The following is a 72,089-nucleotide window of genomic DNA, read 5'->3' as shown; positions in this document are numbered from 1 at the left end:
CAACCACTATGCCATTTGTGTCCACCATACCTACCTACTACATGGTATTTATCCGCCATTCCAAAGTAAATTGCTTGAGTGCTACCTTTAAAATTCCATCATTCACCTTTGCAATATATAGCTCATGGGACGAGATAGCTTAAAAACTATTGCGGTATTGAATATGTACTTATGCACTTTATCTCTTATTAAGTTGCTTGTTGTGCGATAACCATGCTTCGGGGACGCCATCAACTATTCTTTGTTGAATATCATGTGAGTTGCTATGCATGTCCGTCTTGTCTGAAGTAAGAGAGATCTACCACCTTTATGGTTGGAGCATGCATATTGTTAGAGAAGAACATTGGGCCGCTAACTAAAGCCATGTTTCATGGTGGAAGTTTCAGTTTTGGACATATATCCTCAATCTCATATGAGAATAATAATTGTTGCCACATGCTTATGCATTAAAGAGGAGTCCATTATCTGTTGTCCATGTTGTCCCGGTATGGATGTCTAAGTTGAGAATAATCAAAAGCGAGAAATCCAAAATGCGAGCTTTCTCCTTAGACCTTTGTACAGAGCGGCATGGAGGTACCCCATTGTGACACTTGGTTAAAACATGTGTATTGCAAAGATCCGGTAGTCCAAGCTAATTAGGACAAGGTGCGGGCACTATTAGTATACTATGCATGAGGCTTGCAACTTGTAAGATATAATTTACATAACTCATATGCTTTATTACTACCGTTGACAAAATTGTTTCATGTTTTCAAAATAAAAGCTCTAGCACAAATATAGCAATCGATGCTTTCCTCTTTGAAGGACCATTCTTTTTACTTTTATGTTGAGTCAGTTCACCTATCTCTCTCCACCTCAAGAAGCAAACACTTGTGTGAACTGTGCATTGATTCCTACATACTTGCATATTGCACTTGTTATATTACTCTATGTTGACAATTATCCATGAGATATACATGTTACAAGTTGAAAGCAACCGCTGAAACTTAATCTTCCTTTGTGTTGCTTCAATACCTTTACTTTGATTTATTGCTTTATGAGTTAACTCTTATGCAAGACTTATTGATGCTTGTCTTGAAGTACTATTCATGAAAAGTCTTTGCTTTATGATTCACTTGTTTACTCATGTCATTACCATTGTTTTGATCGCTGCATTCATTACATATGTTTACAAATAGTATGATCAAGGTTATGATGGCATGTCACTTCAGAAATTATCTTTGTTATCGTTTTACCTGCTCGGGACGAGCAGAACTAAGCTTGGGGATGCTGATACGTCTCCAACGTATCGATAATTTCTTATGATCCATGCCATATTATTGATGATACCTACATGTTTTATGCACACTTTATGTCATATTCGTGCATTTTCTGGAACTAACCTATTAACAAGATGCCGAAGAGACCGTTGCTGTTTTCTGCTGTTTTTGGTTTCAGAAATCCTAGTAACGAAATATTCTCGGAATTGGACGAAATCAAGACCCAGGGTCCTATTTTTCCACGAAGCTTCCGGAAGACCGAAGAGGAGTCGAAGTGGGGCCACGAGGGGCCGCCACTATAGGGCAGCGCGGCCCAGGTCTTGGCCGCGCCGACCTGTAGTGTGGTTCCCCCGTGTGGCCCCCCATGTTGCCCTTCCGCCTACTTAAAGCCTCCGTCGCGAAACCCCTGATGCGAAGAACCACGATACGGAAAACCTTCCAGAGACGCCGCCGCCGCCAATCCCATCTCGGGAGATTCTGGAGATCTCCTCCGGTATCCTGCCGGAGAGGGGATTCATCTCCCGGAGGACTCTACACCGCCATGGTCGCCTCCGGAGTGATGAGTGAGTAGTTCACCCCTGGACTATGGGTCCATAGAAGTAGCTAGATGGTTGTCTTCTCCTCATTGTGCTTCATTGTTGGATCTTGTGAGCTGCCTAACATGATCAAGATCATCTATCCGTAATACTCTATGTTGTGTTTGTCGGGATCCGATGGATAGAGAATACCATGTTATGTTAATTATCAAGTTATTACATATGTGTTGTTTATGATCTTGCATGCTCTCCGTTATTAGTAGAGGCTCGGCCAAGTTTTTGCTCTTAACTCCAAGAGGGAGTATTTATGCTCGATAGTGGGTTCATGCCCGCATTGACACACGGGACGATGTGAGAAAGTTCTAAGGTTGTGTTGTGCTGTTGCCACTAGGGATAAAACATTGATGCTATGTCCGAGGATGTAGTTATTGATTACATTACGCACCATACTTAATGCAATTGTCTGTTGCTTTGCAACTTAATACCGGAAGGGGTTCGGATGATAACCTCGAAGGTGGACTTTTTAGGCATAGATGCAGCTTGGATGGCGGTCTATGTACTTTGTCGTAATGCCCAATTAAATCTCACTATACTTATCATGACATGTATGTGCATTGTTATGCTCTCTCTATTTGTCAATTGCCCGACTGTAATTTGTTCACCCAACATGCTTTTATCTTATGGGAGAGACACCTCTAGTGAACTGTGGACCCCGGTCCATTCTTTAATACTGAAATACAAATCTGCTGCAATACTTGTTTTACTGTTTTCTTGCAAACAATCATCTTCCACACAATACGATTAATCCTTTGTTACAGCAAGCCGGTGAGATTGACAACCTCACTGTTTCGTTGGGGCAAAGTACTTTGGATTGTTTTGTGCAGGTTCCACGTTGGCGCCGGAATCCCTGGTGTTGCGTCGCACTACATCCCGCCGCCATCAACCTTCAACGTGCTTCTTGGCTCCTCCTGGTTCGATAAACCTTGGTTTCTTTCTGAGGGAAAACTTGCTGCTTTGCGCATCATACCTTCCTCTTGGGGTTCCCAACGAACGTGTGAGTTACACGCCATCAATGTCCAAGGTGTCAAGGAGGGGGCAAGATGTTGGAGGGGACAAGATGTTGGAGGGGACCAAGGGAATGGCATGTCCAAGGTGTCAAGGAGGGGGCAAGATGTTGGAGGGGACAAGATGTTGGAGGGGACAAGTTAGTCCAAACACTATTTTAAATAGTGGTTTGTGTTTTGTTGTCTAGATCATGCACAAAAGATCATGGCCAACATGTGTGACATATGCCATGACATAGGGGAGTCCTTGTGCTAGGGTGGGCATGGCTAGGCAATGGCATGGCTAGAGGAGATGCTAGGGCACTATGTGTGACCAATGGGGGAACCAAGTTAGGCCAAACACTATTTAGAATAGTGTTTGAAGTTGATGCCTATTTGCAATTCTCAATTTTGTGCCAAATTTGATCTATGCACTATGGTTCCAAAATTTTAAAATGGTGGGTTTGGATAAGTTGTAAATTACCAGAGACATTCACAAGTGGTGGTGGAATTCTAAAAATAAAAGAATTGCAAAATTGCAATGTGTGAGATTGTTGCATTTGATAAAAAGTCTAAACTTGTCATGAGCATAGAATTTTATACAAAGTGAATTTGGCATGGTGGTCTTTACCAAAGTTGTTCACCTTGATGTGCTCTTGGATGAGGTGCAAATAATTGAGAGATTTTAGTTTGAAAAACTTGATATAGAGGGGCTCAAAGTAGTGACCAGACTGAAATTGGCAGAATTGACCATAATCACATGTGATCACAATTTGAGTTTGAATTTGATTTGAATTGTGTTTCTTTGATTCCAAAAGTTGTAATAAGGGTTTAATATCATATTACAACTAATGGTGAAGACCAAAATGATCTCAGTCAAAGATTTATAAAAATGGCATAAACCATATGTGAGGGTGTTGAGAATTTCTAACTTTTATTCTTTTATTTTTCTTTGCTTCATTTTGACAAGGGTGAGGTTTATTTGGTGTTAGAATAAGTTTGGTAAAGGTTTCAAACCATTTTGAGGCACTGGAAGGGCCTAGGTCAAGATTGGATATTTTGGCTAAGTGCCACATATGCCTCTATGCATATGTTTGATTTTAATTTTCTTCTCACTTGAATTGGTTGCTAAATACTTTGTGGAGTGTGTTGATGTATTTCAAAACATACACCAAGGTCAACACTCAAAGTTGGAGCATTTGCAAAAAGTAGCCATAGGCTTGCATATGCCTTTTTCTTAATTAAGATCATTTCTTTTTATTTTGTTTTTCAAAGGTTGGTGACAAGAGGGATGAGGTTTAGGGTTTAGTAAGTTTTGCAATGGTTCACCACCATTTATCAAAGTAAGAAAGGTAGAGTTCAAAAATTTACACATTAGGGCTACATGCCCACATATGTCTTTTTCTTTTATTTTGGTTTCTCAAAGTAGATCCAAATGATTTTTGAGAAGGTTAGGGTTTAGGGTTTTTCTTATTTGATTTCTTTCTCTTTTAATTTATTTGGGTTGTGATCTTCACTTGATCACTTTTAGGGTTTTAGGGTTTATCACCTAAGCATAAAAACACTCCTCATGGCAAAACACAAGTATTAGGTATGAGCACTATGCATAGCACTCTATGTAAGAAAAGTTTTTGTTGGTTCTCATTTTTGAAAATAAAAGGAAATTCATTTTCTCTTTGTTTTGAAATTTGGGGTGTTACAAACCCTTCCCCCTTAAACAAATCTCGTCTCGAGATTTTAAGAAAAGTTAGGTTCCTAAGAGAGATTGGGAGATATGATTTAGCAGGGAAACATACTTGGCATGCCCTGAGGTGCTTCTTGGGCTTCTGTGGCAGTCATGTTGTAGAAGTGGCCGTTGTTGTTCTGGTTCTTTCTTGCGGCAAAGCGGCGTTGGTTCTGCGCAGGTGCTGCGGTGTTGGCGGCAATCTTGGCTAATCTTTTGGGGCACTCATCGGAGTAATGCCCAACCACTCCACACTCATAACAGGTGATGGTGGCCTTGTCCTTGTTGGCGACGGGGATGGCATTGCTTCCAGTCCTAGGGCCAGTGTTGTTGGTGGTGGTGTTGTTGTTGTTGTTGTTCCCGTTGTTGTTGTTGTTGGGGTGGTTGTGGCTGGTGTGATTGTTGTTGTTGTTGCCTCCGGGCTTCGGGGGTCCTCCGTGGTTGTTTGTCTAGGTTGGGCGGTAAGTCTGAGCAGTGGGCTTGTTGTACTTTGGAGTATATCCTCCAGATGAGTTGTTGCGGTACTTCTGGGTATTGCTGGACCCATGCTGGTTCATCATCCGGCGCTTGCGGTTCTCGTTGGCTTGGTGAAGCTTCCCTTCCATCTGGATGGCGGAGTCCACCAGGGCTTCTAGGTCAGCAAAGGGAATGTTGACCAGTACAGTCTGCATCTCGTCGTGGAGTCCGTTCAAAAATCTTTCCTTCCTCTTCTCAATGGTGTCGGTTTCGTCCGGGGCGTACCTTGACAGAGTAAGGAATCTGTCGCGGTATTCTACCACGGACATTCTGCCTTGCTTGAGTTCGCGGAACTCGTCTCTCATCTTCTTGATCAGTCCTTGGGGCACATGGTACTTGCTAAACTTCAGCTTGAAGTCTTCCCAGGTCATCATCTGTCCAGCATTCATTGCGCGGGCGCTTGTCCACCAGGCTCGTGTAGGTCCTGACAGGTAGTGGGTGGCGAAGAGTACTTTCTCTGTGGCTTCAACACCCGCAACTTCGAGGTTGTTCTCCATTGTCTGGAGCCAGTCATCGGCATCGAGGGGCTCTTCGGTCTTGCTGAAAATAGGTGGGTTGGTGTTTTGAAAGTTCTTCAGTTTTGACCCAGGGTGGTCGTGGTTTCCATGTCCGTTGTTGTTCCGAGCGATCTGCTACAGTGCAGCAATGTTGGCCTGGCGTTCAGCTTTCACGGCTTCGCGGTCGGCCATCATCATCTCCAGCATCTGCATCATGGCGTCTTGGTTGGCGCTGCAGGTTGGTGGGGCCATCTGAACATCGGAGTGGATGATAAGATAAGAGGGAAATTTCTACGGTTTGTTTGAATTAAAGTTCAAAAAGTTCAAAATTTGAAAACTGGAGTAGTGTTGAGGGGTAAAACCAACAACACTTTTTCATTCATACCAAACATCACACTACAAATCTAACACACCGTTGGTTTGAAGAACCATTCATTCGCTCTACGATACAAGGGGATCCTGATACAACTCACACCTACTTAAGTGCTGGGGTGATACTACTCTTCCGGGTGGATTCTTCGTCTTCACGGGTGATGTGCTTGGCGAGAGGCGAGGGCGTTGTCCAAATCCCTGCGGGTTTTGTACAGCTTGAAGTCCTGGTGTGCTACATAGTGGTTCATCTCCGGGTGTGGTGGCATGGTCATCGATCTTCCCATGGAGTCATGTCTTGGGTAGTAGATGAAGCGAGTGTTCTTGATCTTGTTCTCATTTTGTCCACACAGACGGGAAATTGCTTCTTGCATAGCTCGACTAGTCCTTCCTTCCAAGTGTCTCCCGTTACGTAAAAACCGGATGGTTTCCCATACCGGGGCTCCAAGCTTTCTTCGTAGATCAGTAGAAACTTCCCACCGAGGTGGTTCTCCGAAGTGGTTTTTGAGGGGTATTCCGAAGAACTCGGGATACGGGTGTCCTAGATATTCCACTAGTTGCTTCAAATCCTTTTCGAACCTTAGGTCACCTCCGGGACCAAGTTGATAGAACTCCCATTGGTACTCCATCTGTGAGCAATTAGGATAAGTAAGTTAAAGAAGTAGTCAAGTGTGCAAAATTTTAGGTAGGCTTGCAAAGAAAGTAGAGTATAGATTTCTCATTTTTGAAAAAGATCTCAAGGATAAGAGTAAGAACAAGTTTTCACAAATATTCACTTCATTGGTTTTTGAAACTAAGTTTTTCAGACGTCCATTCTAACTAGGGTCTCCTAAGGTCAAACAATGGCTCGATACCAACCTGTCAACACCCGGATTTTTAAGTCCAGATGCCTGTTATGCCATACATCGCAATCCCAGTAATATTGTTGTTGCGAGACATAACAGTTGAATATCATAAGTCATCATCCATTACATACCATAGTCGTCTTACAAATAGATCACATGATCCAATATTACACAAATAGTTGATCTACTGATCAACGGACATACACAAGTTCATAGCGGAAGCGTAAGATAGAAGGGACTCTCTAGTCCACAGGCCAACGTCTGACGTCAGAAGATTCCCTAGTTGTCGTAGACATCTTGGTTGCCGTCATCTTGATAGTTCTGCTCCTCTTCATGATCTGGCCATTTGAATAGCCAGGGACACAGCCATGAGTACTTTAAAGTACTCGCAAACTAATACTAATGTAAGTACTAACAATTCTAGTAAGGGGTACTAAGCTCTAGTTTATTTGCATAAAGCCAATTTGAGTTCACAAGTATTTGAGAAAAGACTTATTCATGTGCTGGACTAACTCAAGTGGGAACATTAGTGTCATTCCCACAACATTGTTGTGATTCAAAATCAAGTCACAAATTCACCATTCATTTCACCATCATTTTCAAAAGATTTGACATTGGACACTGTATGGCCTTTCCAACCGTCCGTAACCGTGGACACGGCTATTCGAATAGATTTACACTCTGCAGAGGTTGCACACTTGTGCCACAACATTTTATTTCATCCGTCGGGATTACCCCGAATCATCGTAACACAGTACGCGGATCATCAACCATAACCTTTCACTTGCAAATCCTAGTATGAGCACCTCTCCCCATGAGCTTGGCCTCCCAGTGAAGACCAACCGTCAACTCTGGGAACCGCACGGGGCTTGGCCGTACAATTCACCTCAATTCACATCATTTCTCAACAACGGAGGCAGCCTCGGCATAACCCCTATGATGTGTGTTCAGAGGGAACCCATACTAAGATGCATAAATTTCCAGTTAAGCCCTTACCCATAATCAGGTATTGTGGGGGTACTAAATATTGGAAAGGTATCGCATTCAAACCAATATCAGTTTTATCAAAAATCACCATCTTCTCTTGGTCATATTCCCTTCAAAAATCATTCAATGGAATGACTTCATCATTCCAAGGTTTCAAATTCCTTCAAAGTCACATGTTCCCATCTAGAGTAGTCAAGTTTTAGTATTTAGCACTAGCACTAATCATGAGGGGTGCTAATCTTGCTTGGCTAGCTTGAGACTAAATTAACTACTCTAGTAACCTTCTTTAACTTTGACCAAAGTTAACTATAAAAGTAACTCTTTGAATAAACAAGTAAAAACTTGTAAGGTAGAAACTTGGGATAGGCTTATGGTAAGAAAGGTAAGAATCATGGTGTCTTGCCCCAAGGGGATTTTCACTTTGCAAGAATATTAGCTTGCAACATTATAACTTGCAATAGTCTAGCTTGCCTTGGTGGTTGAGGTGATCAAAGTGCTCTTCTTCTTCTGGGTAGAATCCTTCCTCTTCCTGGTATTCTCCGGTACTAGCGTCTATACACGAATACGAGGATACAATCACCAAGCAATTCATTGGCTATTCTAAACATCACATGTATTCACACAAACTATTCTATTCACACAATTACTACAATTAGGGTGCATTGGTTGTGTTGCTTGAGGAAAAAAATAATTTCCTCTCCTTACATATGTAAATGATAGTTTCCATATGGTTCTTGAGAAATAATTTCCTCTCATTGAAATCTTCTTAAGATTTAATTTCTCAAACAATCATACATGAAATCATGTTGACCCAAGTCAACCATTCATCATCATCATTTGATAAAATGATTTAAATGAGGTAGAATACCTCATACTATTTAACAATTCTTCATATGATTTAATATCACCAAGTATTTCATGTGAGAGTCTTTGACCAGTGGTCCAAACTTCATATGAAAGTACTTGGGACAAGATTTAAATGAAGTGAAACACTTCATATGATTTGCATAATAGTTTTGGACAATATCAACTAACTAAAATAGCCATATAGTCCTCTATTTAATTTGGGCCATGATCACTCAAAGTAACCCTGCCATATTTTTGCATAAACAATTAGTGTAAGTGAAATTTGAATTATAGCAATTGGATTCACTTCAAAATTCAAATTGGTTTATTTTTAAGATTTATTTGAATACTGAAAAGTCTCTGACTTGTTATTTTTGTCACATTAGTTCTACAACAGATTTCAAAGTGAGACCAGTGTAGTTTTGTAGATATTTTCACTAGCTTTCCAACGGTATAAAATTCATCAAATTTGGCTCAGTAGATTTGATTCTATTAGATTTTGAATCAAGCACCAGTATTGAATTTCAGTTAAACGAAAAAATTCGAATTTGAATTGTTGGGCTGCGCGGGAAAACGAATTGGGCCAGGGGAGAAAAAGAAAACGGGCTGGCCCACTGCGTGTCTCGCACGAGCAGGCCACCTGATAGCGGGACCTACTGTCAGCGGTACTTAAACAGCGAAACGGTATGATTTAAAACGAGCCACACGATTAGAATTGGATCGAACGGCGCACGGCCGTCGTCATCTCCGGCGAGAGGAGGCTAGTGGCGCGGCGAGGGCAGGGGGTCGGAGGCTCACCGGCGGTCCGGCGATCGTCGGCGAGGTGGTGCAGCGACGTTGTGGACGACGGCAAAGCTCCAGGTACTTGCGGCGTCTCCTGGGCGGCTCCTAGCTCCGGCGATCTTGCAGCAGTACTGGCGGCGCTCCAGCGATCGATTGGGGCTTTGTGGATGAAATTGGGATGAGTGATTGCTTGAGGAAGATCAGGGAGAGGAGAGGAGTGAAGTGGTGTGAAGAATTGGAGTGGGGGAAGTGCTCTATTTATAGGTTCAAGGAGGGAGAGGAGAGGGGATAGGGTGGCATAGGGTGTGCATGTCCAAGGTGTCAAGGAGGGGGCAAGATGTTGGAGGGGACAAGATGTTGGAGGGGACAAGATGTTGGAGGGGACCAAGGGAATGGCATGTCCAAGGTGTCAAGGAGGGGGCAAGATGTTGGAGGGGACAAGATGTTGGAGGGGATAATTTAGGCCAAACACTATTTTAAATAGTGGTTTGTGTTTTGTTGTCTAGATCATGCACAAAAGATCATGGCCAACATGTGTGACATATGCCATGACATAGGGGAGTCCTTGTTCTAGGGTGGGCATGGCTAGGCAATGGCATGGCTAGAGGAGATGCTAGGGCACTATGTGTGACCAATGGGGGAAACAAGTTAGGCCAAACACTATTTAGAATAGTGTTTGAAGTTGATGCCTATTTGCAATTCTCAATTTTGTGCCAAATTTGATATATGCACTATGGTTCCAAAATTTGAAAATGGTGGGTTTGGATAAGTTGTAAATTACCAGAGACATTCACAAGTGGTGGTGGAATTCTAAAAATAAAAGAATTGCAAAATTGCAATGTGTGAGATTGTTGCATTTGATAAAAAGTCTCAACTTGTTCACCTTGATGTGCGCTTGGATGAGGTGCAAATAATTGAGATAGTTTAGTTTGAAAAACTTGAGATAGAGGGGCTCAAAGTAGTGACCAGACTGAAATTGGCAGAATTGACCATAATCACATGTGATCACAATTTGAGTTTGAATTTGATTTGAATTGTGTTTCTTTGATTCCAAAAGTTGTAATAAGGGTTTAGTATCATATTACAACTAATGGTGAAGACCAAAATGGTCTCAGTCAAAGATTTATAAAAATGGCATAAACCATATGTGAGGGTGTTGAGAATTTCTAACTTTTATTCTTTTATTTTTCTTTGCTTCATTTTGACAAGGGTGAGGTTTATTTGGTGTTAGAATAAGTTGGGTAAAGGTTTCAAACCATTTTGAGGCACTGGAAGGGCCTAGGTCAAGATTGGATATTTTGGCTAAGTGCCACATATGCCTCTATGCATATGTTTGATTTTAATTTTCTTCTCACTTGAATTGGTTGGTAAATACTTTGTGGAGTGTGTTGATGTATTTCAAAACATATACCAAGGTCAACACTCAAAGTTGGAGCATTTGCAAAAAGTAGCCATAGGCTTGCATATGCCTTTTTCTTAATTAAGATCATTTCTTTTTATTTTGTTTTTCAAAGGTTGGTGACAAGAGGGATGAGGTTTAGGGTTTAGTAAGTTTTGCAATGGTTCACCACCATTTATCAAAGTAAGAAAGGTAGAGTTCAAAAATTTACACATTAGGGCTACATGCCCACATATGTCTTTTTCTTTTATTTTGGTTTCTCAAAGTAGATCCAAATGATTTTTGAGAAGGTTAGGGTTTAGGGTTTTTCTTATTTGATTTCTTTCTCTTTTAATTTATTTGGGTTGTGATCTTCACTTGATCACTTTTAGGGTTTTAGGGTTTATCACCTAAGCATAAAAACACTCCTCATGGCAAAACACAAGTATTAGGTATGAGCACTATGCATAGCACTCTATGTAAGAAAAGTTTTTGTTGGTTCTCATTTTTGAAGAAAAAAGGAAATTCATTTTCTCTTTGTTTTGAAATTTGGGGTGTTACATTGTCACTCCCCCAGATTCAATGGAGACATGAACCCACTATCCAGCATAAATACTCCCTCTTGGAGTTACAAGTATCAACTTGGCCAGAGCCTCTACTAGCAACGGAGAGCATGCAAGATCATAAACAACACATATATGATAGATCAATAATCAACTTGACATAGTATTCCATATTCATCGGATCCCAACAAACACAACATGTAGCATTACAAATAGATGATCTTGATCATGATAGGCAGCTCACAAGATCTAAACATGATAGCACAATAGGATAAGACAACCATCTAGCTACTGCTATGGACCCGTAGTCCAAGGATGAACTACTCACGCATCAGTCCGGAGGCGGGCATGGTGATGTAGAGCCCTCCGGTGATGATTCCCCTCTCCGGCAGGGTGCCGGAGGAGATCTTCTGACCCCCCCCCCCGAGTTAGGGTTGACGGCGGCGGCGTCTCTGGAACTGTTCTGATATTTTGGCTCTCGGTACTAGGGTTTTCGGGGACGAAGGAATAAATAGGAGAAGGGGCAGCGTCGGGGGAGCCAGGGGCTCCCTCCCCACGTCACGGCGCGGCAGTGGGGCCCCCCGCGCTGCCATATGGGGAGGGCCCCCTGCTGGCCTTCCTCGACTCCTCTTCGGTCTTCTGGAACACTCCGTGGAAAATAGGGCCGTGGGCTTTTGTTTCGTCCAATTCCGAGAATATTTGTAAAACAACTTTGCTGAAATCAAAAACAGCAGAAAACGAGAACCGGCACCGTGGCATCTTGTTAATAGGTTAGTCCCAGAAAATGCATAAAAACATTATAAAGTGTGAATAAAACATGTAGGTATTGTCATAAAACTAGCATGGAACATAAGAAATTATAGATACGTTGGAGACGTAACAATGGGCCACCCCCAGCCGCCACCTCGCGCCGCCAGTGAGAGAGCCTCGCACCCGCAGCTCCATCGATCTTCCTAGCGTTGACCAACATTGCTGCTTGATTCCCGTGCGCTAGTCGCCACACGCGCATGCCGCGCCGCGCCGCATGTTCGCCTAGCTGCGCTGCTGCTGCTCGCTGCAATGTCTGTCGGTCGGATCATTTCCTCTCTCTTCCTTCGGATTAGTTTCTTGTTGATTTAGTATTTTGGTGCAACCAGTACTACCAGCCCCGTAACTAGCAGTACAGGTTAGGGTCGTCTTTCTGCCTGTTTTTCTATATGTTTTTTACGTGAGAACTGGTACCGGTTGGAAAAGAGGTAGTACCGGTTGGGCGCAAATCTATCCGATTTTCTGCCCCAACGGACATATGTCCTGGGCCTCTATTTATACATTTCTTCCACCTCTTTCCACATAGCTCTTCTCCGCCTATTCTATCTCCTACATTGTTGACCTAGAAGAGCTTCTTCCTCCTCTTGTTTCCTCCTATACTTTTTGCATTTTTTTGAGGGAAAATAGAGGGGAGATCTAGATCTACTGCTCCGCCAATTGAATATCTCTCCTCGTGAGGGGATCTTGCTAGATCTAGATCTTGGAGTAATTTGACGTTCCCTCCTACTATTTGTTCTTCCTCCCTTATTCCCTTGTAGCTTTATTGGAATTTCGGCGAGAAGGACTTGGGCATCTTAGTGGTGTTCTTAGCCATTGCATTAGGTGCATCACTTTGAGTTCTCTATGGGGTTTCAGTATCGTACGTGGGAGTTTGTGAGTGTTACCTCTAGGGTTCTTGGAACCCTAGATGGCTTGTAGACTTCAGTGGTGTTGTTTCCTTCATGGTCTTGTCGCTCTTGTGGCATAGTGGCCTTTGTTGCCTTGTTGCCTTTGTGTCCTTGTCAGCTTTGTGACGTGGTAGCCTTTGTTGCATTGTTGCCCTTGTGGGGCGTTGGAACCTTTGTGGCCTTGTACCCGTGTGTGGTGTGTTGTAGCCTATGTAGCCTTGTACTTGAGAGCCTCCAATGTTATGAAGTTTGCCTCAAGCTTGATACTTGGGTGTTTTCCCCAAGCTTGTACAGGTTCGGTGACCACCCTCAAGGGTATCTTAGTGGATCGAGGCTTTCCCTTTGGTGGGAAAGGCTCGAGGAGAATACGGTGGCCTTAGTGGCATATTGGACTGCCTTGTGCCTCCACACCGCTCCAACGTAGAGTAGCACCCGCAAGGGTGTGAACTTCGGGATACATCATCGTCTCCTCGTGCATCGGTTACTTCTCAACCCGGGCTCCTTTATCTATGCGCTTTACATTGTGATAGCCTTTGTGATTGATGTTCTATATATAGTTTGCTATCACCTTGTTGCTTATCTTTCTTAGCATAGGTTGTTGGTGCACATAAGCAAACCCTAGTTTGTATGCTTTGTACTTGAAAAGTAAAACATAGTTTTATTCTGCACTTATTAAGCCCTCAAGTAGAAGTTTTATAACCCACCTATTCACCACCCCTCCCTCTCTGGGCGTCATCCTTGGACATTCAGCTACAGTAGCTAAATCTCCTCCTGCAGTGGCTAGATCTCCTCCTGATGCAACACCTTCTATTTCATCAAGCAAAATAGTAGTAGTTGTTGCGTCTCGTGCAGTTCAAGCTATATCTAGTGGATCATGTAAATTTCCAAACACGGATGCATCTCCTCTATCTGAAGCCTCTTCCAGCTCCTCTACTGTGCAGTTTGTGAATGAGGGTGTTAGTGACAACTTGAGAGACAATGATAGCGACATCGACTTTAGTTTTATGCCAGCGGCTTTGATGTCGAAGATGGTGATGATTACCTATTTGCTGACAATGTTGACAAGTCTGTGGGTGATTACAATGAGAAAGAAATAGTTGACGACAAAGAGGATGAGGATGCATTAGATGATGAGACCTTACAACTTTGAGAAGAAAATACGTTAGTCTTGAGGAACAAATTGACTGTATTCAATCCAACATGTGACATGGATAACCCTATTTTTGTTAGGGGAATGACATTTAGTGGGGTTGAAGAGTTGAGAAAGGCATTGGCAACATATGTTGTAAGAAATAGGAAGAAGATCAAGAAAGTGTTGAATGACAGAAGGAGGTTAACTGCACATTGTGTTGTTGGCTATCCGTGGTACATGAGAGCGGGTATTGGCTGAAGTCATAAGAGTGGTTTTGTAATTAAAAAATATGATGGTAAACACACTTGTGAAGGGAGGTGCACACTTGAAGCAATTTCTTCTAAGCTTTTGACAGAGAAGTTCATGCATGAGTTTAGGGACAACCAGAAATTGGGCCTACAGAGTTTTGCTGCAAAGATCTTGAGGGAATTCAAGATGTGTCCAAACAGATACAAGCTGACTAGAGATAGGCAAGATGTGTTGTTACAAATACATGGAGATAAGGAATCACCGTTTGGGCGGTTGCATGATTATGGACAAGAGTTAAGAAGGAGCAACCCTGGTTCCAAAATTTTCCCAAGTGTGAGATGCTTTTAAACAATCATTCAGATGTGTTCAATAGGTACATTACTGATGCATGTTTGCTTCTCGTAAACAATCACTAGTCTTTATATTCCTCAATTATGACCTTGTGTTTCATTGCTTTCAGCTACATTCGTGACGCAAGGGAGATGGCTTTCCTGTCTATGCTAGAAACAATCTTTATTTACAAGATTTTGCAAAGGAAAGAAAGCAAGCAAAGAGAAGGCATGACCTGGACATGACCTATATGTCCAAAGATAATGAAAAAGCTAGAAAAGTTCTTTGAATGGAGTAACAATTGCATTGTGAAGCCAGCTGGGAACTATTTATTTGTTGTAGAAAGCCATGAATTTGATAAGAACTACAGTGTTGACTTCAAGAGTAGAACATGTGACTGCAACAGATGGCAGATAACTAGCATTCCATGCCACCATGCCATTGCTTGATGTAGGAAAGATAACATCAACTATGAGAATTTGGTCCATAGTTGCTACACTATAGAAACAGACAAAAGAGCATATGCCTACACTCTGACACCACTTCGAGGTACAGTTTTCTGGGAGAAGATGAATGCAACTCGAGTGCATCCACCACTCTACACCAAGGTGATGGGCAGACCTAAGAGATGCAGAAGGAAAGCACCTGAAGAAAAAGTGAAGAAAGGAGTGACTTACTTCACTAAAGCAGGGACCATAATTCACTGCTCTATTTGTGGGGAAAGTGGTCACAATAAAAAGGGGCATCAAACATATCTTCTTAGTCAGCAACAACGAATTGAAGAAGCAGGAGTAATTTGGGAAGATGAAGAAATAGACATTCCATCCATTCTAGAGGTAGTTCTAATGATGCTTCTTACTTAATTTGCAACTTCTAACATTTGTGATTTCTATTACTACATCACATTTACCCACCTAATCCTGATCTTGATCCTACAAACATACAAGACAACATTGTCTAATGAATGCAGCAAGAGGTGCAACATGGTCTTCTCATTTTATTACTGCTCTATCTGTTCCATATTAATTGATGTTTCTTTCCTCTTGTTGATATTTTTCTACCCTCTAATTGTAGCAAAACGAGAACATGCCAGCAAATAGAGTTCTCGGACCTTTGCATGAGAATGAATTCATTGCATCTGCTAGATATAGTATTCCACAATCTACAGCAAGGGTCACAACTGCATCAACAAGAAGGAATTTGAGAGGAAGAGGAAGAAGCAGGGCAACTGGAGGAAGAGAAGCTACTACAGCTGGAACACGAGGAAGAGGAAAAACAAATGCAACAGGTCATGGTACTGCAGATGCAAGCACAAGTAGAGGAAGAAAAACAAGAAAACCCAATGTTGATGTTGGTAATGCAGATGCAAGCACAACAAGAGATCATAACTGCATTCCTGATTTGAATGATGTTATTCCTGAGCTAAATGCACAAGAATGGCCTCTCAGTCAGAATGCACCACAAGCGGATCATGTTTAGATGTTTAGTTGATTCCATGTTCAACATGTCCAAGTTGGCATTTTACTTGTTTAGATGTTGCTTGAAACCATAATCCTCTTTATTTTCATTGACTGAAACAAGTTATGAATTTTACATTCATGTCGTACATAATAAAACCAAATCCTCTTGTACCACTATTCCAAGGAAACCCCTAGTGAACAAACCACACATGAATAAAGCATTACACAACTAGCAACTACACACAGGAAAACCATTTCTTTCTTATCTCTATTTCTCATATCATCTCTGTGATTGTTCTTCAACATCTTATTCTCTGCCTTCACTTTCTCAACCTCAAGCTGCACTCAGCTAGGTTTTTCGCAAGCTTCTCATCATCTTCTTCCTTGTAGTTACTCCTGAAGTGGTTCTGCAAATGAGCGCAAGAAAAAAATCTTCTTCAGTTAATCTATGTCATTCAGTTATCTCAAAATGACTACCTAGTGTAGGGAAGCACAAATAGCCGAAAGTCATGCTAACCTCCGAAGCTGATTCCCGTCTTGAGCATGTCGCCGGCGGCCTCAGCTTCGCCCCCTAGTAGTACACCTCACCGGTATGCGTCCAGACCTCACCTTCCTCCCATGCATTTACGGCGAAGCCAACGGATCCAACTGGGAGCAGGGGTGGAGCTAGACTAATTCAAGGGTATGCAATGAATACCCAATAATTTCTACCAAAAAATATCAATTTATAAGCTCGTATACACATGTATATATGTATTGGTGGCCTTTTTGCGTGTAGAGCACAACAAAACTCTAAACCTAGAGACCCTTCCCAGACCTCCCACTTCGTGTGCTCCATACATGGGCCTATACAGTAGTAGAAAACAGGGCTTTCATCCAGCACCCCTAGGAGGTTTAGTCCCGATTTAAATAGAAACCGGGACTAATGGGTTGCATTAGTCATAGTTTAAACATCCCAACCTTTAGTCCCTGTTCGTTTGGAACCTTTAGTCCTGGTTGATAATAAAAAAATAGATTTTCAAATTTTCAGGTTTTAGGTTTGGCAAAAAAATATTAAAAATAAAAATAATACAAATTAGAAAAGTAGTGTTTATTAATTTATTCACGATTATTATTGCATCATTAATTTTTTTATTAAAAGAATTTTTTGGAATTCAATCAATAAATGAATGTGACATCGACCAACATGTTAATAGGATTGATATGATAATAGTATCACATACATGTGCGCGAAGCACTTGGAAGCTGGACGGGAAGGAACTTGAAAGTTAAGCGTGCTAGTATTGGAGTAGTGGGAGGATGGGTGACCGAGCGGGAAGTTTGACCACGAGTAAATAATTTGACTAGAGATTAACTTGTCAAATAACTGAAATACTAGAAATTCTAAAAAAACTAGAAAAAAAATGGAGTGAAAAATAATTAGAAAAAATGGATATTTTTTTACAAAATAGCCTTTAGTCCCGGTTGGTGTTACAAACCGGGACTAAAGGTCCTTCGCCCCGGCGCACGCCCGCATCCACGTGGCGGGGCCAAACCGGGACTAAAGGGGAGGGCCTTTAGTCCCGGATGACTAGTCCCGGTCGCAAAACGGAGACTAAGAGCATCTCCAGCCGCGGCCCCCAACGGGAATTGGAGCGCGCCGGACAAAATTTTGTTCCTTGCCAGGCGCCCAAAGCCTCTTTCCGTCCGGCGCGCCCAATACGGTGTGCGGCACCCCGAGCACGTCCCCGCTCCACAGGGGTTGCTCCGGGCACGCCGGACACAACGAAAAGCGAGGCGAGGAGACGCGGGCCCGACGCATCAGCGGCACATTCAAGTTTAACCTAACCGTCGCCTACCTTGCGGCGGAAGTTATTGGCGCACAACGATGGTGCAGTTTCCGCAGAGGCGCAGCGAAGCCTCTCGTCGCGCCTAGCTCTCCGTGCCAGCGTTAATGAGTGTTACCGCTCCCCCGCCTCCCTACGGCCTATAAAAAGGGGCGCTCTCGCATCGTCCCTCACACATAAACCCTAGCGCCTCTCTCCCCAAACCTAGCCGCCACCATCTGTTGTGGGTATACTTCATAGGTGTACCATCGACAGTGCCTAGATCCGGCAAGCCCGGGTGGCCCACAGACGGTGATGAGGCATGTGGCCCATCGGGCGGCCCAGTTGCTGTTGATCATGAAGGAAGAAGTCCAGCCCAGGATCGGCAGGCCGGATCCGTACCGACATAGGAGTAACCCGGATCCTTGGAGGCCCATGAGGAACCCGGATCCAGTACGACGTGTATGGAAGGCGGATCCGTGACGTGCACGGCAAGATATTGTACCGTAGCTAGGCAATCTGTGATCCGGCTAGGACTCTCCATGTAAACCCTAGATCCGTGCGCCTTTATAAGCCGGATCCCGGGAGCCCTAGAGGCACAACCACAACTCATTGTAACAACGCGAAAGCGCCGAGATAATTCCAGACAAGCAGCAGTAGGCCCTGTCATCGTGCAGGTGTTCCGAAGCTGGGTAACTCGCGTACCACCGTCCCGTGTGCACTCCGCCCTATGGCCCCTACTTCTTCTCCCCCTCGTGAGGATCCCTCCTCCGGGGTACCGTCGATTAGGCAACGACAGTTGGCGCCCACCGTGGGGCCTGTGGCGTCTGGAGGCCGGAACCGGGAGGGTTCCGCCATGGGAAGCTACGACGACACCATCGCTGTGGGGCGCGTCCTTTACGCCGGAAATCTGCCGATCGTCCCTCCGGATGAGTGCTGGATTCCGGCTAGGGCAAACCCCGTCAAGCTCTCCATCGTCCCAATTGGCGGCATACACATCTTCATCGGGGAAACCGTCGATTCCGACGGAAACCCACTGGTAAGTAACGCAGACGCGACCGCCGCGAGCTGGACGCCGTCGCGAAGATCCAATACGAGATGCGGGAGCTTCCCAAGGAAGATTCCGCCTTAGATCTGGAAATTTCAAAGCCCACCCAATCCGCCCCGAGCGAGGAAACAAAGGTGGAAGACCAATGCGGATCCGCCCGGGTCTCCCGGGTGTTAGAAAAGCAGAGGTGCCACTTCGTACACTTCTTGGCCCATACCGCCGGAACCGCCCCTCAAGAAGTCGGAGCTGGTCCCGAGCAGGAAGAGGCACCGGAAAACGGCGCAGATCCGGATCAGGCTCAGCCTGTCGGAGAAAGCGAAGCTCCGGTTGAAGAGTCGATTTTGGGCAATCTGAGCCCAATTTCCGGAGACACCCCGTCCATGGAATCTGATGACTTCGTCCGCAAGCTAGGGGAGTATGGTTTCGGCGATCAGCCTGAAGTCGACTCCGCCCAGCCTAAGCAGGTTCTCGCAACGGTAGCAGCGCTGGGACAAACCGGATCTGGAGACCAAGTCAGCCAATCCGACCCTCAACCATCCCAAGGATCTCCAATGTCTCGGGTGCGACCCCAAAGGGATTCTTCCTCGGAGGAAATCCTGTCAGCAGAGGAGGTGGCCGCGCGAGCAGTTCTTAACACACCTATAACTCCGGGCAACGCCGCAGATCTGGAGGCTCTAGAGACCGCCAGAAAGGAGATGCTGGCCACAGCCAAGAGGCTCGCCGATACCGAAGCTGCATTAAAGGTAGGAAGGGCAGATCATGCAGCCTGGCTGGAAAACTTCGACAGACAGGACCGCGAGATTACTTCCACACTCGAGCAGGTCAAGAACATGAGGGCTGAGTGGGAACTAAAGATGACCTATGCGCAGGCGGAGGCCGATCGTATTGTCAGAGAAGCAATTCCGCCTCGCAGGATACCCTTCAACACGCCCGCAGTTCACCAGCCGCTGGAAACTCCAAAGGACAACATGCTGAAAGCAGCGGAATTGCTGAAGAAGAAGGACGAAGAAGTTGATATCAACCATCTCCGCACACTTGTCGCTTCAGCAATGCAGCGGCGAGCAAGGCGGATACTTCGCGCAGGCTGGAATCCAATCCGGATAACTGTGTATCTACCGCGCAGAAGGACGCCCGCGCCGATCGGCATCCCGACGATGAATCACACACCGGATCCTCGGAGCGCAGAAGAAGGGCCAGGGAACACCCAAATCCGATCCCCGTTCCGTCACAGACGCCTCCGTCGGATCCAAGAAAGGGAAAGGATGCGATGTACTCCGGACGAGACAAATACCGCAACCCCTCTCCTCCGCCCAACGGTTACCCGCGACCCCCTCGCCGCCGTAGTCCAGCCGGAAACACCAGGCCCATAGGGCATGGTGCGATTGTTATCCGCGACAACGTGCTGCCAAGAAACAGAAACAGGGAGCGCTCGCCGGAACCTCGCCGGAACCAGAACAACATTCGTGAGCCCGAGCTTAGGAGGAGTCGGAATGAAGACCGCGGCCCAGAACCTCGCCGGAACCGCGATCCAGAACCTCGCCGGAGCCGGGACCCAGAGCCTCGTCGGAGCCGTGACCCGGAGCCTCGCCGGAACGACCAGGGCAGCCAGCGCCAAGGCGAAGGCAGCCACAGGAGCCGGAGCCAGCACCAGGAAGGCCGAGGAGATTCAGATGGCGGAAGCAAGAGGTCAGACCGCCCACCTCGCAGGTCTCCCTCACCACCACCTAGCGGTGGCGGCGGAGGTGGAGGCGGAGGCAATGGCCGGAGATCTCGCTCTCGCTCAAAGTCTCCTCGCCACGGCTCGCGCGACGCACGGGACCGCCTCAACGAATACAGAACCGACTACATCGGACCAAAGTGCTTTGGCAGGATGATTCGAGAGGAACCAAAGCCAAGGAGCTCCCTCAAGCTACCCGGAAATCTGAAGCATTATGATGGCACCGAAAGGCCGGATACCTGGATTGAGGATTACTACAATGCAGTAACCTTTGCCGGAGGAACCCCTAATATCGCTTGCCGCATGCTCCCGTTGTACCTTGTAGGACCAGCCCGGATCTGGCTCAGCGACCTCGAGAAAAACTCCATCTTTTGCTGGTTCGACCTGAAGACCGCTTTTGAGAAACACTTCAGAGGCACCTACAAAAGACCTGCCACGGCAAGCGACTTACAAGCTTGTATCCGGAAGAAGGGAGAAACCTCAAGAAACTTCCTCACACGATGGTTGGCATGCGAGGAACGAGTGCGAAAACGTCGACCACACCACTGCCATGTACGCCTTCATTGGTGGACTGCAGAGAGGAGGATTGCTGAGGCATAAGCTTACATGTTTGGCTAACGCCAACAAACTGACTTTGGATGAGATGATCTCCATTGCCAGTGATCACACTGCCGCCGATGACGACGCAGGCGGTGATATAGCAGCTACAGCAATCCCCCTGCACCAACAAAAGAAGAACCGTGATAACGGTAACAACCGCGGCCACAAACGCAAAAACCACGATGACCGGAAGAGTGGCGGATCCGACATGGTCGCCATGGCGTTCCAACGCGGAGGTTCGGGGAGGCGGAAGAGGACGCGGCCGTGGAGGCGGAGCCGGCGGGGGTCGGCGGCATGCCTCCGAGGTCACTGGCGGCGGATCCCGCGCTCCGCAAACCTACGAGGAGTACGAGAGACATGCCCTGCCTGGCCCACTTGGATCCGGCTACGGGGAAGTCCACTCACACCAACCGCAGCGCAAGTGGGTCAACGACCTAAAGAACGACCCGGAGGCAGGATACAAGCGAGGCCGGAAGCACCGCCCACGCGGCAAAGGAGGCAAGGGCAAGAACAAGGACAAGGAGGAGGACAGTTCCGAGGCGATGGACGAGGATGATAACTCGCCGGATCCCAAAGCCGGATCCGCAGGTAAATCCAACCCCTTCGAGAAAAAGAGCGTGGGGGCTTACCACACCTTCCTCGGAACCCCCACAGTCCGCGCTACAAAATCAGCTACCCGGATCCTGAACGCCACAGTTCCGGCTGTGCCGCGATATGTCGGGTGGTCGGAAGTTCCGTGCACATTTGACAGGGAGGATCATCCCGCCATTGTGCCAAAAGAATACTACGCCTTGGTTGTGAGTCCCCGCATAGACGGGTATGACTTCTCCAAGTGCCTCATGGATGGCGGAGCCAGCTTGAACATCATGTACCTGGAGACTCTGGAGCGGATGAACCTCACCAAGGAACAGCTCAAACACAGCAACACTGAGTTTCACGGCGTGGTTCCGGGTAAGAAGGCGAACTCCCTTGGCAGCATCACACTTCCCGTGGCTTTCGGCGATGTTCACAATTTCCGCGAAGAGAAGATCACGTTCGAAGTTGTGCCCTTCAAGAGCTCCTACCATGTCATCTTCGGCAGGCCCACCTACCACAAGTTCCACGCAAGAGCATGCTATATCTACAACAAGCTCAAGATGCCGGGTCCTAATGGTATGATCACCATAACCGGAGACTACAAAAAGGCTCATGAGTGCGAGTTGGGCGAAGCCGCCTTCGCGAGTCTGTGATATCCGGAGAAGAGCTGAAAGGCTACAGAGCCGCGGTGGATCCGGCTGAGATGCAGACCACCAAGAAGCAGATCTCCGAGCAGAAAACCTCCTTCAAGCCCGCGATAGAAACCAAGAAGCATGACCTCATTCCGGGTGACCCTTCCAAGCAGGTTTCAGTCGGAGCCAACATGGACCCCAAATAGGAAAGCGCGCTCGTCGAGTTCCTCCGCGCTAACATGGATATCTTCGCATGGCAACCTTCTGACATGTCCGGAGTACCTAGGGAACTCGCCGAGCACTACCTCAACATAAATCCGGGGGCTAAACCGGTGAAGCAAGCTATGCGACGCTTTGGAGACAAGAAGCGCCGCGCCATAGGAATGGAACTAGCAAAGTTACTAGAAGCAGGTTTTGTAATAGAAGTTATCCACACCGATTGGGTCGCGAATCCCGTCCTTGTACCCAAAAAGAACAACTGAAATACTAAGAATGTGCATCGATTACTCGGCTTGAACAAACATTGCCCGAAGGATCCGTTCCCCTTGCCGCGCATTGACCAAGTCATTGATTCGACGGCGGGGCGGAACTCTGTGTTTTCTTGATGCGTATTCCGGGTATCATCGGATCCGGATGAAGGAATCCGACCAAAAGGCGACTTCATTCATAACCCCGTTTGGTACTTACTTGCTATGTTACTATGCCTTTTGGTTTGAAAAATGCAGGTGCTACTTACCAACGTACGATGCGGCGGTGCTCGAAGGACCAAATTGGCCGGAACGTGCACGCATACGTCGACGACATCGCGGTCATGACCCGGAAAGGATCCGACTTGATCAGCGACCTCACAGAAACCTTCGACAACCTCCGCGGGTACAAGATGATGTTGAATCCGCTGAAGTGCGTCTTTGGCGTGCCAGCCGGAAAACTCCTTGGCTTCATAGTCTCTCACAGAGGCATTGAGGTTAACCCGGAAAAGATCAAGGCAATCCTGTGTATCAAACGGCCAACTTGTCTCAAAGATGTGCAACGACTAGCTGGTTGCGTCGCAGCAATCGGCAGGTTTGTTAGCCGTCTTGGCGAGAAGGCGCTACCTCTGTACAAGCTGCTGAAGAAAACGGACAAATTTGTGCGGGACGACGCAGCCGACGCAGCTCTTCGTGGGTTGAAGGAAATACTTACCTCCCCACCTATCTTGGCAGCCCCGGCGAGTCGAGCCAATGCTCCTTTATCTGGCAGCTACCAACAAAGTCGTCAGCCTCGTCATCGTGGTGGAGCGAAAGGAAGAAGGTCATGAATATGACGTCCAGAGACCTGTCTACTACATTAGCGAGGTGCTGACGGAGTCAAAGCAAAGATACCCTCACTTTCAGAAGCTAGCTTATGGTGTGTTCCTAGGCAGCCGGAAGCTGAGGCACTACTTCCAAGAGCATCCAGTAACAGTTGTGAGCAAGGCTCCGCTGTCAACAATTCTCAACAACGCTGACGCAACAGGACGTACGGCTAAATGGGGCATCGAATTATCCGCCTTCGACATCGCTTACAAGCCAAGGACTGCGGTAAAATCCCAGGTCTTGGCAGATTTCGTTGCGGATTGGACGAAGCTCCGGATGCAAGTCCGGAGCCGGAACCGAGACATGGGTCATGCACTTCGACGGATCCAAGCAGCATCAAGGCTCGGGAGCCGGAGTCACCCCTGAAGTCCCCTACCGGAGAAGAACTGCAGTACGTTCTGCAGATCCACTTCGAAGCTACAAACAACATGGCGGAATACGAGGCTCTACTACACGGTCTGCGCATCGCTAAGGAAATCGGGATCAAGCACATCATATGCTGTGGAGATTCCGACCTGGTGGCACAACAAGTAGCCGGAACCTGGAACGCCAGAAATTCCGTCATGGCGGCCTACAGAGACGAAGTTGACGAGATCGCCAAGAGCTTCCTCGGATACGAAGTCAAGTACGTCGAAGAGACGACAATACGGCGGCGGATATGCTATCCAAGCTCGGATCCGGCAGAAAGCCAATTCCGCCTGGAATTTTCCTAGAGCATCTCCGGATACCCTCGGTGAAGGGCGCTAACCCGGAAAACCCGAAGTGGCGGTGTCTCCGGCTAAAGAGGTATTGGCTACCATTCCGGCTTGGACACGGCCTTTCTGGACTACCTCATCGATCAGAAGTTGCCGGAGGACGAGGTCCTCGCGCGCCAGATCATCAGACGAGCACGATCCTACACAATTGTTGATGGACAGCTCTACAAACGAAGCGCAACGGGGGTATTTCTCAAATGCGTCTCCAATCAAGATGGCATTGAAATCCTCGGAGAGATCCACGCGAGGGGACTGCGGGCACCATGCCGCTCCCGGGTCACTCGTTGCAAAAGCTTTTCGGCTAGGCTTTTATTGGCTCACAGCTAAAGAAGATGCTGACAAGATAGTCAAGACCTGCCGAGGTTGTCAGTACTACGCTACTCAACCAAACGCTCCAGCCCAAGAGCTGAAGACCATACTTATCACCTGGCCATTTGCGGTGGGGGCTCGATATGGTTGGTAAGTTAAAAAGATCATCTCCTGGCGGTTTTGAATACCTCCTGGTCGCTGTTGACAAGTTCAGCAAATGGATCGAGGCCAAGCCAGTGAGAAAAGCCGACGGTGCTACGGCACTAAAATTTGTATGCAGCCTCGTGATGAGATTCGGCATCCCACACAGCATAATCACAGATAATGGCACAAACTTCGCTCAGGGAGAATTGAAGGATTATTGTGAGACAATGGGGATCCGACTGGACCTTGCATCCGTGGCTCATCCACAATCCAATGGTCAAGTTGAAAGGGCTAACGGTCTAATATTATCAGGAATTAAGCCACGCCTTGAAGAACCGCTGCGACGAGCAGCCGGAGCTTGGGCTGACGAGTTGGAAGCTGTTTTGTGGAGTTTACGAACTACCCCTAACAGATCAACAGGGTTTACCCCTTTCTTCCTGGTATACGGATCCGAAGCCGTGCTTCCCTCCGACATCATCCACGATTCACCGCGAGTTTCCGCCTACAATGAAGAAACAGCTGACGAGGCCAGACAGCTATCTGTGGACCTGATCGAGGAAGCTCGGAACTTAGCAGACCAGAGATCCGCCATCTACCAGCAAAAGCTCCGACGTTATCACAGTCGTCGAGTTCGGAAACGCTCCTTCATGGCGGGAGACCTGGTCCTCCGCCTTCGACAGGTGAAAGACCATAAGCTGCAATCTCCATGGGAAGGACCCTTCGTCGTTAGCAAAGTGCTTCATAACGGGTCGTACTACCTTGTTGATTTCCGCGAGCTAAGGGATAGACCTGCTAACTGGCACCGGAAACGCAAGCGTGAGGATCCGGATGACATCTACGATGAAACGAGATCGCCCTTGGAATATCGCACAGCTACGTCCTTTCTACACTTAGCATATATTTTCCGAGTTACAAACTACGTAATAGTTATACATGATCAATGAAATAAAGCTTATGGTTCACTCTTTGAGTCTTTTACCTCCTTTACTTGTTCATTTTAGATCGTGTATGTTTTTTCCGACTAAAACCGCAGAGCTGGATATTTCCGCCTAGGCGTGTATGAAAGTTGTGATTTTCAAAATCGTCCTTTAGGACGTAAGCTTAAGTTTTACGATTAAGTTGTTATACGTTGCGAACTCGTGGATTCCTAGTAGCGATTTCCGGCACCTATGCACGGGGGCTTGTTTCCGCGGTTATGGACGGATTGCCATTGGGCTTCGTCGCCGCTGGCGAGCGTTTCCGGCTAAGGTTTTCCGGCTCGTGGAAGGTCAAGCGGGCAAGCCGGAAAATAACGAAGTCAGCACTTGCTTTCCGACATAAAACGAAACATGCACATAATATTTAACGGATAGCGGGATAAGTGTTTCCGCCCCATGCATAATCGTTTCGTTCCTAGCTACTTAAGAATTTAAAGTCTTATTACAAACCCTCGGCGGGGCCAAAATGATGCATTGTTTTTCCCGCAGGAATAAAAGTTTTCACTCCCCTTAGCCGGAGAAGTCTTGCCCTCTGGATCCTGTTCCTTGGCGCCTTCGGCCGGAGAAGACACATCTTCTTCACTTTCTTTTTCTTCAGAGGCAGCAGTGCTGGTCTTGGGTTCCTCTTGGGGAGCATCCTTGGAGCTGGTCCAGGTAAACTGGGCTCCGGATTCCGCGAGTCGCGCCTTGGCGTCGAGCTCCTTCGAAGTTCCGCTTCTAAGGGCTCGTCGGCGGGGAGGACGACCTTGTCGTAGAATTCCTCGTGCCGGATCCTGCGCGCGATACGGGTGTCGTAGCCGCTCACTGCATCCAGCAGCGCGCCGACATCCGCATCCGGAGGAACGCCCGTGGTCACTTCATCAAGATCAAGATCCGGAGTATGTGCCAGGCACATGGTCAAGGCCATTGCAGCTGCGCCTCGGGCTGAAGATGCTTGCAGATCTGTCACCAGTTCCGGTAGGACATCCATCTTACCAATAAGCTTCCGGACGTCGCAAGTGCGGCTCTTCTTGATGTTCAAGTTATAGCATATCTTGCGGGAGGCGGAGATGAGATCTCTGCAGTCATCGCCCGCGAGTTGCAGAAGGTCGTCCCGTGGGAACAAATTCCGGCGCTGTTCCGGATAACCAAGGGGTTCTGCATAAGATAATCAGGATATAAGCATGCAACTTGAGCACAAAATAAAAGTCGGAGCACGCATCTGGACAAGGTTTCTATATCGTACCCAAGATGTTCTCATTGAGCAAGTCCCAGTGCTGCTCCGCCGTCTCCATAAATTTCCGGAGTCCGTTGAGCTCTTTTTGCTGCCTCCTGATGGTCTCGCTATCAGCATTCTTTTTTAGTTCCAGCTCGCCCTTTTCCCTGATATGCTCGGAGTTTTTCTCCGCCAGCTGCTTTTCGGCTTGCTCCCTCTTAAGTTCCGCCTCCTTTAGCTTCGTCTCCAATTCTTGGTACGAGGAGCGCAGGTTCTCAAGTTCAGTCGAAGCTGTTGCAAGGGAGGAGGATGCGCCTATAATAACATAAGTTAACAGCAAATTTAAAGTCGGAATTTGGTTAATGACGAAGAAGGCGGAAACCAACCTTGGGCGTCCGCCAGTTGTTTCGCCAGTTCTGCATTCTCATCCTTCAGGGTCCGGATATTATCCGCCTGACTCAGAGTAACGCGGCGCTGCAGGGCAATGTTCTTGTGCAGCTCGTAGTGCAGCGCCTGCTGTTCTGTAAAATTTAAACGGTGCGGGAGTAAAAATTCCGCTTGTAGCGGTGGTTTCTTTTAAAAGCATCATTGCCGGAACCTTTCCGCCATAATGCTTGGGGGCTACTTGGTTCATTCTAAAAAACTTTCCCGGAAGTAATCTTTCTCTAAGCATCTAAGCGCTAACTACTTTTTCAGTTTCCGCTTACATGCTTGGGGGCTACTCGGGGAGTACCTTTTGCTTGCGAGATGAGTTGGTCGCGAAGCTGGCCAACATTTTTCTTGAAGTCTTGGATTTCCGACGTCCTGGAATCAGGTTTCCCCCAGGCGTTGTTCAGCATGGCGTTAAGCAGGTCTTGTTGAAGCTCCCACTTCTCCGCCTCAGTCAGCTTGTTGAAAAACTTAGTGGCATACGCCTTTGGGGTGGAAGTGGTGTCAGCCGGATCTCCAAAGTTCTTCGGAAAAACGACCATGTCGCCAGCGCCTTCTCCAGCTTTCTCGGAAGAAGTTACTTCAACCTCTCCTTGGACTTGTTTTTCCGCCTCTTCTTGGGCAGGGCCTTTGGCCTTAGGGTCTTCTTCGCCCGCATGCCCGCTGCTAACCGGAATTATTTCCGGTGGAGTGTTTGCGGCAGGTGGGGGAGATGGATCCGCCTGAGGGGGCGACGGTTGGGGAGTTGGGTGGGAGACGCTTGGTGGAACTGGAGTAGAGGGACCAACAGCCGGAGATTTCTTCATGTATTTTGTGATGGGCTCTTGGCTGGTGGTCCGCGTGGCAGCGATTTTCGGATTCCTGCGAACAAGTGAAAGGGTTTAGACAAGAGATAATTTCGCTAAGTTAAAATCGCATCATGCTCGGAAACTTACGGGGCGCCGGGGATGATGGGGCGTGTGCCCTGGCCAGCCGTCGAGAGCATCCTTAGACGCGCACGCTCCGCTTTCCTTGAGTCAAGCGGAGGTGGTTTCGTCATCTTCGGTTTCTTGGCGGAGGCCTCGCCGCTAGCTCCGGCTTCAGAGCCGGAAGCCTTGGCGCGGGGACGCTTTGTAGGTTGAGGGGCCGCCTTGCGGGGTGCTTGTTCCTCTTCCTCCTCGTCGTCTTCCGGAGCCTCCTCCGCCGTGTCGCCGGTGACGGGGACGCGAATGATGGTGCGGAAGTTTTCCTCCGCCAAAGTGTTGAGCTGGAGGGAAGATGAATAAGAGTTAGAGTTAAACATCAAAAAACTTGTGAAGTTTGAAGCAACGGAAAGAACAAAGCTTACCGGAGGACACTGATCGTTCGTGTACATATCTTTGAAAAGTTCCGGGACCTGTTGGCCCCTCGGAATCTTCACCAGCGTCTTGATCCTTCTCTTCAGAGAGTCGGCCGGAAGATCGTGGCGGGTAACCCGGAGAAGATCGTCCGCCCCGGTATAAGCGCACATCAGGCGCGCATTGTAGCGTAGAGGCTGGATTCTCCGAGAAAACCAGCTAAGTGTGAGCTGGGCTCCGGTCAGCCCATCGTGGACTAGCCAGGAGATTCTCCGCGCAGCCTTCTCCAAAATTGGGGTCAGGGCGAGTGAAGGGACGAAGCTCCAGCTTGCAAGTTCTTCCGGAGGTTCGTTGACAAACTGGGGCAGGCCTTCATGGACTTTCGGAACTGAGGCATTCTTCTCATAGAACCATCCGGCGTTCCAGTACCGGACGGATTCGTGCGAGTCATGGGGAGGATACATGCGGTTAGGGCGGAGCATAAACGTCATGCTTCCGCAGTTCACCATTGCTTTGTCCTTGGTTTCTTTCTTCACCCGGAAAAAGAATTGCCACAACTTGACATCTGGCCGGATCCCAAGATGTCCTTCGCAGAGAGTCACGAAGTTGGACAAGAGAAGGTATGAATTTGGGCAAATGTTGTGGGGCTGGAGCCCGTAGGTGCTGAGGATGGAGAGAAAAAATTCCGAACAAGGGAGTGAAAGTCCGCGTTCCACCCAAGCCTTAGTCATAACAACTTCTCCGGCTTCTGGCTTGGGGACGTCGGAGTCACGAGTGAAACTCCAGTGTGTGGAGATCATGCCCTCGTTCTGGAGCTCTCTAAGCTCCACGTCGGTGGTTGCGCAAGGCCACCATTGACCCCGTTCTCCTTCGCGGATCCGGGCCTTGGACGCCTTCTTGTTTTCCGCCTCCTGCACCTTTGCTGCCATCCGAGCTTGTCCCTCGAGTTCTTCTTGGAGCTCTTGGAGGGTAGGAATCCGGCTTGGAGCGGTGCTTGGAAGATGCGGAAAAAGGTTGAGCTAGTCTGATGTCGGAAACATACGGTGGCAGGAATGATATGGGATCCGGGCATATGGGTTCTATTTGGTTGGGATCCGGGCTACTCGAAGAGCTACCAGTGCAAAGTGACGATTCGAGTGGCATGCTTCCGGCTGCACCCATACAAAGTGTTTGAGTACCCGGATCACTAAGCCTATCTTCTACACTAGGTTGTCTTCTACAAGGCCGGCGTACTTACCGCTAATGGCGCGGTGGCTCGACGGAGCTCCGGCGGAGATGAGGTCGCCGAACTTGAAGGAAATCGACCCGCGTGACCACGAATCGGCGGCGGAGCGAGTTTCTCGTTCAAACGTGAGAATCTTGGTGCGAGGGGAGCCTTGGTTCGGCGGCGCGCGAAGTTCACCGTGACGAAGCTCGCCGGAGTCAAGATCTGGCGGGCGGCGCGGCGCGAGGAGGAAGACGATGTGGTGAGAGGGGGTGAAAGAATGAATTTTTACCGGGCCGCGGGGTATTTATAGGCCGCGCTCGGAGATTCGGGATCCGGATCCAACGGTGGAAACTGAACGGTCGCGCCGTTGGATGGATGACACGTGTTTAGGTCAAATGCGGTAAAACGACGTGGAGGTAATTTAACCATGCACTCCCGAAAATTCCGGCTGAAGATTTGCATCTGCGAAAATTTAGCGCGGGAAATAAGGAAGTTGTGCGCGGGAAATACGGAACTTCCGTTGTTGAGTATGATCTGAAGATGAAGGATTTCCGAAGCCGTTTGAGTCTTTTAAGATTCCGGGTAATTTCGTGAAGATAAGTTGTCTCTCATTCGAGCAGGGAGTAACCCGGAAATGTTCTTTTGAACGTCGATGGATGAAGTCCCGCGGGATGGGAGCATTTTCCGGCTATAAGTTGGAAAAAGAAGAAAATGCAAAGTTGGAGCTCTTCAAGTTTCTCCGCGTTACCAACGTTTGCCGGAGATTATAATGAACCAGCAAGGCGGAAGCTGCAGGTGAAACTCGGAGAACTGCGGGGGCTACTGTTGTGGGTATACTTCATAGGTGTACCATCGACGGTGCCTAGATCCGGCAAGCCCGGGTGGCCCACGAGACGGTGATGAGGCATGTGGCCCATCGGGCGGCCCGATTGCTTGTTGATCATGAAGGAAGAAGTCCAGCCCGGGATCGGCAGGCCGGATCCGTACCGACATAGGAGTAACCCGGATCCATGGAGGCCCATGAGGAACCCGGATCCGGGACGACGTGTATGGAAGGCGGATCCGTGACGTGCACGGCAAGATATTGTACCGTAGCTAGGCTATCCGTAATCCGGCTAGGACTCTCCATGTAAACCCTAGATCCGTGCGCCTTTATAAGCCGGATCCCGGGAGCCCTAGAGGCACAACCACAACTCATTGTAACAACGCGAAAGCGCCCGGATAATTCCGGACAAGCAGCGGTAGGCCCTGTCATCGTGCAGGTGTTCCGAAGCTGGGTAACTCGCGTACCACCGTCCCGTGTGCACTCCGCCCTATGGCCCCTACTTCTTCTCCCCCTCGTGAGGATCCCTCCTCCGGGGTACCGTCGATTAGGCAACGACACCATCTCAAGAGTCGACGCCATGGCTGGTAGAGGCAGAGGCCGAGGTCACGGCCGTGGTCGTGGTCGTGGCCGCGGCATAGCTACACGGTCAATGTCGCCTGCGAAGTTGTCGTCTTCATCGTCGTACCTGCAGGAATAGCACCAAGTGTTCGAGTTTGTCATTGTCCTCAACGGCGTCCTGCTTGGCATCTAGAGGCTGCCGGATAAGTTCGCCGAGTTCATCGCCGGCAGCGAGCCGGCCGCGCTGCATCTGCGGGAGGCTGACTGCGACTACTGTCGGTGGCCGGTGGACGTGCTCTTCGATGGGCGCGGCAAGATGTACCTCCACACCGGCTGGAAGAAGTTCGCGTGCTACCACGACCTCTAAGCTGGTTGTGTGCTCACATTCTCCTACCTAGGCGATGCGCATATGAACGTAAAGGTGTTCGACGACACGTGTTGCCACCGGCACTACCACGGCGACAATGATGAGGAGGACTATTGAACACGCCGAGTGTTCTTTCTTCACAGCGAAAATAGGCACGGGGATTTCTGAATATTCTTCCTAGAAAGGACCAACATGGCTATACTTACCCGCTGGATTTTTCCAGTTTGGGTGACTAAGAGTGCCTAAGAATGTTCTTTCTTGGCAGCGAACCCACGAAACCTGCGATGCCAACACTAGTTAGGTTTCCTCATTTTGCAATGTTTTAACTATGTATTAGTTTGTGGAAACCATGTTCCAAACTATGTCTTAGTCTGTGTAAAACCATGTTCTCAATTATGTATTAGTTTGTGGAATGTTCCTCCTCTCTATTGAAATAAAATGCAAAAAAAGAGTATTTTAATGTTAAAATAAGTTTGGGTGGCGTTTGGGGGATGCGGCTGGGGAGCGACATCCCCAAACGGTCGATCTGGCGCCCTTTGGGTGACGCTTTGGGGAACGTGGGTGAAAATGCTATAAAGGCCCTTATCAACCGGGACTAAATGCCCTTTTTCTACTAATGATATGTCCCGTTGTGGGCTGTTCTGTTAGTTACACAATCCAAATATTTGTTTACAAAAAATCCGGCCCAAGTAACTATGACAAGCACTGGCTCTTGCTACTAGCTCCTTCACTACTAGAAAAAGGCCTAGCCGTAAGAATGATGTAAGTGGCGCACCCCTATTTTGGTGCGCCACTGCTAGTTAGCAGTGGCGCACCAAAATATGGTGCTCCACTGATACAAATATAGCAGTGGCACACTGCTTTTAAGGTGTGCCATCACTAAAGGTCGTCCAGATCCCACCCCTCCTCCAAACTTAGCAGTGGCGCATCCCTTAGAGGTGCGCCATTGCTATCTCACTTAGCAATGGCGCACCTATATTTCATGCGCCACTGTCCTCAAATATCAATAGCGCACTAAGTGGTGCGCCACCGGCGACCACACATGCATGCCTCTACACCGCACATTCCTTTCCAAACACGCGTCCCCACCGCACTTTCTCTCCCCCAACCCACCCACTTCCTCAGATCCAGTTTCTCTCTCCCGAATCCCCTTCTGCCCCGCCTCCACATCACAATGAATCCTCCGGCCACCGCATCACTCCGAGACACCGAACTCACCCGGCGGTGCCTCTCTACTTCAAAGCCAGACAAAATCCCCTTCCCGCACCGCACACCGCACACCGTGGCACACCACCGCCGCCCACTTCCCCGACCGCCTCCGGTCTGCTGCTGCTGCCGACGCCCACGCGAGCTCCGACCACACCCTCAGCCACACCGCGCGCGGGAGCCCCGCCAAACCGAGAAGCGTCGTCACCGTCCTCTCCTCCGCTGGTGAGATATCGCGGCTCCCCGCTCGCCTCCCTCCGAATTACGCCTCTCTCGCGGCCCTCACGGATGCCCTCCTGCTGCCATGTGATTGCGTGTAATACACACGTCCGTTGGGAACCCCAAGAGGAAGGTGTGATGCGCATAACAGCAAGTTTTCCCTCAGTAAGAAACCAAGGTTATCGAACCAGTAGGAGTCAAGGAGCACGTGAAGGTTGTTGGTGGCGGAGTGTAGTGCAGCGCAACACCAGGGATTCCGGCGCCAACGTGGAACCTGCACAACACAATCAAAGTACTTTGCCCCAACGTAACATGTTGTCAATCTCACCGGCTTGCTTGTAAACAAAGGATTAGATGTATAGTGTGGATGATGATGATTGTTTGCGAAGAACGAGTAAAGAACAATTGCAGTAGATTGTATTTCAGATGTAAAGAATTGGACCGGGGTCCACAGTTCACTAGTGGTGTCTCTCCCATAAGATAAATAGATGTTGGGTGAACAAATTACAGTTGGGAATTGACAAATAAAGAAGGCATAACAATGCACATACATATATCATGATGAGTACTATGAGATTTAACGACAAAGTACATAGACCGCTATCCAGCATGCATCTATGCCTAAAAAGTCCACCTTCAGGTTATCATCCGAACCCCTTCCAGTATTAAGTTGCAAACAACAAGACAATTGCATTAAGTATGGTGCGTAATGTAATCAACACAAATATCCTTAGACAAAGCATCGATGTTTTATCCCTAGTGGCAACAGCACATCCACAACCTTAGAACTTTCTGTCACTGTCCCAGATTCAATGGAGGCATGAACCCACTATCGAGCACAAATACTCCCTCTTGGAGTCACAAGTATCAACTTGGCCAGAGCCTCTACTAGCAACGGAGAGCATGCAAGAACATAAACAACATATATGATAGATTGATAATCAACTTGAGATAGTATTCAATATTCATCGGATCCCAACAAACACAACATGTAGCATTACAAATAGATGATCTTGATCATGATAGGCAGCTCACAAGATCTAACATGATAGCACAATGAGGAGAAGACAACCATCTAGCTACTGCTATGGACCCATAGTCCAGGGGTGGACTACTCACACATCGATCCGGAGGCGATCATGGCGATTAAGAGACCTCCGGGAGATGATTCCCCTCTCCCGGCAGGGTGCCGGAGGCGATCTCCTGAATCCCCCGAGATGGGATTGGCGGCGGCGGCGTCTCTGGAAGGTTTTCCGTATCGTGGCTCACGGTACTGGGGTATTCGCGACGAAGGCTTTAAGTAGGCGGAAGGGCAGGTCAGGGGCGTCACGGGGGCCCCACACGCTAGGGCCGCGCGGGCCCCCTCTAGGCCGCGCCGCCCTAGTGTGGCGGCGCCCCGTGGCCCCACTTCGTATCTCCCTCGGTCTTCTGGAAGCTTCGTGGAAAAATAGGCCCCTGGGCGTTGATTTCGTCCAATTCCGAGAATATTTCCTTACTAGGATTTCTGAAACCAAAAACAGCGAGAAAACAACAATCGGCTCTTCGGCATCTCGTCAATAGGTTAGTGCCGGAAAATGCATAAATATGACATATAATGTGTATAAAACATGTGAGTATCATCATAAAAGTAGCATGGAACATAAGAAATTATAGATACGTTTGGGACGTATCAAGCATCCCAAGCTTAGTTCCTACTCGCCCTCGAGTAGGTAAACGATAACAAGGATAATTTCTGAAGTGACATGCTATCATAATTTTGATCAATACTATTGTAAAGCATATGAGATGAATGCAGCGATTCGAAGCAATGATGAAGATAATGAGTAAACAAATGAATCATATAACAAACACTTTTCATGAATAATACTTTCAAGACAAGCATCAATAAGACTTGCATAAGAGTTACTCATAAAGCAATAAATTCTTAGTAGAAGCATTGAAGCAACACAAAGGAAGATATAAGTTTCAGCGGTTGCTTTCAACTTCAACATATTTGTCTCATGGATAATTGTCAACACAAAGTAATATAACAAGTGCAATAGGTAAACATGTAAGAATCAATGCACACAGTTGATACAAGTGTTTGCTTCTGGGATAAAAAGAATAGGTAAACTGACTCAACAATAAAGTAGAAGATTGGCCCTTCGTAGAGGGAAGCATGGATTACTATTTTTGTGCTAGAGCTTTTCATTTTGAAAACATAGAAACAATTTTGTCAACGGTAGTAATAAAGCATATGTGTTATGTATAAGATATCTTATAAGTTGCAAGCCTCATGCATAGTATACCAATAGTGCTCGCACCTTGTCCTAATTAGCTTGGATTAACATGGATTATCATTGCATAGCATATGTTTCAACCAAGTGTCACAAAGGGGTACCTCTATGCCGCCAGTACAAAGGTCTAAGGAGAAAGCTCGCATTGGATTTCTCGCTCTTGATTATTCTCAACTTAGACATCCATACCGGGACAACATAGACAACAGATAATGGACTCCTCTTTTAATGCATAAGCATTCAACAACAATTAAAATTCTCATAAGAGATTGAGGATTAGTTGTCCAAACTGAAACTTCCACCATGAATCATGGCTTTAGTTAGCGGCCCAATGTTCTTCTCTAACAATATGCATACTCAAACCATTTGATCATGAAAATCGCCCTTACTTCAGAACAAGACGAACATGCATAGCAACTCACATGATATTCAACAAAGGTAAAAGTTGATGGCGTCCCCGAAACATGGTTACCGCTCAACAAGCAACTTATTAAGAAATAATACACATAAGTACATATTCTTCACCACAATAGTTTTTAAGGCTATTTTTCCCATGAGCTATATATTGCAAAGACAAAGAATAGAATTTTAAAGGTAGCACTCAAGTAATTTACTTTGGAATGGCAGAGAAATACCATGTAGTAGGTAGGTATGGTGGACACAAATGGCATGGTTTTTGGCTCAAGGATTTGGATGCACGAGAAGAATTCCTCTCAATACAAGGCTAGGCTAGCAAGGTTGTTTGAAGCAAACTCAAGTATAAAAGGTGCAGCAAAGCTCACATATGAACATATTGTAAGTATTATAAGACTTTACATTGTCTCCTTGTTGTTCAAACACTTTAACCAGAAAATATCTAGACTCTAGAGAAACTAATCATGCAAACCAAATTTTAATAAGCTCTATGTAGTTCTTCATTAATAGGTGCAAAGTACATGATGCAAGAGCTTAAACATGATCTATATGAGCACAACAATTGCCAAGTATCAAATTATTCAAGACATTATACCAATTACCACATGCAACATTTTCTGTTTCCAACCATATAACAATGAACGAAGCAGTTTCAACCTTCGCCATGAACATTAAGAATAAAGCGAAGAACACATATCTTCATACGAAACAGCGGAGCGTGTCTCTCTCCCAAACAAGGAATGCTAGGATCCGAATTTATTCAAACAAACACAAAAAAATAAAAACAAACAGACGCTCCAAGTAAAGCACATAAGATGTGACGGAATAAAAATATAGTTTCACTAGAGGTGACCTGATAAGTTGTCGATGAAGAAGGGATGCCTTGGGCATCCCCAAGCTTAGATGCTTGAGTCTTCTTAAAATATGCACGGATGAACCACGGGGGCATCCCCAAGCTTAGACTTTTCACTCTTCTCATATTGTATCATCCTCCTCTCTTGACCCTTGAAAACTTCCTCCACACCAAACTCAAAACAATCTCATTAGAGGGTTAGTGCATAATTGAAAATTCATATATTCAGAGGTGACATAATCATTCTTAACACTTCTGAACATTGCACAAAGCTACTGAAAGTTAATGGAACAAAGAAATCCATCAAACATAGCAAAACAGGCAATGCGAAATAAAAGGCAGAATCTTGTCAAAACAGAACAGTCCGTAAAGACGAATTTTTTTGAGGCACCACACTTGCTCAGATGAAAATGCCCAAATTGAATGAAAGTTGCGTACATATCTGAGGATCACGCACGTAAATTGGCAGATTTTTTTTTAATTTTCTACAGACGGAGCGGCTCAATTTCGTGACAGCAAGAAATCTGTTCCTGCGCAGTAATCCAAATCTAGTATTGACTTTACTATCAAAGACTTTACTTTGCACAACAATGCAATAAAATAAAGATAAGGAGAGGTTGCTACAGTAATAACAACTTCCAAGACTCAAATATAAAACAAAAGTGCAGAAGTAAAATAATGGGTTGTCTCCCATAAGCGCTTTCTTTAACGCCTTTCAGCTAGGCACAGAAAGTGTGAATCAAGTGTTATCGAGAGATGAAGCATCAACATTCTTACCAGGGGCTTTGCGCCTACCCTTCTTGCTCTTATTCTTACTCTTTGGTTTAGGGAATATATGACCACATCCCGGTATAGAGGATTTTAGAGTGCCTTTCTCCACATCTATGGTTACTCCCAAGAGTTTTAGCAGGGATCTTCCAAGTGTGATTTGTCCTGTCCCATCAATAGTAACTTTAATAGTAGGGTCCCACATTGAAGGTTCAGAGTTTATTGTAACATAATCAAAATGCTCACGAATCCGTCCATACCCTTCTTTTAAGCAAGATACACTTGTCTCAACGGTGTGTTCAATCTATTATAAATGCTAACAAGAGATGGATCAAAATTATCAGCGGAGCTAGATGATGTAACCAATTTTTGTATGGCATTAAAAGCTTGATCCCCATCACAATGAAGGAAATCTCCTCCCACTACAGCATCTAAGGCATATCTATAGCGAAGAATAAGCCCAAAATAAAAGTTACTAAGAAGCAAACTTAGGGTCATTTTAGGTTCAGTTTTATTATAAGAATCAAAAATTCTAGACCAAGCTTCTTTAAAACTCTCTTCACCACCTTGTTTAAAAGTGAAGATCGATTCCTCAGGTGATAGAGTAACAACTACAGGACTAGTCATGATAATAGAATAGAGTAAATGCAAGTAACTAATTTTTTTGTGTTTTTAATATGGAGAACAAGACAGTAAATAAAGTAAAACTAGCAACTAATTTTTTTGTGTTTTTGATATAGAGAGCAAACAAAGCAGTAAATAAAATAAAATAAAGCAAGACAAAAACAAAGTAAAGAGATTGGATGTGGGAGACTCCCCTTGCAGCGTGTCTTGATCTCCCCGGCAACGGCGCCAGAAAAAGAGCTTGATTGCATGTAATACACACGTCCGTTGGGAACCCCAAGAGGAAGGTGTGATGCGCACAGCAGCAAGTTTTCCCTCAGTAAGAAACCAAGGTTATCGAACCAGTAGGAGTCAAGGAGCACGTGAAGGTTGTTGGTGGCGGAGTGTAGTGCGGCGCAACACCGGGGATTCCGGCGCCAACGTGGAACCTGCACAAAACAATCAAAGTACTTTGCCCCAACGTAACGGTGAGGTTGTCAATCTCACCGGCTTGCTCGTAAACAAAGGATTAGATGTATAGTGTGGATGATGATGATTGTTTGCGAAGAACAGTAAAGAACAATTGCAGTAGATTGTATTTCGGATGTAAAGAATTGGACCGGGGTCCACGAGTTCACTAGTGGTGTCTCTCCCATAAGATAAATAGATGTTGGGTGAACAAATTACAGTTGGGAAATTGACAAATAAAGAAGGCATAACAATGCACATACATATATCATGATGAGTACTATGAGATTTAACGACAAATTACATAGACCGCTATCCAGCATGCATCTATGCCTAAAAAGTCCACCTTCAGGTTATCATCCGAACCCCTTCCAGTATTAAGTTGCAAACAACAGACAATTGCATTAAGTATGGTGCGTAATGTAATCAACACAAATATCCTTAGACAAAGCATCGATGTTTTATCCCTAGTGGCAACAGCACATCCACAACCTTACAACTTTCTGTCACTGTCCCAGATTCAATGGAGACATGAACCCACTATCGAGCATAAATACCCCCTCTTGGAGTCACAAGTATCAACTTGGCCAGAGCCTCTACTAGCAACGGAGAGCATGCAAGAACATAAACAACATATATGATAGATTGATAATCAACTTTACATAGTATTCAGTATTCATCGGATCCCAACAAACACAACATGTAGCATTACAAATAGATGATCTTGATCATGATAGGCAGCTCACAAGATCTAACATGATAGCACAATGAGGAGAAGACAACCATCTAGCTATCGCTATGGACCCATAGTCCAGGGGTGGACTACTCACACATCGATCCGAAGGCGATCATGGCGATGAAGAGACCTCCGGGAGATGATTCCCCTCTCCGGCGAGGGTGCCGGAGGCGATCTCCTGAATCCCCCGAGATGGGATTGGCGGCGGCGGCGTCTCTGGAAGGTTTTCCGTATCGTGGCTCTCGGTACTGGGGTATTCGCGACGAAGGCTTTAAGTAGGCGGAAGGGCAGGTCAGGGGGCGTCACGGGGGCCCCACACGCTAGGGCCGCGCGGGCCCCCTCTAGGCCGCGCCGCCCTAGTGTGGCGGCGCCCCGTGGCCCCACTTCGTATCTCCCTCGGTCTTCTGGAAGCTTCGTGGAAAAATAGGCCCCTGGGCGTTGATTTCGTCCAATTCCGAGAATATTTCCTTACTAGGATTTATGAAACCAAAAACAGCGAGAAAACGACAATCGGCTCTTCGGCATCTCGTCAATAGGTTAGTGCCGGAAAATGCATAAATATGACATATAATGTGTATAAAACATGTGAGTATCATCATAAAAGTAGCATGGAACATAAGAAATTATAGATACGTTTGGGACGTATCACCATGCAGCAGATCTACGGAGCTCGGGATGGGGTGAGCCAGCGGATCGGTCTTCCAACGCCTGAATTCTGCCCGGCGCTCGTCTACGCTCGTCTGCGAATATGGCGAAGTCCGGCGCCCCGGGTGGCCAAGGAGAGTCCTTCTTCAGCGCGCCCAAGGAGATGGCCTCTACCGCCGCCGGCCGGGAGAAGGTGCCCGCCTTCGTCGACACCTTCTACAACCGCAAGGCCACGCCCCGCAGCCCCGCTCCTCCCGCGCCCCCGTACCTCCTCTCCGGCAGTGCAAGGACGAGAACGCTCATCTTGCCGGTGGCGGCGCCGTCGTGGAGCTGGACCGGGAACACAGGTGCGACCGTGAGGAGGAAGACGAGGTCTGTGGCCTGCGCCTGGCGGCCGGGAAGCACCACGAGGAGCACGTCAACGGGAAGCAGGCAGTGACAGGGACGAGGGTCACGGGCGGCGACGCGGTTCCCTTGGGACGTGATTGCTTTTTCAATTTTGTTTGTAGGGTGTTTTCTATAAATATTCGTTGTAAAGTTTTTTAACTACTCTGTAAATAAATTAATTAGTGTAATTTTATTACCAGGACGATATGACCTGCATTTTTTTTTTTGTTTCCAACCATGGTTAACACTGGCGCACCTGAATGCTAGTGGTGGCGCACTTGCCTCTTTTTTGTTTCCATACTACTATTAGCTGTGGCGCACTGCTAAAGGCAATAGTGGTGCATGTGTACTATTAGAAGTGGCGCACTATCTAGTGTGCCACTAATATTTGGACTACCAATGGCGCATTAGTAGTGCGCCACTACTAACAAATTAGCAGTGGCGTGATAACAGTGGCGCACTAGTAATGCGCCACCGATAGCCAAAACCAGTGCGCCACTAATAAGCTGTTTCCTAGTAGTGCTTGCTCCTTGCTCCTTGCTCCCAACGTGAGGCAATTCGATGCATTGCTGATTCTATCAAATGGGAATATGCATATGTATATTGTTGATTTGTAGGTGTGATAATGAGAAGTTAAAGCCTAATTTTTCCTTGATTTTTCAATGTGAAAATAATTGGAGAAAATAGCACTACTATGAATAATTTGTAGTCTTGTTGACATTATTGTAGAATTTCATATCTTATAGTATTGAAAAAAAATCATAATTTCGCATACCCAATACGAAAATCCTGGCTCCGCCACTGCCTGGGAGGCTAGATGGGAGTGCTGCCTTGCTGCGAGAAGACAACATTCACTCGCCGCAGCCTCCTCCTTCGCCTAATACTGCCACCGGTCTAGGAAACCGCCTCGAGCCCTCGATTTGGTCCGCCGCCGCCGCCGGGGAGCTCATGGACGTAGGGTTAGGATTTTGGAAATTTCCCTCTGATTGTCTAACTGCTAACTAAAGGGGAGAGCGTAGCCTAGGGGGGGTTTTGCAAACAAAAAACTGAGCTCACAAGTGTCAAGTCCGGACGGCGATTGGTACCTAAATGAACCCGAAAGCCAAGTTAAGGTACCACTAATGCATGTTTTGCAAGTTAAGGTACTAAATTGCACCCGAAAGCATGGGAGGAGAGGATGAGAGAACTCGGCCCTGTTGGGTCGGTTTGACCCAAAGTCGAAGATCATTGGGCCCGCTCTGACAAAAAAATATTTAACGCCCCCCCCCCCCCCTATACTTCTATTTTTATGCATCAGATCACCAGAGTAGTTTTTTTATAGTAACTTGCTCACCTATTTAATCAAAGGCCGAATAAATAGGCATTATTACATTATTACAGAATCACTGGGGTCAACAGTCAGACAGCCCTTGGCCTAATGAGAGAGCTGAGCTAAGTTATGTGCTTGTTTGTTCATCAATCTAACTTCATGAACGTACTTTGCTTCTGAGAAATTAGCATAATGCAACTTGATCTCCTTTACAAAGTTAAAATATTGTTTGATCTTGCAATTTTAAGCTTGAACGCTCCATCTATGTTTAGTTATTTGAAATAAAGGCAACATTGTTTTATTTAATAACCTGTTATATTTCATAGATGGGAAGCAGGGAGGATGATCCTATCGTGATCTCTGACGGTGATCACGAGATGGAGAAGGAAACTATTAGCCGTACTTTGACACAAGTGCCCCTAAGAAAAGTGTCCTATATCTCTACCGTGGTGTAGTGACGAGTACTATACAATATGCAAACTTATACAGCGGGGCGTATCTATGCCTTGTGGTAGATGCACCCACTCCCGTCATACCCAACTCTAAGCGTACGAGTGTGTATGCTTTGAAGGTGGAGATAGAGAATGTTACTCTTCACAAGATGTGTTTTTAGAATCCCTAGAATTTGCATAACCAAATTCCAAATACACATAAAAATAAAAAAGACAAATTCAACATGAACAGTGCCAAAAAAGGCAAATATAAATAACACTATTCACAGTATTTTTTTTTGTTTCTCTGTGCGTAGTTCAAATGTAGTTCTTAAAATTTTAAAGAATGTAAACACACATGTTATGAACACCCATAAATTTGTTGGTTTTTTTCACCTATAAATATGAATTTTGACAAGTGGTGTCCATGTGAGGTGTGGTACCATGGGATCCCAGGGTATAATTCGACAATCTGCCCTCGCTCGCGCATGCACGGTGAGACCGACCGTTGAAATGGCCGGCGCCGCCGCGACGGCGCAACGCAATGGCGATGGCTGGCCCCGGAGGTGCGCCTCGGTTATTAACTCTGTGGCGTTCGACCCAAAGCGAGCAGCCTATACCTCCGCTGCCCGGGGCGCGCAGTCGGTGCGGACACAGGCGCATGCATGGTACTTCCTCCATCCCAATGCTTAGGGCACATTCAGATGCAATTAACATGCCAATCTTCCAAAATTACCCTCCACATATTCGCTGCTCCACCTTAAAAATCGCGGGCAGTTAACACCAAACGTCGGCTTTTCATCTCTCTACATGCGTGGAAGAGTAGTAAACGAGGAGAGAAGCAGTTACTACAGCGTTTTCATTGGTTGCATGCGTGGAGAGAGAAAGAAAACCGCATCAAACGAGGGGGCAGTCAATGCTGGGTGAGAAAAATACTCAACTAACTACTAGCAGTTACTACAGTAGTAAACGAGGAGTACCGATTAATTAGGGACACGTTAGGAAAGAGTTGGCTTGCTGGAAACCTGCTTAATCGGCGTGCAAATTTTTTTACTCGCATTGAGATGGAGGGTCATCGCCGGCGTTTTATTTACCGAGTGAACTGCCACTATAAGTAAGCACGCTCGGAGAAGAGAAGAACACAGTACAGAATCACAGTCGCCTCAGAGCTAGTTTGGTAAGTGCGAGAGCTCGAAGGCCATGGGTTGCTTTCAGATGCGTTCTCCGGTCGTCCTCATCGTCACCATCCTCCTGCTGCTCCTAGCTTGTCTCCAAGGTAACCAATTTACCTACTTACCTACACATCTGCATGCATGTTCATTCTTTATCCTACTGCTCACTCAGTTTTCTTATGTTCCTGCTAGCATCACCCTCTTCCCAGCTGCAGAAGCAGCACCAGAATCACATCCGCAAGATGCTCAACGCCAACGCGTCTACCCCTGCGACGGGCGGCGGGGGAGGAATCCACTCGTCGAGGCGGGTGGACGTGTACGGGTGCTCCAAGCCGGAGGAACTCGTGACGGTTGCCCAGAACAGCGACCCCATACTCCACACCGGCGTGCCATCCTACACCGTCCAGATCACCAACACCTGCATCGACTGCGCCGTCTGCGACGTCCACCTCTCCTGCGGCGACTTCGCAAACACGGAGCTCGTCGACCCGGCCACCTTCCGCCGCCTCGGCTTCGACGACTGCCTCGTCAAGGACGGCGGGCCCGTCGGACCCGGCGAGTTGATCAGCTTCCAGTACGCCAACTCCTTCATCTACGAGATGAAAGTCGCATCCGCCGCCTGCAACTGCGCCTAGCTGTAGCAGCTCCGGGATCGAATCGATCGGCGATGCATGGACGCAGCTAGCGATCCTTGCATTCTTATTAGAAATAATAAAGTTAGGTTGAGCTCAGCTGGTAGTAGTCTGATCTCGGGTTGCTTTAGGGCGTCTCTAATCTTAGGTGAAGGTACTCTCCTTTGTGTCTATATATGTGCATGGAATCAATAAAATGTTGTGTTATGAAATGTGACGGTACTATGCTTCCCAAGTTTACTTATAGTTATATCTCCCATTTTCATATATCTCAGTCCATATGTAATTTTAGATGTAAGTAATATGCACCAAACCAACATTTTTCGGTCGGAGTGAATGGAGAACAACAGTCTCATGATGTACTACTTCTCTTGTTATCTTTCACAATATTATCATCTTGTCGTACAGCTTTATTATGCTGACTGGCCGGCCATAGTTCAGTGCAATTTTATACCATATGCCTCCACATACATCTTCACATTTCAAGTATTAGTAAAAGTGCATGAAGCAAAAAAAAAATCCAAATTAATTTCGATATACTTTTGATCATCATAGAAATGTAACATTCAAAGCTACTACCAAATGAGCAAGACAATGAGAGGAATCTAGCAATTAACAAAGCTAGATGGTTCCTGAGATTCTCATATCCATAGATTGTATGCATTGGAACTACCGTGCGGCCTGGAATCTGCAATTCACCGGACATGTCCATGATCTTGCCATCATTCTTGAAGCTAATGCAAGACCGGAAAATATGGATTTAGCATGCCTATTTTGATGTGCATGGGTCTTGCAATGACATCAATGTATCGATTGTTGACCACTCTTTTAAAGACTATCCCGTGGAGAGGTGCCTCTTGCTGAGTACACAAATGGGATATTATCTTGCAAATGGGATCTACTCCAAGCTAACAAAATAGTTTTCTAAGACTGATCATAGTGGGGAGTAACTTAGATTACTAACATATGACATGTTACTATAGAGGTACTAACTTATATATGGTTTCATGCATTGTACTATCATTTATTATGTTATAGACTCATCTTATCTTGGGGTGTGTGATGTTATATTAACATAAGTAGTAGCTATTAGCATGTTCCTCTCTTTATTTATTTTTTGTCATGTCATGTCACCAAAATGTATCAGAACGTGTGATGATAATGATACTATCTACTACCTCCGTTTCAAGGAATAAGGGGCACACGTATTCCAAGACGAACTTTGACCATAAAAATTGAGCAACAAAATCTTCATTATATTATATGTATATATAGTATCGTTGGATTCGTATTGAAAATCACTTTTTAATGATGCTAATTTCATACAAACAATCTTTATCTATTTAAAGTAATTCTTGGTCAAACAAAAAGCTCGTAAAACGAGGGCGCCTTATTCCTTGAAACGGAGGTAGTATGTTACTCCCACTATAAGGCTGGTCATAATGCTAGTATCTTAGGTAGTAGTATCATGCATCATAGGCCCACAAAAATGCTGATATGACATCTAATTAAAGAGAGATAAAATTAGAGTAATAGTATAGGTGGATACTATATCATAGCGCACGTTACAAGAAAAGTAAATGTCAAACAGATCTGATACTCATATTTACTTTGGGATTCTACAAAATAATAAATTTAGAAATTTATGATACTACATCTATAATAACACTCACTATAAAGATGGTATCATAGATAAGTATAATGCATGATACTAGTATATGATACTATCGAATATAGGGTGGTGCACTCAGGTGCACCATACCCTGATATTCAAAACATTCAAATAACCCTATTTAAATGTGTCAAAAAAATGAAATAATTCACGCACGTACATGTCACCATGGTACTTACTTGTGTTCATTTTCAAGGAAAAAATTCGAATTTATGTGACCTACAAAAAAAAGAGAAGATGGATTTTCGCTATATTGTGAAAAGTACGTGTCTACTACTATTTTGTGAACAATGCATCTTGTTATTTTTTTTTGTAGACTACATAACTTAATATTTTAGTTCCCGATTTGACGTACGCATATCTGCATACATTTCCTACCCATTTAATTTACAACACATTTTTTAGTAAATTTCTACCGTGTTTTCAATATAAGGTGCACGTGCACCTGAGAGCCAAAAATGTACATTAATGATACTATGCACTATGATCAGCCCGAGTAGTCTAACAATTTTAAACGAGAAAGATGGTACTAACACGTAAGGCTGTTCACATCGGAATGGGCTTAATGCAGGCCCAACAATAACTTCATGCCCGCATGCCAATGCTCGTAGATTAGTCCTAGGTTAACCCGAGCTAGCAAGTCGGAGCAGTACTCCTAGTTCTTCATCAATTGGCATAGGCTAGGTAGCCGGTGGCGATCCGTCGGTGTGCTACCGGCCAATCGGCCACCGGACGCCGCGCCGGCCAACCGGTTTGGTCGTTTTGGCTGGCGAACAGTTACTGTAACCGTAACTAGGTGTGCTGTTTCCAATTTCAAGCCTCCGTTTTCCGAGCCAGTTAGTCGCTTGACCATACGGAAATACTTTTGTACACCCACGCATGGGTGTGGGTGTTCCATCGCCGTCCAGTTTATTCGTCGAGATTCGTGTCCACCGTGGTAGATGGAAAGATTCCTTTCTCTCTCCTCTTTTTATCCGAATCTCAAAGCACAATGGACGGTGACGGAAACACCCACACCCATGCGTGGGTGTACAAAATCCACTCTCCTTGACCATACTAGTACCATCAATAAACTTTAGAGGCCGCGACACGACGCAGCCATTTCACACAGACCGAGAGGACTCGTACAAGCTGAGCGCGTCAGCGCGTGCACGTTGGCATAGAACGACTAAACATGCACAATCAGTAAATGAGAAAATCTAGGATCTATTAAAAAAACAATTAGAATAAGATCAGAATTGGGGATGTAGCTCAAATGGTAGAGCGCTCGCTTTGCATGCGAGAGGCACGGGGTTCGATCCCTCGCATCTCCATTTTGTCCTTTTTCTCGGTCGTCCGGATAAAACCATTTACAAAAAAAAAAAACATTGGAATTACCCCACGGGGTTCGGAAACCAGATTCACTACACTATGTTTTTCAGTAGAAAAAAAAACATTGGAATTACCAGAACAAAAACCAGATTCACTATATGCAAGAGAGAGAAAAAAACCAGATTCACTGAAATTACCCTAGAAACAGATTCGCTAGAATTACCCCTCGGCTCAAGAAACTAGTAAGCGGACCATTGGTGTTGCCCGGTCACGCTGGATGCTCCCTTGCGCAATCCCAACAACTCACGTCCTGTCTCATCTCATGTGTGATCACGGGTCGAGATCGAGGCGTTGCCACCCATGGGAGGTGCTTGCTTTGCTCCACGGCAGAATTTAGACGTTCATGGTGTCTTTCACATGCTGAAGAATGCCGCGACATTTGTGATGCCTATCGTGCCATTGTTATTAACTGTGATGGCATCAATAAAGGTATGTTGGATCAGTCATTGCAGGCAGCTTTCACAACTCATTTGACGTTGTTTTACTCACAAATCTAGAACATGGTGGCTGAGAAAATTTGACTTTTGCGCAAGGAGGCTTCGTCTTGAAGGGTTTGTTTGGAACGTGTTGCCGGCTTAGATGTTCCCTATGTTGATTCTTGTGATGAGGGGAAGACGGTATGGACCACCAAGGTTGTGGCTCCATGGCATGTAATGCACACAACTCAGTCTGAAGCACCTAGGGAGCAAAAGAAAGAAGAGGATAGTTGCAAGGATAGCTTCAACAACTGCTTTATTGGTGGACCCAATATGGGTTGTAGTGTTCGTCGAACGAGTCTTCTTTGTGATTGTAGTAGACTCATAGACCTTGTTGGTTTGTCTAGTCGATCGGGAAGTTGCATGCTTTGAATTGTGTTTGCTTTTTGTTTTGTTGTAATGGGTTTTACCTGGTTTTCCATTAATCATCTGAGCAATTATTTCTTCCTTAATTAATAGATCGGCCTAAAGCTTTTGTCCCGCTTCAAAAAATACTCTAGAAACAAGCCAATAAAAAAGAAAAGAAAATGTGTGGCCAAGCATTTTGCGCTTTGTTGCGTGCAAAGTCAAATCGGACGCAAAAGCTTTTTGTGGCGGTGATGGAGCAGGTGATTTATTTGGCCACAGGATTGCCAGACAATTCTACGCCTGCAGTCCTGTGATAAACAGCTCATTTCTACGGCCAAGGCAGCTTTGCTTTCTGGCGAAGGATCTTCCCTGACCGCAGATAATCGGATGATGTTGAGAAATAACTACTGGAATAACATATGATCACAATAATCGTCCGATCCGTGCCAAACTCAAACAAATTAACATTTTCACAAGGCCGAGGTTTCTTTCTCTGGACAAGTTTATCTGATATATCTCTACCCTCTGTTTATTGTTACTCTTATCAAAATTCATGCAAACCGTTTGAGTATGTGGTGCAGGACGCCTGAAGCCCCCTGGCCGTGGCTGAACCTTTGCGAATTGTGTTGCACAAAATGCAAAGGAAATATGATGTGGTCACTGTGGTGCCAAGCTGTGAGATGGGGCTCACAGAGGGCCCCGCCTCATCGGCTGCCCGCCACAACTCGCATGAACACCTCAAACTCCATCCGTCCGTAACATCAACAGATTTCAGTCCTCGGCACTGCAAGGCTGCCGCCTCATGGCGGCATCCACAGCATCTGGCACCTTGACACCCTTCCTCCACCGTTACCAAGCGCGAAGCCGGCGCCGCGCAAGGTTCGTCGTCGCAGCAAGCTCGTCGGACGCCGAGGCAGCCGGGTCGTCGACGGCAGGGCCAGGGAAGAAGAAGACGGTGGACACGAGGATACACTGGTCCGACCCTGACGAAGGCTGGGTGGGAGGGAATGAAAAGAAGGAAGGCGACGGCGGCAAGAACGAACCCCTTGGAAGAAGATTCGCCGACCTCATCAACAACCCATCGTCCGAGTCACACTACCAGTTGAGTTCCGTTTCAACACAATTGACCGTACGTTTCTTATCCACCTTTCTGATGAAAACTGAGCACCGAAACTTCTTCTGATCCTGAACCAGGTTCTTGGGAATAGCACCTGAGGCGGACATAGAGGAGATCAAGGCGGCGTACCGGCGGCTGTCCAAGGAGTACCACCCGGACACCACGAGGCTGCCGCTCAAGTCGGCATCGGAGAAGTTCATCCGGCTCCGGGAGGTGTACAACGTGCTCAGCAAGGAGGAGACCCGCCGATTCTACGACTGGACGCTGACGCAGGAGGCCGAGAGCCGCCGGCTGCAGCAGCTCAGGTCCCGACTTGAGGATCCTTACGAGCTCGACATCCAGAACTACGAGCCCGTGCCAGACATGGTAGATCGCCTTGGCGGGAAGAACATGGAGCTCAGCGATCAGGCCATGACCGCGCTCACGTTCGACATTGCCATCTTCATCATCAGCATCTGCTGCATCATCTACGCCTTGTTCTTCAAGGAGCAGTACTGATGACAAGATGTGACGAGCGCAAGGTGCAGTGCTATATACAGAATTAGAGGCGCAAATGGTACAGAACATGCAAGGTAATCGCTGAAGACAGTATGTCTTTTCAGTTCAATACAACATATCATGTAATGTGAAATACAGGCTAGGAATCACTCATAGATATTATCTCATTCAACAATCTATAGTTTTGTCCAAAACTTGGTTGCTGCTGTTTCTGAATTTATCTTCAACTTATTACGGCAAGAAGTATATAAATCTAAAATGCCAAAGTGCTAAACAGGAGACAACCGTGTCATGCTGTACTTCTTTTGTTATCTCTGGTCAGAGTAAATGGAGAACAAAAGGTGATCCCAGGCGTGTAAAAACTGTTGCCTGAGAAATGGGTGTCTCATCTTTAAGAATCGTCACACTCAATGATCTTGACAACAGAAGAATCGCCAATCTTTTCGAAAATTATCACCCTGTCATATGGCTTTATTATGCCGACTGACCGACCGTAGTTCAGTGCAAGTTTTATCCCATATTCCTCCTTGGTGAGCCCACCAGTTTCGGCCTGTCACAGAGATAAATAAAATAAGAATCAGCTCTGGCTTTAGAAAGATCCATACTGTACACCTCCAAACGGAAAGCAAAAGCATCCTGAGCTACCGCCTACGACATATGTTCAGCATTGGAAAATTGCAGAATTTCAAGGCGTATCTGGTATTACCGATTAAGAAGTTCATACATACCTCGTCAGTACTCCCCATCAAAGGGTAGACACCTCTAACAGAAAAACATTGCCTCGCCTGTAAGTTAACAGTCATCAGTTATAGGTTTATGGATCCCGCTTGATTAGCAAGAAAACTACAATCAGAAAGATAAATATGCCTGTTACTTACCTGTGTCGTTCCATAAGAAAGCCACTTCGATGGATCAGATCCCTCGCGTGGAAACACAACTGCCAAAACTGGCATTGGGGGCCTGTACTTAGCAATTAATCTGCAGAAGAGGATGCACAAAGTGAGTTGATAGCATTTGCACGACAGAAACATGTTTAGTCGAGTGCTGATCTTGCATAGTATAGAGCACCTAGCAGCTCTCCCTGAGAAGGTGAACACAATAATCGCAGCAGCTTTTACTTTCATTGCAGAACGAACCTATATAAGAACAGTAGATTGTCACTTTCTATAGTAAAATATGTGTCTGACCTAATGATATAGAAGTACTTACCGCTGATGATGCTACAGATTCTTCATGGGCCATGGGTTCACCTACATGCCTCACTACTCTCTTGAAGTGAAGTGACTGGTTATACACGGTCTCAGCCTAGAGGAGAAGTTAATTGTTGATCAGCCAATCAATTAAGATGATTTTACAAGTTACTCATACATGATATAGGGACGTACTTCTGAACATATCTTGCCAACAGTACCCACAGAATCAACAGGATATTGCCCTCGAAGTGTCTCCGCACCAAGTAAAATGCCATCAGTTCCTGAAATATGAGTAGCATAGGAAATAAGAACCTACAAATTTGGCAGGTAGTGTTAAGAACAGCACAGATTTACAGACCATCAAGGACAGCATTTGCTACATCAGTTGCTTCCGCACGAGTAGGGCGTAGATTGTCAACCATACTGTCCACAACTCTAGTGATGATCACAGGTTTGCCAGCCAGGTTGCATTTCTGAATACCATTCTTCTGGGACATGAACACCTGGACAGTGAAAAAATGATAGGTTATGAAATGAAGCAACCAATACCTGCAGTGATGCCACTGATATAAGTGAGATTATGAAATGAAGCAACAAATATCAGCAGTGCCGCCTATAAGAGCTAAATGACTTAACTGTAACCATAACAACAACGATATTCTTGTAAATATATACTTGTGTGAGTATCATTTAAAGGCAACCGGCCATCATGAATAGAAATTAATATACACCTATCTGATAGCGCACAGGGTTTGCAAGGAGGGGAATTAGGTATTCTGAGAAAGACCAAAATTTACCCTCTCTGGTGGGAGGTCAATTCCCAGATCTCCTCGAGATATAATAATACCATCAGCCTCTTGGAGAATTTCATCAAAATGCTCCAAACCCTAGAAAGAAATAAAGTACTGCACGATGAAACTAACCATAATATAGCAGTGAAACACAATGAACACATCATAAAAGCGTGATAGTTACCTCAGCATTTTCAATCTTCGCATAGATCTGCGTGTCTTGAAGATCATGAGATAGTAAAAAGGCTCTAAGCTGCACACACAAAATATTACTAAGGATCAGCAGTGTTCCCATAGCTAACTACCAAGTCCTCGGTTGCTATCAACAAAGGTACAAACAGCTTATCATCATGCAGAGGATGTACTGCCTCAAGTAACTGGAGAAACAGTAACACCATTTCAATGAAATAATATCAAACAATGAACAAGTCCATAACAACATACATCTTCTTCATGTACAATTATACTTGTTCAAAAGATTGTATCATTAACCAATGTGTTTGACAAGTATACCCCTTAGAAATATGAGCCTACATGTAAGTCTGCTCTTGGTTTATCTTCCAAGTTAAACTGTAGATACATACAGGTTCAGGTGCTAATTCCCATTTATAAAATTGGCTCAGAATTTGCATCAATATGCCTCTCGAAATCTAATTTCTGTTGACACTTGAGTGCACAAAAGAGCATGAAAAGACACTGAAATAAAATACTCTCCTCCGACCCAAATTAATTGACGCAACTCAGGAGTACACTTGTACTGGACATAGGCTATGGTTGCGCCAATTAATTTGGGTTGGAAGGAGTACTAAAGGTACTGTTGAAAGGAAATCACGAAGCAGGTATGTGAATAACTGAATGGATAATTCAGGTGCAAGAGTGGAATGATCCAGAAAGAAAACTCACCTCACTGACATCCGCAGAAGAGCGGGTATGTGAAAGCGATATAATATCAACACTGTTCTGCAACCCCCATGTTGAAATGACCTGTTGCACGAAAAGTATGCTTAGGATGATTTTGGAAGATGTGAGTTAACATAATAGCATCAATATGAAATCATGCATTAGAAATGAAATTTCAGATGTACGCAATCTTGAAATAAATTATTCCCTATAATTTCTTTTATTTGTTCAGACTTAGACAGTCTCCAACAGAATAATGCAAATCTTTAACATGTGTTCAAATTCTACTATGTTATCAAAATATGATCAAATACTCAAATAAATGATCATATGAAGAAATTAATATTATCAATCCATATGACAATCTAAATATCACTGTGTACATTGGCTGTCAAAGTTTTAAGATATTGATTGCACACATTCAAGAACGGAAAGTAAGAGAAAGGAGGAACCAAGTTCAACTTTCGAAAAATGGTACCTACCAAATCCTCAAGTGCAACTAAAGATCAACAATAGTCAACATCAGAAAGAAGTAAGGGATATCATGTTCACGTGCAGAATGCAGCTATATAGTTGTATTTGGATGCAACATGGCTGCAGAACATATTGTTTGGTATGTGAAGTATTTTAACTTGTAAGGCATGTGTGTTCTCTTTCTCCGAACAAGTCATATAGCTCATCTTGTTGAATGTTGCTAACCCAAAAGGATAGACAGCGCAAAATCTACTGAACCTGAAACAGAATCGGGTTGCTATTTGTACAAAAATTTGCTAGCCAAACTTAGACTGATAGATTGTTGACAATATATAGCTGAGTAGTGTACAGAAACTCAGAGTAGTGCACATTACCTGTTTATCATATTCACTCAAAGTGGGCATACTGATATGTACTTGTGAAACATGCAGAGTGAAAATGGGCCCTGACAGTGTAGCCGTATTCTTCACAAGACAAATCACTTCTTCACCAGAAGTCTCAGTAACCTATAGTTGCAGTATATAAGGACAGGTCAATATTGGGAAAAGGCATGTATACAAGGAGAATTCAGATATTGACGTACCTCGAGCCAGAGAGACGTTGATTCACTTCCTGTGAAAAGATATTGACCCATGAAAAGAGTATCACCCTTCTTCACAACCTAAACTCAAGGAAAGGGAACACGATCAGATTTGCGGTATTCAAAGAATCTGAATTTGAGAACAAAGGGTACTATCACTAGCATAATAGAAAAGTCAAAACAACTTATATTTGTTGCATAAATCCATGAATTTTACTTTAATGCCAGATGCAGTCACACAGAACAAAAGTGACATATCGACATAAACGCATAGAGACAGATATAAAAGAAGTATAAATAATACACTGATTACTTCATATCTCTTCTTTTTCTTTTTATCCACTTACTTTTGCAAGATCACCAAATTTAATTGGTAGAATATCAGCTGAGGGAGCTTTAGAAAGGTCTGGTGTTATTGTGACATGATTTCCACCTTTCAACTCGATTGATCCACCAGTTGAGTTGTCAACCTGAATTTCTGGACCCACTGTATCTAACATTATCTATAAATAATAAGATCAAGTTAGATGCTGGAAGCATATGCCTCTTAGCAACAATCTTAAAGCATTGCATATACCATACAAGGTTATTAAGAGAATGCAGAAAAGACAAGCCAAACATGATACTGAAAAGGTTTAAACATAAATGAAATTCTAAATTTTAACTATGAGTTGCTGCCTCAAATCAGAGGTACTTAAAAAGTTAATTGCAATTAAACTCTTTAAGCTAACTCAAGGAATATTTTTACAAAGACCAATGATGGAAGTGGAATGAACATCTGCAAAGTAAATAGAAAAGGCCATCTCCAAATAGAGTACATATGTGAAGTGCACAAAGTTAGCAGTATATATCTCAAGGAAGAAATGTTTAGCTAGTTTTAGCACTCTAAGAAACCTTTTTTCGTAAATAAAAGCACTCATATAAAAACATATATGTCTATATGCAGCTATGCACATGGAACAGAAAAATGAAACTTGGATGGAAGAAGACTTAGAGAGAACATAACCCATATGTAAGGAAGAGGTCTACAAAGTTTACATAATCAACATCATAAAGTAGAAGCATGGGAAAATTAAAGTACGGACTGGAGGAAAAAGCTATAAAACAAAGCAAATGATATTGTACATGTTTACACGTGTAACTATAGAAAATATGATAGGTATGTACATCTAAAAATTTACACATGCCTATTACTAAAACTTCTCCCAAATGCTCAGTCGTTACTGCTGAAAACATAATTAAAACAATTGAAAACACATCACTTTGAAAGTCAATCAGAACAACAACAGAAATAAAAATACCTCCTCTGACACTTATCATGGATCGGAGGAGTAGGACAAAATCAATATAGTGTAAAGCATGACTCTTACGTAGCGCATTGATTAGGTAACCGGTACTCAACAGATCCATCACTTTGTAGCGATTATAAAGGACTCGGTCTTGTGACTGCCTTTTCTATTAAAATTCTGAGCTGATATGTTTATATTGATATGGCATCAAGATAAATATATAATGATTCTGACTTGTTTTATATAGGCTGGATACAAAAGAAATGTCAAAATTATGTCCCTGGCTACTGTCAATACTTCGTGAGCAACAACCAGGAAGTGACTAATCAATAAAGTTGATCTTAGAAAACCTGCAACATACTGGTGAGGGTACCTCGTTTGAGTACCGGATAATAATACAAGACCTAGTATACCTATTTTCAAGTCTCTGCTCTACGATAATACAGTCATCTGTATGATTAAAATAACGCAATTTTCTATATCTTAATGAGAATGTTCATAACTAAAGGTCACTACAATTCTTATATGTCAGTTTCAGTGTTCCAACTTTCCAAGCATAGATATGTTGTACATTAAACGATGCATATCAAAAAATCTGGATAAGTTATTAACCAAGGTTGCCAACTTACAGGGCACAACTTCTTGACATTCTGTGCGGCTTTCCTCAGATTGTCAAGGGTCTCCTGATGATAAGCAGCATCCTTCCAGGAGAAATCAAACCGCGTAACTGCAAAAAGGAAACGACACACAGATCATTACGATTATTATATCACGACAAAAGCAGCAAAATCGTGACTGGTGCCGTTGCAGTAAATCCAGATACTTAAAAGGAAACCGTCGCCAAACCTGACATCCCGGCAGTGAGGCATTCTTCAATAACCTCGACCGAGCGCGACCTGGGCCCCAGCGTCCCAACAATCTTGGTGAGCGATGGGAATACTTTCTGCACAAGAGCGCACGCAAGGTATGTATAAGTGTCGCGATCCAGGACCCTCGAATCAAAAGCGAAACTGTCTCCGTCCTACTTGCAAGTAGGTAGGACCATTCGATTTAGTGATTTTGGAAGTCAGTCGACTTCCACCGAATCATGACAACGCATTTGGCGTGACGCAACATTAAACCCCGAATCCCCCAATCCCGCGCGATCTGTCCCGTCGGAGACACGGATCGACGGCATTCTGAGGAGATGGATCACCGCGATTCCCGCCTCTCTGCGCACCAAATCGGATCGAGGGGACCAGAAACATCCAGACGAAGAAGTCCGAATCCACCCACAGGCGCCGCGCATACACAGGGTTCGAGATCGATAGAGAAGAGGGGGGGAAATGGAAGAGGGAAGGCGCTTACGGGCTTGGCGGGGGCGAGGCAGGAAGCGAGGCGGACGGGCTCCTCGAGGAGCATGTGGTTCCCGCCCTGCATCTCCTCCGCGGGCGGGCGGAAGCTTCTGGAAGGATCTGACTAGGGTTTTGCCTCTCTGTCGGGTGTGATGTGACGCGATGCGATCGAGTATAGGTCCTCTGAGCGGGCAAAGCGAGGGAGGAAGAGGAGGCCGCGTGGTGAAGAGAAGAGAGCGAGCGAGGCGTGAGGAGAAAGAAAGGAAAAGAAATGAAAGAACACGTGGCATTTCGATCTCGCATTTGTGTTTTTTTTTACGGGTCGCTTTTCTACACTACTTAAAAAGGAGGAACATGTTCCTTATTCTGCCAAACCGCAATACGTCAAAAACTTTCGTCGTCGCTCCCACCTCCGCACGCCGCGCCCTTTCCTCTAGCCCCACCCCGAACGGAAACAAGGTCTCCTCCCGCATCTCGCCTATTCTCCTGCTGCCCCTCAACAATGCCCCACCCCCCGCATCCGGTGCCCCTCCAACCTCGCCTCCTCGCACCGGCCGCCGAATCTGGTCGTCACAGGCTCCACTACACAGATCTCGCCTCCACCGCATTGATCTGCATGTCATCGCCTCCCATTCCATTCTCCCCGTCCCCCACAGCACGTTTTGTACTCCCTAGATCACGAACATGGAGGCGTGGCTTGAGGCATGGACGCCCAGATCCGAATTCATCTCTTGATCTTCTGGGGGCGCTGCAGCTGCGGGACACTTCCGCAGCGTAGCTCTGGTTTTGCGACGCCCCCGCCGCTGAGGCTGCCGTGGCGGCCACGCTGGTGTCCGCGGCCAGCGAGATCCCAAGCGGTCACGCCTCCCGGGTCACACTGGGCATCCCTGGGGGCGGATGAAAATGCGGAGGACGCGATGGTCGAACATTCTCTACATGTAATATCCTCCATCCCCGTCCTGATTGGCATATAATTATTCCGCGAGGGATTACGAATTGGAAACGTACTTCTTAAATATACGACCTGTAGGCGTCACATCCCTAACAATTGAATAGGCGTCACATCCCTACTGCCCTGGTACTTCGATCTCTTCTAGATTGCAGGCTAAAATCTTCTGCACATACCTTAAAATTTTAACCAAATAGTTTTTTTCATAGAAAGTGGCTATTTGTCGATTCACATAGAAATGGTTGTGAGCCAGTACTTACAACCAGTCAATTAAGAACTTTTCATCCCATTGTACTTGCCCACATATTAATTTTCGGATCAAAGGGTTCTTATCGTCGACTTAGAAATAGTTACTTATTCGCTCTGAACACCCACGACGGCAATTGACGAAATGATACGGTGATACCATGCAAGCTATAAAGCTCGTCTATGATTATCTTCCTTTTTGATCTATAACAATACTTTTCCTTTTGTTCTTTGTTTCCTTGCAAAAGGACATTCTTTGAATTGTTAGAGAAAATTAGAGAAAATATAATGGAAAGTAATATCAACTTCACTACAGGTGAAGTAAATGGTTCATCGGCTTATTCAGATTATGAAATTATATCTCTCCTAGCATAAAATGGCACTCCTGGCATGGAGGTACGTTGTATTTGAATTTTAAGTTTTATGACTTGTTCTCTTCTGTAGCTAATCACTCATGTACACAATATATATTCAGAAAGTATGGCACTCCTAGCATGCAGGTACTCTGTATTGTTTTTTGCACTTATAATTTATATATTGGATTCTTGCACTTTTGTGAGCGTGCAGATATGTAGGGAGAAGGATAGTCATCCTCAGCTCTGGGAAGATGTTCATCATATTGATGGGTAAATAATTCATCATAAGCATCAAAATATTATATTTTACAAGCTTCAAATGCCTTATAATTCTATATTTGCGTGTTGGTTTTCTTCTATCAACATGCTTGACCCCTGTTTTGCATCACTTGTCACATTTGGTAGGATCATCTTTCCTGATTCAAATGCATAAGAATGTCTTGGAATATGTGTATTGGCTTCAACATTTGACTTCTGGTTTCTGCAGCTATAATCTACTTACTTTGGTCGATCCTTTCCATAGGCATGGTTGAAAGAACATCTCTCATATTATGTTTTGTGTGTTTGATGTCAATGTATGTGATACACAAATGGTTGTTTAAGTGGTACAGGGATTACATAGATACATGTGTATGTGTGTTGGATGTGGTCGATCTTGTCAAAAAGTTTCTACGGAAAACTCACCGGGCCGGATAATCCGGGCCGGATATTTCCAAAATATCCGGCCCCCTGAATTTCGGCTAAGGACTTTGGGGATTGCAGCTCAGTATAGGGGCCGGACATTTGCCCGGATATTGTCCCGGTTTTGTACCAGGGCTGGATTATCCGGGCCAGATATTTCAAGAATATCCGGCCCCCTCGAAAATGGCTAAGGACTTGAAGAATTGCCTCTCAGTATAGGGGCCGGACATTTGCCCGGACATTGTCATGGTTTTGTACCTGGAGGCCGGATTATCCGGGGGGCGGATTATCCGGCCCTTACTTAGGGCGGATTATCCGGCCCCCCGAAATGCACAACGGCTGGATTTTGGGGAGGGGTATTTATACCCCTCTTCTTCTTCCTTACCCCTTTGCTCAATCATTGCACAAGAAATCTGCCAAGCTTCACCTCCATTAGAGCCACCTCAAGAAACACAAGATTTGCAAGATCTCCTTCCTCCCCCAACCAAATCTCTTGATCTTTGGAGATTCGAAGGAGAAGCCACCGATCTACATCCTCACCGAAGCGTTTTTCATTTCCCCCTCATTTGTTTGAGGGATCTCATGCTAGTGTTCCTATTTGGTTCCCTAGTTGATTTGGTGTTGATGTGTTGTTGTTGATTGTTGTATTGTTACAGATTTGGGAGCCTCCAATTCGAGTTGTGGATGTGTGCCCCAAGAACCTTGTAAAGGCCCGGTTTCCGCCTCGAGGAAATCCCTTAGTGGAAGTGGGCTAGGCCTTTGTGGCGTTGCTCACGGGAGATCCGAGTGAAGCCTTCGTGGCTGTTGGTTTGGCTTGCGTAGCAACCACACTCCTCCAAACGTAGACGTACCTTCTTGCAAAGGAAGGGAACTACGGGAATCATCTCCGTGTCAACGCGTGCTCCACTCTCGGTTACCTCTATCCCATTCTATCTCCTATATTGCGTAGCTATATCTTGCTTAGTTGATAACCTTGTCATATAGGTAAATTCACTTAGTTGCATATCTAGAGAATTTACCTTTGTGTCAAGCCTAAACCGAAAAAGAACTAAAAATTGGGTAGCACCTATTCCCCCCCCCCCCCCCTCTAAGTGCGGCATACGATCCTTTCATTTGGTATCAGAGCCTCGGCTCTTATTTCGGGCTTAACCGCCTAAGAGTATGCCGAACGAGGATCCCACGGAAGAGGCCACCAAGACGGTCTCCATGGAAGACTTCAATTCATTGAAGTCCTCCATGGAAGCCCAAATGGAAAGCATGAAAAAGATGATTGCCGAGCTTTTGGCTCCGGCCCTTCCCAAGGCTCCTAGTGTAGAGGTTAAGGACACGGGTGCATTAGAAGAGGGTGAGGCTTCGGAATTACCCTCCTCTACCAAACCCATGGAAGGTGATAACTTAAACACCTTAAAAAATCCCATTGCATCTCCTAAGACAACTAGTGGAGGTGATAGCTACAATCGAGTAGCTCCACCTTTTCTATCTCCCGATATACCGGTTCCCCTTCCCCATATGAACATTCGGGGCGACCCACCTAAGTTTTCCATTGAGAATTTTGATACTTGGCAATTTGAGTTTCGCTCTCATGTTTGCAGTGCCTCCAATGAACTTTGGAGAATCATCTTGGAAGGCTTCAAGCCATACAACCCCGACAAGTTGACTAGAAGAGAAGTGGTTGATAGTCAACTCAACAACACCGCCTTGCACATGATTCAAACTAGTGTGGGGACAAAGGAGTTGCATCGTGTTCGGAACTACACCACCGCCAAGGAAGCTTGGGATGGTTTGGTCGCGAGTTGCATTGGAAGTGAGAGCACAAGGAGGAACAAGTATAATGCTCTTAAGAATAAAGCCGAAGGGTTCATGAGGCTACCGGGTGAAGATCATGAAGTCATGTATGGAAGACTTCTCACCGTTGCCGATGCCTTCCGGCTTATTGGTGCCACCCACATCAATGACTCTTGGATCAAGGAGAAGTGCATTGAATGCATGATGCCATTTGTACCCATCGATGTCAAGACTCTTGTGGGGAGGGAATGCTATTCCTCTCTCACCTCTCAACAAGTCGTCCACGAGATGCAAGCTCTCAAAGTGCTTGAGTAAACCTCTCATGATTCTCGCAATCGAGCTCTTGGGATGGCAAAAGGTTCCAACCTTGCCTTGGTGGTCAACTCCGTTGAAGAAGTGATTCCTCAAGAATCTTATAGGGCATCTTGGAGTATGTCCTATCCGGAAGATTTGCAATGCCACTACCATGATCACATGGCCTTCCATGCAAAATCCTTTTGGGTTGATCCCTCCAAGGCCAAGGAAGACAACATCAAGAGGAACAACAAAAGTGGGTTCACTAGCTTTGGTCCAAAGACAAGATCATGCTACAAGCTGTGATGACAAGCGCCACTTCATTGCCGAATGCCCCTATGAGAATAGAGAGCTTCATAATGGGAGGCTCATTCCCAAGGACAAGAGCAAAGACACAAAGGGCAAATATTCAAAAGCCCCCAACAAGAAATTCTACAACAACAAGACCAAGAAGGGCAAGAGGCCCTCAAGAGTTGTGCTAGTAACAAGGGAAGAATATTCTTCCGATGAAGTGGAAAGCTCTAGTAGTGAGGAAGATGAAGAAAGCTCAAAGGAATTGGCCGCCATCGTCACCACCAACATTCCCTCTTCATCACTCTTTGACTCTCCCAATGAGAATTCTCATATCAAGAATGCACATTGCTTCATGGCAAGGTCCTCTTTGGACACATCTATTGTGCTATCAACTCAAGAAGAGTATACCTCCGGAGATGATGATGTTGATGACGAAGAAGATGCAACCTCTAATGGCTTGGTCGCTCTTGCCTCCCGCTCAACTAACTCTTCATCACCAAGTGAATCCCCCAATGAGGTCATTCATGTGGAGGAAGAAAGTTGCCTCATGGCTAAATCCTCCGAGGTATCATCTCCTTGCCCCTCTATGCCTAACATATCTAGTGATCTAGGGGTTGATGATGCTAGTCTAAAAGTGAAACAAGAAATGCTAGATTTTGATGATTTCATTCTCAACCTACAAGGTAACACTAAAAAGCATGTTTCAAACCTCATGGTTCGTATAGCTCAACAAAGTGATATGCTTGAGAAAAAGGGTCAAATAGAGAGAGAAGACTCTCTTGAAATCCATGCTCTTAAAAATGCTCTTGAGGAAAGTCAAGAAACTATAGCTTCTCTTGAGGAGAGGCTAGAAACTCTTGAAGAGCCTCAAGATAAAATTAACAAGCTCACAAAAGCTAGAGATCTTGCTAGGGCTAAGACTAAAGTGCTTAAAAAGGAAAAGGCCCAATTTGAGGTTGATCATGAGAAACTTGTGAAGGATCTAGATGAACTAGACAAAGCTCACAAAGCTTTGAAGAGTGAATTCACTCTCCTATCCAAGTCCTATGAGCAACTTCAAATTAGGCTTGCTACATATGATGTGCCTAGTTCCTCTACTCCTCTATGTGATCATGCAAATATTGTTGAGGAAAATGCTAGGTTGAAGGATGAACTTGCTAAGGCCTCCTCTCCCCAAAGTAAACTTTCTTTGGATGATCTTTTGAGTAAGCAAAGATCAAACAATGGGAAGGAGGGCCTTGGTTATAATGCCAAGGCAAAGAAGGCAAACAAGCAAAAGGCCAAGCCCGCACAAGAGAAGAAGAAAGCCGTCACTAATGGTGAAGCCTCCAAGGGCAAAACCATGAATGATGATGATGCGGGAATTGCTAACCCTCACTATGTTTTATTTAAAGATTATTATGGTGATGTTTATGCTAAATATGTTGGCCCATATGATGGTTATGTTGCTTGGTCTATTTGGGTCCCAAAGACCCTTGTTGCTAACAAAAGAGGACCCATTGCGAAATGGGTACCTAAATCCAAGAATTGATCTCACGTAGGACTATGCCGCCGGAGGGTCAAAATGGGTACTTGATAGTGGATGTACAAGTCATATGACCGGAGGCAAGAACCTCGTCAAGGAGTTGAGGCCTAACATAAATGATATCACCGTCTCCTTTGGCGATAATTCTACATCCGAGGTATTGGGTTTTGGCAAGGTTGTGGTTGCACACAACATTACTCTTGTGGATGTCATGCTTTTCAAAACCCTTGGTTACAATTTGCTTTCCGTTTCCGCCCTTGGCAAGATGGGTTTCGCCGTCTTTATTGATAATGATATTGTGGTCCTCTTGTGGAGCAAGACTCTAAAAGTCGCTTTCGTTGGGTGTCGCGAACACAACTTGTATGTGGTGGACTTTTCGGGGACCACCACGACAAGTGCGATGTGCCTATTCGGAAAGGTGGACGTGGGTTGGTTGTGGCATCGCCGCCTAGCCCATGTCAACATGAGAACTTTGCAAAGTCTTCACAAGGGGAACCATATTGTGGGACTAATGGAAAATGTATCTTTTGCCAAAGATCGTGTTTGTAGGGCTTGTGTTGAAGGCAAAATGCATGACTCTCCGCATCCAAGCAAGACTATCATCTCTTCCAAGAGGATCTTGGAGCTCCTTCATGTGGATCTCTTTGGTCCCGTTACTCATGCAAGTCTTGGTGCGAAGAAACATTGCTTGGTGATTGTTGATGATTACTCAAGATACACTTGGGTCTACTTTCTCAAGACGAAAGATGAGACTCAACAAATATTCATTGACTTTGCTACCGAGGTGCAACGCCAACACAACCTCCTCATTATGGCAATAAGAAGTGACAACGGCTCCGAGTTCAAGAACTATACACTCAATGATTTTCTTAGTGATGAGGGGATTCGACATCAATATTCCGCTGCTTACACCCCTCAACAAAATGGTGTTGCGGAGAGGAAGAACCGTACTCTTATGGATATGGCAAGATCTATGATGGCGGAGTATAAATCCCGCTATAACTTTTGGGCGGAAGCCATCTCCACCGCTTGCCACTCCTCTAACCGGCTCTATCTCCGCAAGGGCTTGAACAAGACTCCATATGAAATACTCACCGGGAACAAGCCTAATATCTCATACTTCAAGGTGTTCGGGTGTAAGTGTTTCTACAAAATCAAAGGGGTTCGTTTGTCTAAATTTGCTCCTAAAGCTTTGGAGGGTATATTTGTTGGTTACGGTGCCGAATCTCACACTTATAGAATCTTTGATGTATCCTCCGGGATTATCATTGAATCTTGTAGTGTGAAGTTCGAAGAAAATGATGGCTCCCAAGTGGGGCAAGTTGATGTTTGTGCAGGTGATGAAATACCTCAAGATGCCATAGTAAGAATGGGTGTGGGATTTTTCCGCCCCATTGAGGGACACGGTGTGGCGTCTCGGGAAGAATTATGCTCTACCACGGTGGAGCCCTCATCTTCTCAACATCAACAAACCCTACCTAGTGAAGCAAATGATGCACCAACCCAAGAACAAGAACAAGACCCTCCCTCTTATGTGCAAGATCAAGGACAAGATCAAGGTCAAGATCAACCAATCATTCATAATGGCTCCAATGAGGATCCAATCAACTCTTGCCCTTCTCCGAATATTGTTCAAGATCAAGCACATGAGATTGAGCAACCCCAAGCAATTGAGGAAGCTCAAGTTCAAGGTCAAGACGGGGACCCAAATGATCAAGTTGATCAAGTGACACCTCCAAGGCCTAGAAAGACCAAGGAGGAGATCGAGGCCCGTCGTCTAGCAAGAAGAGAAAGGAACCTCGAACTTCGTGGACACACTCATGACAAGGTTCTTGGTGATGTAAGGGCAAAGGTTTCCACAAGAAGGCAATTGGCGAACTTTAGCCATCATCATGCTTATATCTCCTTAGTGGAACCCAAGAAAGTATTTGAAGCCCTTGAAGATTCGGATTGGTTGGAAGCTATGCATGAAGAACTCAATAACTTCAAGCGCAACAAAGTGTGGACTTTAGTTAAGAAGCCAAAGGAGTGCCGCAATGTTATAGGCACTAAATGGATTTTCAAGAACAAGCAAGATGAGTTTGGAAATGTTGTGAGGAACAAGGCAATATTGGTGGCTCAAGGGTTCTCTTAAGTTGAGGGTATTGACTTTGGAGAAACCTATGCTCCCGTGGCTCGCCTTGAGTCCATCCGTATCCTTCTTGCTTATGCTTCGCATCATAACTTTAAGTTACAACAAATGGATGTGAAAAGTGCTTTTCTTAATGGTCCTTTGCATGAAGAGGTTTATGTTAAGCAACCCCGGGGTTCGAGGATCTCGACTTTCCTAACCATGTCTACAAGCTTGATAAAGCACTTTATGGTCTCAAACAAGCTCCTAGAGCTTGGTACGAGCACCTTAAGGAATTGTTGGTAGACCGTGGGTTTGATGTTGGGCTAATCGACCCCACTCTTTTTACTAAGAGGGTCAATGGGGAGCTTTTCATTTGCCAATTATATTTTGATGATATTATATTTGGGTCTACTAACAAAGCTTTCAATGATGAATTCTCAAAGCTTATGACCGATAGGTTTGAGATGTCTATGATGGGAGAGATGAAGTTCTTCCTTGGTTTTGAGATCAAGCAATTGAGGGAAGGAACCTTCATCAAACAAGCAAAATATCTCCAAGACATGCTCAAGAGGTTCAAGATGACCGAGATGAAGGGTGTGGCCACTCCTATGGTTACCAAATGTCATCTTGCACTAGATCCCAATGGTAAAGAGGTGGATCAAAAGGTATATCGCTCCATGATTGGATCCTTGCTTTACCTTTGTGCATCTAGACTGGACATAGTGTTGAGTGTTGGTGTGTGTGCAAGGTATCAAGCTTCTCCTAAAGAGAGCCACATGATGGCTCTCAAAAGAATCTTTCGATATTTGGTTGATACCCCAAGATATGGTATTTGGTACCCCAAAGGCTCAAGTTTTATTCTCAATGGTTATACCGATGCGGATTGGGCGGGTGACAAGGATGATAGGAAATCAACTTCCGGGGCTTGCCAATTCCTTGGTAGGTCCTTGGTGTGTTGGTCTTCTAAGAAGCAAAATTGTATATCTCTCTCCACCGCCGAAGCCGAATATGTTGCCGCCACAAGTGGATGCACTCAATTGTTATGGATGAGGCAAACTTTAAAGGAATACGGTGTCATTTGTGACAAAGTGCCTCTATTATGTGACAATGAAAGTGCCATCAAGATTGCCTATAATCCGGTGCAACATTCAAGAACGAAGCATATTGAGATCCGGAATCATTTCATTAGGGATCATGTTGCCCGTGGTGATATTGAGCTTATCTATGTTCCAACCAAAGATCAACTTGCCGATATATTCACGAAGCCTCTTGATGAAGCAAGATTCTCTTATTTGAGGAATGAGCTAAATATCATTGATTCAAGGAGTATAGCTTGACCATCTTGCAAACACACCTTTGTCTCAAAACTTTATTTGGCTTAGATGTGGGCATGGAAATAGGGGGAGTGCGGTTTAAATTATTGAGCTATCCCTTCCCCCATAATGCCAACATTAAGAAATCATTCTCTTTATATCATATGTTGATATGTGAGCGTCAATGATGAGTAGTGGCTTGGACCCAAGATATATCTTCGCGGTGCCATGCCACAACACTCATATATGGTGGCCTAGGCCACCACACTCTTCTTTGTGAAGAGTTGGAGTTATTTGGATCTTGTTGCATTTTATTTGACAACTCCTTGTTCTTATGGGAAATCACTCTAGTTTGGCCTTATTTGTTCATATCTTGCAAATTTGAGTGATCATGTACCATTAACAGTTTGAGTCTTCTAAACCCAAGCCTACGCTCATCTATAAGCCATTTCCATCTTGCTCATTTGTCATGTTTGGTAAAAACTTGGAGTTGGAGGTTTCTCGGACGGATGATCTAGGTTGCCCCATCTTATTGGTAAATATGCATCTTATATGTGAGGTGATAGTTTATTACACCACATATGGGTACGCAAATAACCAACTAAAGATAGGCGGGATTGACGGTGTTCTGAAAATCTCCAGAACACCGGATAATCCGCCCCCCTGGCGACCCGAAAAATCCGGCTCGGCCGGATTATCCGCCCTCAACTAGGGCCGGATTATCCGGCCTGGGCGGATCTTGAAAGGGCTGAGGACGAGGCCACGGGGGGAAACGGTTTATTCCACCCCCACGCGCCTCTCTCTCCTCTCTCTCCTCTCAAGGTCGCCGGAGACTCCCCTCCTCGCCGGAGTTGCCCCGTCCACTCCCTCCCGGAGTTTTTGGGTGGATCGGGTACTCCTCCCTCCTAGCTACCTTCTCCTCCAAGCGGCTCTCGCAATGGATGCGGGTATGATTCACAATCCCTAACCCTAGGTGTTGTGTTTTATATGTGCTATTTTCTTGGTGGATTTGGTGTCTAGTTGTTCCAAATCGCTTGTAGTGTACTCCTCTTGCATGCTATTAGGCCGATCTGTTCCAAGACAAGTTGTTGATTGCAAAATCTGCTAGAATCGCAGGGCCGGATTATCCGGCCCCCGCGAGGACCAGATTATCCGGTCCGACCGGATTATCCGCCCCCTTGGGGCACCGGATTATCCGGCCTGGAGCTTCATCGCCACTGCAGTTTTGATTCAATCTATCTTGTGTTAGACTTGTATCAGCTTATAGTATGTTTCTAGAGTGCATTACTGTATCATACATGACTCATGAGCATTATCTTCTCTTTGCTATCCATCTTTGCTATTCACAGGTCGTTCCTCTCGGGGTACCTCTCGGAGACGCGCAAGAGCTGATCGTTCAAGTGATGAGTTCGTGTCCAACGCTCCTCGCAAGTCAACCTCATCTAGGCACAAGAACAAGGCTTCAAGGGAAAATTACAAGGCTATGGACATTATCTCTTATCAAGCAATCCGTATGAAGAACTGGTATGAAGACCTCCCAAGGGATGAAGAGACAGAGGGCAGAAAGTTCTGGTGCATGGAGCAGGAGTTCATCTATAAAGATATCTATGAGCCCATGAGGAAAGTCCGTCCCATGCAAGTTATCGATGTGGACATTCTGGCAGTCAACAATCACTTTGCGGATGCCATTTGGGTGGCTGGAAGGTTGGGGTTGAAGGACTTGATGAATATTCAATGTGACTATAGTCCAGAATTGTTGAAGCAGTTCTTTGCTACGTTGGCCATCAAGACTGATGAGGACCGTACTATGGAATGGATGTCTGGCTCCACTCACTGTAGTGCCCCCTTGCACCGTTTCGCTGCTATTCTTGGAATTCCTGCAGCAGGTGGCCGTCGTCTCCATGGACCTCAGAGGACAGATAAGAATCAGCTGCATGATCTCTATACATCTGCTGGAAAAGTGGGAGAGTCCAAGGGGCTGCTTACTATCTATGGTCAGTTGCTTAGGTTCTTTCGTGCCACCATCGCTCCTAGTGGTGGTAACAATGATGCTCTCCGGGGAACTCTTGTGGACCTCATGTACCTCAGCTTTCGGTGTGCTCGTGATGAGAATGAGGAACGGAGCTTCACTATTGATATCATGGACTACATCTTCCATGAGATTCGTGATGCCATGATCTCCCGGACCACCATACCTTATGCGCCTTACATTCAGCTCCTCATCAACAACACTGCGGGCGTGCGTGGTGAAGACTTGAGCGGATACTCCTTTTTGAAGCACTCTGTCAAGAAGGCCTACAAACTTAAGCCTGTCTCTTCTGTTGTACCTCCACCTGATTCCTTCATGGGTGATGCTCGCTCTAGTGGATTTGCTCCAGCTCGCCATTCTGACCTCCCTGCCATGAAGAAACAAGTGAACAGGCTCAGTTGGTTTCAGCGTTACATCCTCTGCATGAACATTGAGATCCATAAGGAGAACTGTGCGGCCAGCCGGGAGCGTTATGAGATTAAGCATACTCAGGCGGTTATTCTGCACAAGCTCAGTGGTGAGCAAGGACCCCCTCCTCAGCCTCCAGTTCACCCAGGTTACAGTGGGTGGCATTCTGCACAGGTTCCGTGGAGTGATCTTGATAGTTGCATTCAAAGGTCCAGCCTCACTCGCCGCTCTCCAGATGTACCTGACACTGATGAAGAAGAGGATGAAGAAGAAGAAGAAGAAGAAGAAGAAGATGTGGCGTCCGAGTCCGATGATGATGATGCCTCCGAGTGATCCCCATGGGGCGAGTAGCATCGCGCTTGTCCCCTTTTTGGCGTCTCGATGCCAAAGGGGGAGAAGCATTCTATTAGGAACTCTCTCGGGGATTTGCATGGTTTGGGCACAAGCATATGCGTTTATCATTCCTTTATTGCTTGTGTTCCCTCTTATTTGAACTATTTGCTTTGGTTGTGTTCGTTTAAAACTATGTGCTATGTGGTGTGAGACATTGTTATGGTTTTCGGATTTCTATATGTTGAGATCAAGACTATTATATCATGTGTGATGCTATATCTCCGTATCATATATCTACACATGGGTATGACTTCTAGCATCCTATCTCAACTTCATTTATGTATATGTCTCTTGTTAGAGCTCATGATGGATACCTCTAGTGTTGAGGCACCTCAATCCTATGTGTTGTGTATTTGTATTCAAATGCAAATTACTTATATGCACACATGTAGGGGGAGTGCCTCTATGTTTTTGTCATCATGCTTGCCTCTATAGTTATTCTCTTGCAAATCCGTATATTGTCATCAAACACCAAAAAGGGGAGATTGAAAGAACATCTCTCATATTATGTTTTGTGTGTTTGATGTCAATGTATGTGATACACTAATGGTTGTTTAAGTGGTACAGGGATTACATAGATACATGTGTATGTGTGTTGGATGTGGTCGAGTCTTGTCAAAAAGTTTCACGAGAAAACTCACCGGGCCGGATAATCCGGGCCGGATATTTCCAAAATATCCGGCCCCCGAATTTCGGCTAAGGACTTTGGGGATTGCAGCTCGGTATAGGGGCCGGACATTTGCCCGGATATTGTCCCGGTTTTGTACCAGGGCCGGATTATCCGGGCCGGATATTTCAAGAATATCCGGCCCCCTCGAAAATGGCTAAGGACTTGAAGAATTGCCTCTCAGTATAGGGGCCGGACATTTGCCCGGACATTGTCATGGTTTTGTACACGGAGGCCGGATTATCCGGGGGGGCGGATTATCCGGCCCTTACTTAGGGCGGATTATCCGGCCCCCCGAAATGCACAACGGCTGGATTTTGGGGAGGGGTATTTATACCCCTCTTCTTCTTCCTTACCCCTTTGCTCAATCATTGCACAAGAAATCTGCCAAGCTTCACCTCCATTAGAGCCACCTCAAGAAACACAAGATTTGCAAGATCTCCTTCCTCCCCCAACCAAATCTCTTGATCTTTGGAGATTCGAAGGAGAAGCCACCGATCTACATCCTCACCGAAGCGTTTTTCATTTCCCCCTCATTTGTTTGAGGGATCTCATGCTAGTGTTCCTATTTGGTTCCCTAGTTGATTTGGTGTTGATGTGTTGTTGTTGATTGTTGTATTGTTACTGATTTGGGAGCCTCCAATTCGGTTGTGGATGTGTGCCCCAAGAACCTTGTAAAGGCCCGGTTTCCGCCTCGAGGAAATCCCTTAGTGGAAGTGGGCTAGGCCTTTGTGGCGTTGCTCACGGGAGATCCGAGTGAAGCCTTCGTGGCTCGTTGGTTTGGCTTGCGTAGCAACCACACTCCTCCAAACGTAGACGTACCTTCTTGCAAAGGAAGGGAACTACGGGAATCATCTCCGTGTCAACGCGTGCTCCACTCTCGGTTACCTCTATCCCATTCTATCTCCTATATTGCGTAGCTATATCTTGCTTAGTTGATAACCTTGTCATATAGGTAAATTCACTTAGTTTCATATCTAGAGAATTTACCTTTGTGTCAAGCCTAAACCGAAAAAGAACTAAAAATTGGGTAGCACCTATTCACCCCCCCCCCCTCTAGGTGCGGCATACGATCCTTTCAATGGTCTGTACCGATATATCTTCCTCAGGTATTTATCTTTGACTGGTAGTATTTCTTCATGATTTGATACCGATTTCTCTTTTCCCTTCTTAAGAGTACACTCTGGCGATTTTATTTCCAATCATTGTTGAGATACTATAACACCGTTGCAACCATGTGTTTCAGCATTATGTAAGGTGAGGAATCATTGACAAAATTTTCCCCACAAGTGTTGGTTAAGGATGTATCTGTGATTTCTTTGTTGCATCATATCATCCTTTTACATGGGACAAGTGCGCAATGCCTTCTCCTGAAAGGTGGATCAAAGTGAAACAATTGCATCATTGTATTTTATAACTGTGCTCCCTCATGAGGTTTTACTTGTACCCTGGATATTGCTATGAACTGACTCAATCCAAAAATGCATTGAAGCTGTCCTTGATGCTTTATAGCAGCATGGTGCTAGAGCGGATCTATTCTTATAGAAAGGAAAGACGCATACTGATTTATTTCTTCAGGGTGTCTTTGTTTAGAGTGCTTTATTCTCTCTCCTTTGAGAAGGTTTCTTTGTTTGGACATTTTGACCTTACTAAAATTCTAGAGTGCTTTATTCTCCTTTTTAAAATAGAAAGTACATGATTTTCTGGTTTCCATGGGGAAATATATATCTGGTATGAAAAGGTATGACATCAGGCCTAAATGGCTTAAATGGCTTTCAAGAGATATGAAAAGGTATGACATCAGGCCTGTTGTTGGCTACACTTGTTTTTTTAACTAACTAGAACTTTTTATATATGTTGTGCTTAATGCATCAAGCAGTAAGTCTGAAACACTTATTCCCTATTCAACATGCAGGTGTCTTTATTTACTATCAAGTATATAGTCTATAGTAGTTTTTGGCGTTCTTCGCAAAATCGTCAAGCTTACAATGATAGCGCGCGTCACTGATGTCCTTCCACCGGTAGAAGGGCTGAATAACTGGTAGGGTCAGAAGGATTCTGAGTTCTACAAGCAGCAAGCTAAGCTTCTTTTGAAGAAGTTGTCAAAGGAGCAACACTTGCGATCCTAGGTAATAATTTAAATCAGAAAAGATGCTTATTTATGAATTCTACTTCATCGTGTCCATTTTATATGCTTGATCCTAGGTATCATATTAGATATGAAATGGAGTTATTACGCACACATATTCGTATATGCAATTAAGTTATTCTGCATCAAACGTCAAATTACAGTGTAGGAAGTAAATAAAAGATTACCCTTGAGAAAGTGGGTCGGATGAGAAGGTAGCGGTTAGTTCAAGTTCATCTTCAAGGAAAAATCAGAATACATCTAACTTCCTACCAGTTGAGGTGTAAAATATCTCCCAGTTATTTAGACAAAGCATACAAAATAGTTTGTGGACAACTGATAAAGTTTGCATACTGTAGTATGACATGATAATCTCCAAACTTCTCTTGTTCGCTTGCAAGAATTCTCAAGGATTGCACAGAGTGCTCTTCCTTTTTGTCATGAATTCTATTGGCAACATTCTGAGAAAGTTTGGTCTTGATGTTTCTTCTAAATAAGTGCTCAATAGACCAGGGTTAGCACGCTGTGGTCTCTTTCAAAATGAGCGACATGTTTTAGTTTAGTACTACAACTCCACAAACTAAGTATTCCATGTGGTGACTGACTGTTTCCAATAATCAACTTTTAGATAAGTTTCAGGTGCGTATGTATGTACGAAATTTGAACATGGTGTTCCTAGAAACATGGATTCACTATGTTGGCATTGTAGAAAGTATGATACATCTCCGAGAACATCAGAAA

The 72,089-nt window shown here is 45.4% G+C and overlaps 2 protein-coding genes and 1 non-coding gene across 3 annotated transcripts; 2 read left to right on the top strand and 1 right to left on the bottom strand.

Annotated features, from left to right (window-relative positions):
* Positions 1-47,036: 47,036 nt before the first annotated feature.
* On the top strand, positions 47,037-47,109 carry TRNAA-UGC. Its single transcript has one exon. It is a non-coding gene; the product is annotated as a tRNA-Ala (tRNA).
* A 1,649-nt stretch (positions 47,110-48,758) lies between these two features.
* LOC124703522 (NAD(P)H-quinone oxidoreductase subunit T, chloroplastic-like) lies at positions 48,759-49,885 on the top strand. Its single transcript, XM_047235735.1, has 2 exons — positions 48,759-49,092; positions 49,186-49,885. The coding sequence occupies exons 1-2, from the start codon at positions 48,794-48,796 to the stop codon at positions 49,604-49,606; spliced, it is 720 nt and encodes a 239-aa protein (XP_047091691.1). The 5' UTR covers positions 48,759-48,793; the 3' UTR covers positions 49,607-49,885.
* On the bottom strand, positions 49,789-56,303 carry LOC124703524 (pyruvate kinase 2, cytosolic-like). The gene is made up of 16 exons (XM_047235736.1): positions 56,181-56,303; positions 55,680-55,776; positions 55,463-55,560; positions 53,892-54,047; positions 53,548-53,625; positions 53,339-53,470; positions 52,494-52,574; positions 51,775-51,843; positions 51,597-51,686; positions 51,158-51,302; positions 50,992-51,080; positions 50,816-50,911; positions 50,675-50,742; positions 50,485-50,584; positions 50,335-50,391; positions 49,789-50,156 (listed from the first exon to the last, which is right to left on the bottom strand). The coding sequence occupies exons 1-16, from the start codon at positions 56,250-56,252 to the stop codon at positions 49,998-50,000; spliced, it is 1,587 nt and encodes a 528-aa protein (XP_047091692.1). The 5' UTR covers positions 56,253-56,303; the 3' UTR covers positions 49,789-49,997.
* Positions 56,304-72,089: the final 15,786 nt, after the last annotated feature.

The sequence above is a fragment of the Lolium rigidum genome, chromosome 3, assembly GCF_022539505.1.
Source record: "Lolium rigidum isolate FL_2022 chromosome 3, APGP_CSIRO_Lrig_0.1, whole genome shotgun sequence".
In the NCBI taxonomy this organism is placed as follows: Eukaryota; Viridiplantae; Streptophyta; class Magnoliopsida; order Poales; family Poaceae; genus Lolium; species Lolium rigidum.
This window is presented reverse-complemented; position numbering and strand designations above follow the sequence as displayed.

Coding starts and splice junctions, on each gene's coding strand:
- LOC124703524 (XM_047235736.1), bottom strand. CDS start 56,252: ATGCAGGGCGGGAACCACATGCTCCTCGAGGAGCCCGTCCGCCTCGCT. Junction 55,561..55,679: donor CCTCACTGCCGGGATGTCAG/GTTTGGCGACGG, acceptor TCCTTTTTGCAG/TTACGCGGTTTGATTTCTCC. Junction 53,471..53,547: donor CAACGTCTCTCTGGCTCGAG/GTACGTCAATAT, acceptor CTGCAACTATAG/GTTACTGAGACTTCTGGTGA.
- LOC124703522 (XM_047235735.1), top strand. CDS start 48,794: ATGGCGGCATCCACAGCATCTGGCACCTTGACACCCTTCCTCCACCGT. Junction 49,093..49,185: donor TCGTCCGAGTCACACTACCA/GTTGAGTTCCGT, acceptor ATCCTGAACCAG/GTTCTTGGGAATAGCACCTG.